The sequence below is a fragment of the Diadema setosum genome, chromosome 5 (genome assembly GCF_964275005.1).
Source record: "Diadema setosum chromosome 5, eeDiaSeto1, whole genome shotgun sequence".
Taxonomy (NCBI): Eukaryota; Metazoa; Echinodermata; class Echinoidea; order Diadematoida; family Diadematidae; genus Diadema; species Diadema setosum.
The window spans coordinates 39,831,834-39,891,773 of record NC_092689.1 but is presented as its reverse complement, the minus strand read 5'-3'; the positions used below and the strand labels follow the sequence as shown (position 1 = coordinate 39,891,773).

Here is a 59,940-nt window from a genome sequence, read left to right as displayed (position 1 = left end):
ATACACTAAATCTACTCATAAGTAAAACTGATATTAGTGTATAGATACTTGATTATTGTATAGTGTATTATAATTTTCGCCCCGTTAGGGGCAAAAAATTTGCATTTTCAGTTATGAAATTGACAACTTTTAGACAAGAAAAGTGCCTTTATTGTTAATTTTGGTCTTGAAATAAATGATTAATTATTTGTCGTTTTTTGTGAGTTCTTTCTTTTTTCTTTTTTTTTTAACTTGGCAGCCCAAGGGGGGGGGGGGGGGGGGGCGCTTCAGGAGCTCATCCACCCTTCAGGAGCTCATCAACAATAACTCCCAGGAATTGAACATATTCGCTGCGAACAACGTTGTGTCCCCCAACATGTAAAGTAACAATATCATTCGGAATAATTTTACCTCTGATATAGGTCAAAAAATAATGCATTATTGGTCTTTTGAACATTTAACAATAGCTTACTACAACATAATAAGTAGCTCTTAAACCATTTTAGCGTAAAGGCAAAAGAATGGTGTTGTCTATGCTGTCAAGTGTAATGTCTTTGACAAATCTAGGAAAATTCCTAGGCAAAACTTTCCGTCATGAAATGATTTTATCATAGAATTTATAAAGTTAAAAACACCCATGCCAGTAGAAAAATTATTCGGGAAACCAAACTGCTGCGAGATGAGAAAAACTCCATAAAAACTCGTAAGGCTTGTAGACTAGTTTTCCTATTAAATATCTTCAGGAAAGACTGATGAAATTCGAAAAGCTATAGGTCTGTAATTAATCAGATTTTCATTTTCATCTCTTTTATTATACACAGAAACTACCTTGACTTCTTTGAACTTGTCAGGCACAATTTCTTTTGACAATGAATTATTGAAATTAAGACATATTCAGGGCTCATTAAAAAAAAATGAATACATTTCTTGACAACCCGAGGGGCAATATTTTCTTACACACTTGACTGTAAAGGGAAGATAAACCCCAAGAGCAATGTGGATTGAGTGAAAGCAGCAACATTAGTAGAACACATCAGTGAAAGTTTGAAGAAAATCGGACAATCGATGCAAAAGTTATGAATTTTTAAAGTTTTGGTGTTGGAACCGCTGGACGAGGAGACTACTAGAAGTTATGACGTATGAGTGGACAACAATACCAAGAAAATATAAAGAAAATTCTACAAAAATCCATTTTTCATGAAAATTACAAATTCCATCAGCTTGATATTGACATATGTTAAGGGTAGCAATAATTCCCCCTGCTTTCTGAAAGAGGTTGGTCCATTGCTCTTTCATAATTCTAGATTTTTTTTTTTATTTGAGCTTCCCGCATTTACATGTAAAATATCAAAATCATTATCTATAATAAATAACCTTGAAAAAAAATCACAATCAATTAAGTGCATTCACTTACTTTTTTTTTGCTTGTCAGCTAATGAAACCCTGAAGTGGCACAAGAAAATAAATATAAACTGCCCCCTTTTAAAAACGTTTTATTATGCTTTATGATCCATTTAACCATATGCAGCTGAGTACATAGTTACACGTAATTGATGCCACTCCACGGCAGAAGCATGCCATAATGTACGAACTAATTGCCTACGTTTACATGTAGACAATCCAGCCACACACACTAGCAGAACATACTCGAGTACACGTACACAAACCAGCCGATATAAGCTCAGAGCAGCAACAGTTTGTACACACACACACACACACACACACACACACACACACACACATAACTATGCCATGTTACATTATGTGGCAGAATCAGCTTAAGTAGGAGAAAAATATCTGACAAATCACTTCATGAAATGCACCCGGGTGTCGGTTTGCAGATTGTTATTTTTTTTCCACCTGTTTATCATGACAAATCACAAGCAACAGCAACAATGAAATTGTGCGAAGTTTGTATACAAGAATATGTGAAAACCACGAAGCAGAACGGTATACGACAGCTACATCAATATACCTCAACGCTATAATAATACACTTTTCTCAATCCAAGCACATGCACACCACTTTAATCGGCTATATCAGTATAACATAATTGTATCATTATTATGCAATGTGTAGTTATTTGATAATGGAAATGGGACGGATATTTAGTCTTGGTTTGTGTGCAATCGAACAGAAGGCTTGTGATGCCATGATAATCGGCTCATTCAGTTTGCCAATAATAATATGTGGTTATTTTGTAATCGTCATCATGTAAGTTTACGTACATTGAAGATGAAAATAGTTCTGGGGTAAAAAATTATATCCTCTACCTATCAGCGAAAAAGTTCAACAGCTTGAATTATTAATTTCAATTCAACCTGTACATTAAATTCAATTTCTTTAATTCCTTCGAACAAAACGCGATACATGTTACAAAGTATACAAACGCAGTGCACACTGAGCAAAATTATACAGTAGCAACATGATTAACTTGTATATCTTACTAGGCGATACATGGTACAAAGTATCTAACAAAACTCACAATGAGCAAAATTATACAGCAGCAATTTGATTGAATTGTATGATATAATCTTTTTTTTTTTTCCATTTTGTCACTCAGGGTTTTGCCATTTTTAGTCACCCATGCCCCTTTCATACATAATATTTTTGAATTGTCTTAAAATGATTAAATCTCACCCCGTTTCAAATTGTGATTCTGGAGGACAACAACAGCTAGAGGGACATAGACGGAGAGAGACGGGATCGAGTGAGGCCGAGAGACTTAGAATTCCATTTAGGCTAAAGTGCATGATGTTTTTATTATGCATTATTAATTTCTATGTCACTGTGCAATCAATTCCAATTCATCCATGATACTTTAGTTAAACTTTAACACTGAAATTACCATTTACTTACTATACGAGTTTCAATCGATTCCTTTCGATGCTTCTCGCTATTTTATAGACTGAGAAGCGTTGGTATAGCTGCTTTTGACGTTGGCAATGAACGGGAGTAAACCGCACCCGTTGCATTTCATTCACACATGCAATGATGTCAAATGTCAGATGTCAGATGATGATGTCAGATGTCACGTATATATAGTTATATATAATTATACGCCACTGCTGTCAACGGAATGGATTTCTGCCTAAATTCACTTTGCATGAACTATATAGGCTCGACATAGTTGTGATGCTTTTTGCGGCGATGGAATTATTCATTGTCGTTGGCAATATCGATTCCACAGCTTTACCTGCGGAAGTCAATTAGGAGAACCTACGATTTGAATGCAATTACAGTCCATTACTTTCATGGTTTCACGACAGCGGTGTTGTCCTGGTGTGGGACATCACTTGTCTTGTGGGACATCACTTAATCAACGCTTAATTGTGTGGAGTCTTGTCAGCCTATACTATATCGTTGTAGGAAAACACGGATGGGACAGTGAAAATTGCAACATGTTCTTTTCCAGACTGTGTTTACTCCTGTTGGCTTGCCAAATATTATCCTGCGCCCAACAGATTGAAGGTAATGTATTCTGCGTTTTTAATGGTACATATACCTGTATAGTAATGATATTTGGGTGACCCGCACATCGCCATCTTGATATAGATGTGCTTTTTTAAAAATATTTTGTACACGATATACATCGCTGAAATTCTATGAAATTCTTCTCACATTAAGGACAAAGCCGGGGGAAATGTTCAAGATTTCAACGGAGTCACAAGTGTAATTCCGCGTAGGTATCGTTTTGAAACGCGAACGATGTCATTTAGTAGTTGTATAAGGTAAAAAAAAAAAGTGCCAAAACCGCCCCACCCCGCGAAGTACGTAAAAGATGTGTGCTTGGGACCGTGATGACATCTAGGCAATAGCACATTTCTTAGAGTCTATAAATTTAAGATGTTCAAGAAAAACTGACCTCTTTTCGCCTCAATTTGCATGGTTGTGGTAACCCCGTACAAGTTTCTTGTGTATACTGCACCAGGGAAGTCCCACCTCCCTGACTGAGTCCCACGTAACATGATTGTTTAGTGCGCTTGTAGGGTGGCTGTCTTAGGTTTCATATCCCTTGGCAAGGTGCGGGTACCTCCATGATACAATCAGAAAAAAGAAGAAGAAGAAAGTAAACACTTTTTCCAGTTCATATTTTTCATAAAAGATTTTAATAAAAATCACTGTACATTAAAGATTATTCAATTGGCCATCAACCTGGTAGGTTTATACAAAGGAAAACTTTACGCATAAGTGTACACATTAATTTTTGTCCTCCAAGGCTGAAAAGCAAAAATTGCAGAAATTGACATAGTGAAATTCATTTGCAAATGTCCTTCAAGATAGCAATGATAACAAAAACCAATCTAACGCAATGAGAGGCATGAATGAAATAGCAGAAGTTTCCGTTTCTTTGTTTCTCTTTATGTTATCAAACAAAAACATAGTGGGGATACTGAGTGTATGTGGTATTAGTTTACATGCATGGCGACACGACATATAATAAAGTATTATGCTCCGCCGACAATCGCTTCGAAAACTGCGACAAATACTCCGCGACAAGTGCTCCACGACAAAATAAATGCTCCGCGGCATTACATCGGCAATTGCTTGTTTGCTCCTCCAGATTTTGCTCCGCGACCTACTAATCATACTCCGTCGCCAAGTGCCTGGACATCGACTCTCGAGACGAATGAACTCTCAAGTACATTGAACATAATAGTAGACCGGAAGCATTGTGAAGTTTGTTTTAGTGTTGAGTAATCTTCAAAGTATGGAGAAAAAGTTTAATTTCAGCATTAAATAGTAGATATTTGAGGGTTTGAAAAAGATCTCTAATGCTTACCTTTGACTCCCATGATCCAAAAATTCCCGTAAGAATTACTATCAAGCAATACACGCATATGCACTAAGTTTTGTGAAGATACCTTGAGCCAGTCTGAGATATGGAGAAAAAGTGAAATTTAAGTATTTTCACTTGATCTTTGACCCCACGGGGGATGGCCCAAACTTAGCCTATATTCGTTATTCTAGGTTTTCCCGGTCTATCTCATACTTTTGTCATTCCAGTTCATAACTGTGCCTACAAATTCACACATCGCACTCACGCAAAAATATTCGGGCATTCAAATTCAGAATCCGAGCGATCAATTTCATATATGGTATGGTATGGTATGGTAATTTATTTCCGTAAATATAAAAATCAACATTACAAATCATGTGATACATGAAAAACTCATAAATAATACGGCTGGATAGCCTCGCTCAGCGAAGAGGACCATTATGGTCCCGCTGTTTTACAGGAGGGTCCAGTATAGATTAAAGTAATACAGTTTCTTCAATTAAACAGCAAATCAAATTATATGCAATGAGAAGAAAGAAAAAAAAACACAAGAAAAAAAAAAGAAAAGGAAAAAGAAAGAAATTGAAAAATATTAATTTCCCATCAATTTATGTATTAGTAATCTGTCATGTACTGAGTTATATCAAACATAAGAAGAGATGTGCTCTTGCAGTGATCGCTTGAAAATATCTATACTGGTTGCCTTTTTTATTGACAAAGGGAGTGAATTGAACTCCCTACTACCTCTGTATGAAACCATTCTCTTACAATAATTTGTTCTTGGAATATTAAGGTGTAAATTGAAATTAGACCGCAATGAATATTAATTTTCTTTGGGTTCAAATTTATCGGTCAAATAAGACGGTGTCATAATTATGTAATGCCTTGTAAACTAATTGCAGTAGATGCTGTTTACGTCGAGAGACAAGATAATCCCATTGGAGAGTTTGGTGCACTTGATGGGTAGACGTGTGAGAATATGGATTTATGTTCAAAATTATTCTTCCAGCTCTATTCTGAAGTTTTTGAATCATATTTACATGATTACGCTTTCCAGAATCCCAAACAATGTCGGCATAATCAAACTGTGGTAAAAGGAAAGACTTGTATATTAAATTCATACTTTGTTCATTGATTATATGCCTAAGTCTGCCCATGAAACTCACATTTTAATCACATTTTTACAAACTCTTTCAACTTGTGTATTCCAATTTAATTCCGAATCTACTGATACCCCTAAATATTTCACATGACTTACCTGTTCCAATTTTTTCCTATTTACATTTGAATTTAATATATTACATTTGTTCAGTGACTTTCTACTGCCAATAAACATACATACTGTTTTATCACAGTTTAAACTCAGTCTATTTTTACACATCCAGTCAGAGATCGTATTCAATTCCTGTTGCAATTTCTGTTGAACAGTATAAGGATTTTTACTTGAAAAATACAAAACAGTGTCATCAGCATAGGTGGATTTTACAATTTTCAACAGTTTTAACCATGTCATTTATATAGAGGGCAAACAGTAAAGGTCCCAGTATTGATCCTTGCGGTACGCCATATGAAATGCATTGTTCGCGTGATAATGTGTTTCCTACTTGAGTTACAATTCGTCGATTTTGTAAATATTCCCTAAACATATTATGCTGGAGTCACTTATTCCTATGCGCTTTAATTTGTCTAATAACATTGCATGGTCAACAGTGTCGAACGCTTTTCTCAGGTCGACAAATACTACTCCCGTGTAACATTGCTTATCCATGGCATGAAGCCATTCATATTCTGTAACGTTTACGAGGGCTGTAAGTGTGGAGAGTAATAGTCTGAATCCAGACTGTTCCATTGCTAATAAACTATTAACTCGAATATAATTAAACAATTGCTTGTGCACAACACGTTCTAACACTTTAGATACTACTGGCAATAAAGATATTGGCCTGTAATTATCTGGGCTACTTTTATCCCCTTTCTTAAACAAAGGAATAATTTTGGCTAATTTCCATCGGGATGGAACATTTTTTTCAACAATTGACCTATTTATTAGATATGTTAAAGTAGGTGCGATTACTCCAGCTGACATTTTTAGAATGGCAGATGAGATTCCGTCAATACCAGTGGATTTCTTATTTTTTAGTTTCCAAAGTTCTGTTAATACTTCATTTTCAGAAACGGGGGCCAACTCAAACTTATTTTCATTTGACAAATCCCCTGCTGAGACTAGATTTGGGCTATCAATATCACACCTAGGTATTAATTCAGACAAATTCTGACCTACATTAGAGAAAATGAATTAAACAAATTTTCTATCTGTTCATTATCCTTATCTAAATTTAAATTAAAAGATTTCTTTTTTGGTAATAAATTGTTTAATGTTTTCCACACCTGATCTGGTTTATTATCATTACTGGTTAATTTATTAACAAAATAATTTTTCTTTAATTTTCTTACTTCTGCTGTAACCTTATTCCTCAGTTGCTTATATTGATCCATCAAATTAGGGTCTTTCTTTTTCCAAGCCCTTTTCTTTAGTTTATCCCGCTCTTTCATGAGTTTATGTATGTTTGAGTTCATCCAGTGGCATACTTGATTCCTAACTCGTTTTTTCTTTATAGGTATATGTTTATTTACTACTTGCATTAACAGTTCTTCCCACTTACAAACAGCATCATCTAAGTTTGAACAGTCCTTAACACTTTGCCATGGTTGATCCCTTAAATCTTGTTTAAAATCATCCATATCAATCTTATTCATATTTCTATATTGAATAAAACGAGGTTCAGATTTAGAGGATTTCCCTTTCCACACCACATAACTCACTGAATGATCACTCATACCTATATGTATTACACCAAATGAATTTACATGCAAAGGGTTATTGGTCACCCTTTATGATCAATCAAAGTTGCTGACTTATGGGTAGTTCTTGTGGGCTCACACGTATTAATTTGCTCCATTGTATACATATCATTTATATTTTCATATCTAACACGTACAGAGTTATGTTTTCTACTCATAAGATCACAGTTGACGTCACCAACGATTATAATATCAGCATGAAAACTATCAACAAACTGAAGCAAGTTTTCATATAAACTCATTACTTCTAATTTGGAATTTGGTGGTCTGTACCAATTAATAAAATATATTGGCTTTACTTTCTTGGGACACATCTTAATACATACAGCTTCTAAGCGAGATAATGTCTCATGTTCAATGATGTCAAAATCAATACAATCTTTAACATAGATAGCTACACCTCCTCCCTTTCGGTCTCTGTCTTTGCGCACAATATTATACATGGAAACAGATACTTCATTTTCGGCAACAGTATCATCCAATCGGGTTTCATTTAAGGCAAATACATCTACATCATTCTCACTTAAGAATAACCGGACTTCATCAATGTTTTTCAATAAACTTGTAATATTCAAATGGGTGAAAAAAACCTTTTTTTAGACAATTGATCAAATTTATGCAGGTGGGTGTTATTGATGGCATTACTTTTTCTTGAAACTTGCACATGCTTGTCATCTGAGCCATTGTATTCAAGTTCATTATTCTCAACACTGTTAAAAGGAAGCAAGGTGAAAATACATTTTGGACAGCGCCATTCTACAAAATGTTGCAAAGGATCGTTATACAGCGTGTCAGAGACACCGGCACATGCGATATGAATCCAGTTTTTACAAACAGTACAGAGAAGAGCCTTTTGGTTTGATTTGACAGATTTTTCACAACAATTACATGGGTAAGTTAACAAATAGGGATTGAGACAGTTCTGAGAATCACCAATCAATAAAACGACAACAACAAAGTAAATCAGACGAGAAAAAAAAAAAAAACGCTATACAAACACACAGTTTGGAAAATTTCTACGAAGAGTGAAAAGTCAAATTTGAATATCAAAAGTTTATAGAGATGGCAGACCTCCCAGGGGTTATAATTAGATTTCACTCTAATACTGTTACGTTATCACCTCAGTTTTCGTGCTTCGTCCACAGTACTGATGAGTTTTCTGATGGACTTCCCGTTTGTTGCTGGTAGTGCTACGAAGATGCGTCCATCTTGCGACCACGCTGCTGATACTTTTGATGACAATCTCGCTTCCTTGAGTATCTCGTGGTTTGATGATGTTAGGTCTTCCGCAATGGATATACCGGAGTTTTTTAGTCGGCGCCTCAATGCCATGACGGATTGTCGAGCTCGGTACGTCGAAAATGTCACAATGATAGGACGGTGACGCGCGTTTTTCCGCTTAGCTTCCGTAGCGACAGCGGCCCACGATGTCGGTGTTAATGAAGTCGACTGTGGGGATGCTTGTCTTGGTCTTCCCTCCACCGAGACTGAAGTAGACTGAGACACTCCACTCGTTGCTTCTGTCCTCTGGATCGCTCCGACGCGGTGGCTGCGGTCGATATCGTCGATACGAAGGTCGATGCCGAGCTTGTCTTTGGCGACTTGGATCACGATCGCATCCGTATTTTCACCTTTGATTTCTGGTATCCCAAAAACTCTCACACAGTTTCTCCTTGAGTATTGCTCAGCCTCCTTGGTTTTATTTTGAAGTCTATTCGTTGCTTCCTCTTGACTTTCGAGACGTTTCAAAAGATTTGTGATTTGTTTATCTTTGTTTCCATTCTCGACGTCGAGTGCAACAATCTTTGATTCGTTTACCTCTGCTTGTCTAGACACCCTGTTGACCTCTTGTTTAAGTTCTTGAAGTTCTTCTCTGATTGCCTTTTCACTGTTTTCTTTATTGCTTCTAGAAACTCCTTGTTGCCGATGAGATTTTAAAGAATATGATTATGGGTTAAGAAATGTGTATAAATGCTTTGAGTTGATTAAACCACGAACCAATATTAAGAAACGGAGTTTTTCATTTCGAGGAATTAAAGAGTGGAATCGATTGCCTAGAAATCTGAAAGAAATGTCCTTTACTAGATTTAAATTGAATATATAGTTGTTTGTTTTATTAACGAGACATCAGCGATGGAGTCAGGTGTTTTGTGTATATTTGCTTGTGTATCATCATGTAAAAGTTTAAACATGTACATAGATTTTGTGTAGTGTCTGTAGGGGGGGGGGGATAGAGAATGTGATATGTAGCCTGTAAGCTCAAGTTTTGTTTGTTTGTTTGTTTTTTTTCCTTCTTCTTTTTCTTCTTCTTCCTCACCTTCTTCCTCTTCTTCTTCCTCTTCTTCCTTTTCTTCAGTATGATTTTGTGTATTATGATGTTTTTGTATTACGTGATGTAACTGTTGTTTTTTTTTTTTTTTATCAACATGCACGGACTTGTTGAAAAACAGCCTGTGGCTGAAATAAGTGGCCGTGTGGAAATAAAATAAATGAATGAATGAATGAATGAATCCGTTATGCTCAGGCATGGACAGGATATTTCACATGCCGCTTGTGATTGCCGCGTTTGTCTTGTGCTCGCATTTCGCGCCATTTTCTTTTCAGAGGTGCCACGATCTTGCCCTTCCATTTAGTAAATTTGGCCAGAGGGGGGCAGCAAACAATAGACAGGGGTAAGGGCTTTTGTTCCGCAAGAAAAGAGTTCACCAACCTTGTTAATCCGTCATGGGCTGAGAGGCACGAAGGTTCAAGATTTCACGATCGGATTGAGAGCTATATGCCATCAGCCCGTTACTGTTCGACCGGAATCTGGATGATCACCGTATAGCGCTTTCAAGGTTGCAGGTGCCAAATTGGGTTAGATCTTTCGTAGTCAAAAGTCATTCAAAATTATACGAGAAACTCACAATTCTGTCCTGGGAGGTCCACATTACATAGCCGATCCGGAACCGCTACATTCTAATGATGATTTTGAGAGTCTCGTGCACAAATTTCACAATTCTAATCAAGTTTGTGCGGCACGCACGCGGCACACTTGTATTTGAGATCCGTTATGGGAGCTCTATTTCGTTTCCGTCAAGTCAAATTCACGCATATGCCCTTAATTTTCAAATGCGAGCACTGCATTTCCTACTCTTGCATTCAAATTCACTGCATAGTCCAGATGAGCTTGTTTGGGGCATTCAATTTCATATTCAGATGATCAATTTCCTACTTCGTGCAATTAATTTAATGAAAGAAATAGAATAGATCTTTAAAAAAATGGGGAGATGGGTGAGGGTGGGGCAGAAAGGGGCGAAAGTTTCTTATAAAACAAGCAAAGAGGTGCACACAAGCCAGGTTTTATATGCATCAAACAAGATGTATAATGCTTCTGCATTATTTTGTGTGCATGTATTTTGGTGGGGTTTTTTTTTTTTCATTTGTAGACCAGTATGAGAAGTTTGAAGGATATATTCTTGCCTTGACTGGCAGCCAGTGGAGTTGGCGTATAGAGATGTGTTTTTTTACGTGTGTGTGGTGTTCGCGAAAGGAAATAACTGTTACTGTAATTCCGTCGACCTTGACCCTGAACAGCCCAGACACATGCACAGCAGACACCAACTTGGTGGGGTCGTCTAAAGACGGATTTACTGGATGACGGATATGACACTATCGAACCACCGAACACAGCTAACCAAACTCCACTGCTTGTCACAGTTCACTATACCGTCTTGACCGTGGTGGAAATGGTAAGACACTGATATGGGTGCACGGTTCTGACTGGGTAAAACTGTCCAAAGTGAATATCAATTGTAACAAGGATATGAGTGACCGAGGTAAAATGTCAAAAGAAGTGTCATGTCAGATTCAAGTAGCTACAGAACTTTAGGGTATCTACTTGGATGGTATACGTCTTGGGTGCTTTATGTCTCTACATCCAAGTAAACATCCAAGTAAACATATTTGACAAATATGTATATGTGTTTATATATATAATTTATACACTCAAAAAGAAAGAAAAAAAAGTTAACACTTTTTCGAGTTCATTATTTTCCATAGAAGATTTTGATGAAAATCGATGAATTATACACCATATTAAAGATAGTCTAATTATTGGTTATCAACCTACTAGATCAATATAAAGGGAAATTTTACGCATGAGTGAACACATCCGTTTTTGTCCTCGAAGGCACAAAAGTAAAAATTGCAAAAATTAACATGTTCTTTTTCATTTACAAATGCCATTCAAGATAAGGATGATGACAAAAGACCAGTTTAACACAATGAGAGACATGAATGAAATAGCAAAAATATGTTTCCTTTCTCTTTATCTCTTTATAACCTTAAACAAAATCAAAGTGGGAAACTAAAAGGGGAAAATAAGAATTTTATATCAGCTCAAACTTCACATGACATAGCGATTAAGGGAACAAAGATGATTTAATGAACAGAATATCTTAACTCAATTCTTTTGATTTAGTAATTTAAAAATTCATGAGACAATTTCAAGAACCAATTTTTTTGGTCTTTAATTTGGATCATTAATCTTTTATCTTACCTTGAGAAATCGCAATGACTACATAGACCACAACACACAAATTTCCCGAAGGTTCATTAATCCAAAAATATCTAGATGTATATACACACAAACCTTCAGAACCATTGAATTACGAACCTTATTTCGTGTTTTTTTTTTTTATTAACGAACCCTCAGAATATCAGAATAACCAGAATTAATATACCTTAGGAATAACGAACCTTATATATATATTTGCGCCCCCCCCCCCCCTTTACGGAATTCCTGGATCCGCCCCTGATAATAAACCTTCGGAATAACAATCCTTCGGAATAACAATCCTTCGGAAAAGTAAACTCTCGGAATATCATCCTTTGGAATAACGAACCTTATCGCTTTTCAGATGGAGAAATCTTCTCAGTAACAACTGTAAGCTTTTAATTTTATCTCAGAAAATGCTCGAAATGTAGTTCGCACACACTAGGTGTTACAAAAAAAAAATCCCACTTTAGATCCGTAATAGTCTAAAAACTATATTTCAGGTAACACTGACATGGATAATAAGTAGCCGAATAGTGTACAATTTTGTTGGAGGCAATTTGAAAATGAAAGCATAAGTCAGTTTCATTAAATTCAGGATTTATTTTTAAGTTAGGTTTCAGATTTTGCTATATTTTCAACCCTCTGTACAAAACTACAATTTGGCACAGGGGTCAAATGGTGAGTATAGAAGTGTGTTGTTAGCATACTGACAATGGTCCTGAACAATGACCAGGGTTTTAATGCTCTATATCCATGGGAAATTCCATTATCGCTGTTAGTCTTTATTCATCCTGAAATGTAGTGTATACAAGCACATGAAAACATGTATGTGCTTATTTCTTTCATGTGCACGCATTTTACCCATTACCATGAATTCAGACTAGCAGGTAGGGCAAATCCATCATAAATTGTTAATAAAGTATTTATGTGCCTTGGAGCAAGAGTCCAGAAGCCGAGTCAGCAGAGCTCCGAAAAGGTGGTATTCGTGGTATTCATGTCTATCAGGGTCATTGTAAGCACACACTCACATACACATCATTGGTTCATGTGTAAAGTTCAATTTCGTTTTTTTTTTTTTGTAACACCATCTATAGTAGTACAATCATTAAGATTTAATGCACAGTGTTGAGAAGAATCAGTGAAAACTTGTATCCCCCGTGACTTGAAGCAATGTTCCTTGAACTTTCCAAAATAATTGAATGGATACCCCATAACCCCTAATACTGCAGTACAGCGTTAACTGCAGTGAGGACAAGTAAGATGAACCCGTACACAGCGATAAATACAGACTTACACATTGTAGCTTGATAAATGCAACTCGACCATAATCGGAATAGTAAATCATTATGTTGTTTCATTATATTCGAACTCACTGTATCATCATATTAAAGCCCCAGCCACATATACATGCTGGATCACCCCGGATCTGATCCGGGGTGATCCGGGGAGAGATCCGAGTAGACGCTTTGGGCATCCGTGTAAGTCCGTGTAGGTCCACGTAGGTCCTGAAGGCCAACATGGCAGTTTTGGGTGGTCAGAAACAACCGGCGTCATCCGTTGACTGCCATGTTGGCAGAGCAATATGGGGTGGTCCGTGTGGCTGCCTGGAACGATCGTGAAGGTGCCGTGAGTATCCTTGGCAGTCCGTGACGTATACTTTTTTTTTTTGTCACATCAACGACCGTCACGGATCATCAAGGCAGGTACACTGACCTATTTGGCAGCCACACGGCAACTTCACCAGTGGCGGATCCAAAGGAGGGCACACCGGGCGCGCGACCCCTTTTTATTTTTTGTTAAAACAAAAGAAATTAAAATAAAAAATGGGGGAGCGCGCGCCCCCTTAAATTTCGTTAAGGCGCCTTCCCTTACGGAATTCCTGGATCGGCCCCTGTAGACGGACTAGAGACTAAGGACTAAGAACTAGATATATTGTACTTCTATTTCTTAGACGTGTTCTTGGTTTCAACGGCTACCTCATTGATATTCTTGTATTATGAAATCTCTGTCCAATGAACCAAGCTTATATATCTGATGCAATATACATGAACTTTGCTTGCTCTTTCAGAGTGAACGTCTACAAAATGTTCGTGGTTTATCCAAGGTCGGTCTTGTAAGTATGATCAGAGTCAATACCTGCAGGTTTTTATGGTAAATTTTCAGCAGATCCTCGGCCCATCGGCTTGAACTTATGGATAAAATAATGTTAAACATTAATTTATGGCTCATCATCCAAAATAATAAGTGGATTACATGACTGCATGCGCATGTAAAGCAAAGTTATGTGTTTGTGCAGCGAATGATGTATCGAAGAATACCGAATGCGTATACATCTTTTAACGAAACGATTATATACCTTTAAAGTGGCATAACGATAAAATAGCAATTCTACTTGGAAATTGCATACCAAATTACAATTCCAAACCTGAAATGGAGTGTTTTTTAACGATTAGGTCCCCAAATAGTATCAATTTGCAATGTTCAACCGAACTCTTAGTATGAGCTGACAATCCCTAGCCCATTACTTTGATCATGAGGTTTGATTACAATATAGGCAAGGGGTAGTTTGAAACCTGGGCCTTGATAACATTTTCCTTTTGGACTTCTGTTGAGAATTTCGTGATTAGTTCACCCTTGTACTCAACTAGACATCTGCGGTAGAAAAAAATAGACCTTGCATAACATTATCCTCTACGTTTTGTGTCATGGTCGAAGTCGTGGAGAGACGACCGCCTCACTTGGAATCCTGAATGCTACAATAACTTGTCCAGCTTGATTCTACCGTGGACATCGATTTGGACACCGCCCATTTTCTTGCTGAACACGTAAGCACGACCAAACCTCTTAAATGTCCGGCTGAAGTGTAATTGTGTGTGGGGTAATAATGGTATGGAACTATCATAATTTTGCCAACATGCCCGACATTACCAGTTACTTTAAGTGATGTAAACTAAACCTTCTCTTCGCTGAGTAATGACAAATCAAGAAGAGAAATTATGTACAAAGTTGCTGATCAAGCTAATGTTTTTCTGTAATTCTATGAATAAGCAATGAGTGCTTTCTCTCCATGTTTGTGCAAAATCGAGTTTGTTTCTATGAAGTGAAGTTAGTATTATTTTCTTTTTCTGTGTACAGCATCGGTACAGACTCGTCAATTCCACATCATCCAGAAAACACCAGAGTGCGGATCAATAATCGAGGGGATGTAAACATGGAAACAATGGTTTACATTGATGCAACTTGTCCATCAAACCTCAAAGAGTTCCCTTTCGACCACACAGATTGCTTCTTCTTTTTCTCCTCCATGAGTATTCCCAGTGCGTCCATGAGCCTCGTCGCCGGAAATGTGATCGCAGAGGTTCTAGCCCCGAGTCCGCAGTGGAATATCACAGTCTCCTCCAAGATATCAACCAGCCTCGAAACTTTGGACGGTGACGACATGTTCTCCATGCTGGTTCTCATTGTCAGACTTGATCGACTACCGTCGTTTTATGTTTACACGATAGTACTCCCTCTCCTACTCATCAACATCGTCGGACTCTTTACATTCCTCGTCCCGCTCAAGAGCGGAGAGCGCATCTCGGCCTGTATCTCTGTGCTCTTGGGACTCACTGTCTTTCAGATAGTTCTCGGTGACATTATTCCCCAGACGTCGCGAACCGATCGGACTCCGATCATCCTGGTGTACGGGTCAATGTCGTTTTTCGTGCTCGTCGCCATGTGCGTATCGTCCGTACTCTTGGTCAACATTAGTTTCAGACCCTGCCGCGTCAAAAACAGAGCCCTCCAATTCCTGCTTTTCAGAGTCCTAGCTACGCTTACTTTTATGAGACGCGAAGGTAAGATGTAGGTGCAAAATGCATAAGACTTCAATTAAAAAGTTAACCGCGATAGCGGGTATACATCAAAAGATTATTCAAAGTACACGTTTCATTGGTCTGCAGTACACCCCTTTCTCGTGAAATTTCGTATACAACAACCAATAACATAATGCTAGTATAACATGAGATTGGAGCATTAATACCGACGAATGTCGTTACTATCCCAAAATGACATTACCTGATAACAGCGCCATTAATCATATCTTAACAGCATAAAGCAGTAATTAAACTACATGATAATATTTGTCATACAAGTAAAGCAACTGACATGACTTAATTTTTTTTTTTGTATACCTAATAGGAGCGACGCGAATTCATCAACGAATAGGACAGTCTGATACGCGTGACGAGTCAACAGATGACCATAACAGTGGTTCAGCAGTGACAGACAACAAGTCCGCCCACGAGGTATTCTTTTCTTGGTCTTGAGATTCATGTACTTTTAGAAGCTCCTATTGTTGGCATAAGATGTCTCATGATGAAATAGCAGGGAAGCAATACCACGAGGGTTTTTATCTTACCTTGGGAAATCGCAATAACTATATGGACCTTCTTTACAATGGAGCTTACTAATCCTAAAGAGGAAAATTAATAAACAAATATATGAATAGAAATAAACAGATACTTGTAAACTAAACAATAATTACATTGAAAAAGAACAGAGCGCAAAATGTATTTATGGACTAAATTAAATTATCGTTATGGCTGACTAAATGGTCTCTCATCCCCGAGGCTCTGGATAGAAGTTGGCTACATTGTAATAGTACGGTATACAGAATATGGACTGCATAGCGGGTATTGTTCATATTACTAAGTATTGCCCAGACTGCCAGAGGGATCTCAATCGCATGCGATGATCCGAGGAGCAAGATCTGAATGGTGTGTCCAGATTAAAAACAGTCCATATATGTTTTATGATTATACTGAACAAAATCAAATTAGATTTTACCTGGGGCTGGCCAATTCACACCGTCCCGCCATAGACATTAAATTTTGCATCTGACGAGGGTTACTTCTCGTGCTGGAGAAAAGAGCGTTTGCAGTACAGGGCTCACACGGGTAAATAATTCCCCATAGAGACGTGTGTTAAAATTCAAATTTCAAAAAATTCTGTAAAATAGCTGGGAGAAATGAGGTGTTTCATCTTCACTAACCTGAATAAGTGAGATATTACCTTTCATCCATCAGATTGCCAGGGTGGGTTGTTCTGCTCTAATTCTGTCCAGGGGTCCGCAAAGCCAGACTACGAGTTCTTGTCACTCAAAAAATCACCTATTTTCCGTGCACGTACCCAATGAAATATAGTCCCCTCAAATTCCATCAGAAAAGCTTTCATCTTCCAACCAAAATGCAGTTTGTAGTGGAATTCATACTCGATATCTACAGCTATTCAGTTTTTTGCCAAACTACATCATTGATTTTTAATTAATTTTTTTCTTCATTTATTTTGGTATCTTTGTACGAATTTGTGAAGGGGTCTGGGACAGTCCATTTTATTTACAGGTGTGAGCCCTATAGTGGAGGTCATATTTCTTATTTGACTTTTAAACATCATAAATGTGTTTTTTATGATATTTGCCCCTACATCATATGAGAAATTACACTTTCAAGGATTATAAAGCTTCTCAAAGGGACACTTTCAGAAAATCATGCCCTTTAGGGTTTTTAAAAAAATAAATCTTGCAGTTTTGACCAGTTCTTCATAAGATGAATACATAGATCCAGGCAGTTATCCTTGATTGTGGGTGTGTCATCATCACCTTATAGCCTACAAAGTACTTGATAAGACTTTGTTTTGTCAAACAGACTAACTTTATGTATTTTGAGCTGTTTCAGTGGTAGCCAAAACAAAGAAATACATTAAAATAACACAGTCATTCAAAGTTGTGTGATACTGATGACTGACTGCTGATATGTACTAAGATCTAGTGACAAGAACATATTATTAAGAAAAGAAATAGTAGCAAGGCAGAGTTGAGGGGGGGGGGGAGGGGAGTAGAGGAGAGAGGTAGAGAGAGGGGGTAGGGAGGGGAAGGGGAGGGAGGAAGAGATCTGACACAATATAAGATACACAATACAAGATTAACACAGTCATTCAAAGTTGTGTGATACTGATGACTGCTATTTACTAAGATCTAGTACCACAATAACATAATATTAAGAAAAGAAATTGTAGCAAGGAAGAGTTGGGGAGGGGGGGGGGGGGAGTAGAGGAGAGAGGTAGGGGGGGTAGGGAGCAGAAGGGGGAGGGAGGAAGAGATCTGACACAATACAAGATACACAATACAAGAAGTCATTCAAAGTTGTGTGATACTGATTACTGCTATTTACTAAGATCTAGTACCACAAGAACATAATATTAAGAAAAATTGTAGCAAGATAGAGTGGGGGGGGGGGGTAGAGGAGAGAGGAAGAGGGAGGGTGGGGGGGGGGGAGTAGGGAGGAGAAGGGGGAGGGAGGAAGAGAGATCTGACACAATACAAGATCAACATAAACCAGCAGAGCTTGTATGGGATGAATACTTCCCATAGACTTGCATGTATTGCGTGCATTCTCTATAGGGCTCATACGGGTAAATAATTCCCCATAGAGACGTGTGTTAAAATTCAAATTTCAAAAAATTCTGTAAAATAGCTGGGAGAAATGAGGTGTTTCATCTTCACTAATCTGAATAAGTGAGATATTACCTTTCATCCATCAGATTGCCAGGGTGGGTTGTTCTGCTCTAATTCTGTCCAGGGGTCCGCAAAGCCAGACTACGAGTTCTTGTCACTCAAAAAATCACCTATTTTCCGTACACGTACCCAATGAAATATAGTCCCCTCAAATTCCATCAGAAAAGCTTTCATCTTCCAACCAAAATGCAGTTTGTAGTGGAATTCATACTCGATATCTACAGCTATTCAGTTTTTTGCCAAACTACATCATTGATTTTTAATTAATTTTTTTCTTCATTTATTTTGGTATCTTTGTACGAATTTGTGAAGGGGTCTGGGACAGTCCATTTTATTTACAGGTGTGAGCCCTATATTGTACACGTACCGCTACTAACACAAAGAGGGCGATTTAGTACTATTATGAGCTGTTTAGTCATAATCATGTGTGTAGGTGCTATGGGGAAGTTTAGTATCACAAGTTGAATCTTTAAACAAATGAATGAATGAATTCATCAAATTTATGCCCCTTGTTTTAACCAATCAGAATCGAGGATCCATCAAATCGTCGGCGTTTTCACGAACTGACGCTATTTCGATTTTGGTCAAAATTTTCAAAATCGAGATATTGGTACCAAATGAAAGTGCTTTCAAAACTCTACCAAATCCCAAAATTTTAGATCACAAAATTAATTATTCTTAATTTTATCAAAGAAAGAAAAAAACGACGGTACTCGAAATATCGAGAAATTGAGAAAAATGAGTTTCACGAACCGACGCACGAAAGATACGCCAGTTCGTAAAACCCGAATTGCTACGGTGAAGAGCAATGCGGGTTTTACGAACCGTCGCAGTTGCATTACTTTGAGCTTTGTTCAACTTACTGGCCTAGAATTAGGTTTTGGCCCTAATCCAGATCTCAGAGTGAGAACCAAACCTTCTGAAAGATGAATGACGGCCTAAGCCAGCCCACTGTCCACGAGTGAAGTGAATGGTAAGCTATAATCCTATTAAAATCATGCTCAAAATAACAGTTTCAGTTGGACTACCATAACCATTAATTGCGGTAGTGTGTAGTCCCATGTATTCAATCGCGTGATGCTTATGAAGCCTAGTCTGTAAACGCCATCCAATTTCAAATTAGATCCCAAATCATATTATTTATTGTTTCTTTTCAACTTATGTCGTTACTTCTGAGACTACTGAGTACTGTAGTCGTAACGTCTGTGTGCAAGACATGCAGATTGCAAGATTTCAAAGTCTCGAAGACACTAAAAGCCTTGACTTTTGAGTTGAAAATGAAATCATGAGATTGACAAAGTAGGCGTAGGACCTACTAAACTAAAAAAAAAAAATAAAAAGTAAAACAGTAAAACTCAAAGGAAGAGTAAAGAATAAAGTTAGACATGTTAGACTTTTACTTTCAAGTCTAACTATTAAGTCTAAGTTAAGACTTGTAATACCAGTTACTAAAACTAAGATCAGCAGCTGAAGTCTAAGACCAAGTCAAATTAACACAGTTCAGAGCCATACCGGTAGTCTAGCTCTAGATCTACATCTAGACTAGTGGTAATAGTAGGTAGAGTCCACCCATTTTTTCCCCCAATCTTTACTGGTCCATTCCTGAAAAAGTTACTGGTCAGTGTCCAACAGTGATTTTTCCTGGTCAGGGACCGTCGGACCAGTGCCAGTGTGCAGCGTTGGTGTAGATGTCATCTATGACAGTATGTGGTCTAGTGATACTACCTAAACACTACGAGTACTCTACAGGTTAGGTGGCTTTCCTGTACAGTGCAGTGTTAAAGTATACTTGTGAATTCAGCCCTAGTACCGTACTGTGTGTAGTGTATGTCTAACGTTAGTTCGAGTGGAGTACCTAAGCACAGCGGTGGGGCTTTTTTCCCCTAAAACTTGTGAATGTGGCCCAACCAAATGGCGTTTATATATTTACGCTTGATTGATAGTGATACAGTGGCGCTGTCGATTTCCACAGCAGCCATACATAATCTTTTGTCCTTTCTTCTTTCCTTTTTTCCCTTTGTTCTTTCACTCTTTTTATTCTTGGAATCGAAGGACTTCCTAAGAAATGTCCCTCGACTGATTTAACCAGGACTCTTGAGTCCTGGTAAACCTAACCTTACCGAGTAACCGTTAACGTTTGTTAGGCCTAACATAACAGTAACACTGACTTAGCCCTGTATTGACTTTGTCTTTGGCCGACTTACTGAGATGGCGAGTCTCACTCTTTAACGTTAGTCTAAACGTAGTCGCTAGATCTGTCAGTGTCAGTGTCACCGGTTATTGTATATGGTGCCATCTCTAACGTACTTTAAGTTGATGTTAGTTATCTATGTCAACTTACTGATTTAGTAATAGTGGTACTGTCATCCTGTTGGACATCGCCGAAATATCATCCGTGACGTGTTAATTTCGTGTCACAAAGACAAAAGTTGCCAAGATCTAATAGTATTAGATGTCTAGATTTAGATGTAGTCTAGATCTAAGTAATATGAAATCTGTGTAACTTAAAAGTGAAAGGTCTAGACTTCACTTAGTCTATAATTAGACCAGACATTCATGAGGCAAAGGCCTATTTAGTAGATCTATTCTTATTCTATTTTAATGTCAATTCCTGCTAACTCGCCACGTGTTATTCCTAAGGCCAAGGACTTCCGGGTTAGTGATTTTTTTTTTTTTGATAAATACCAAACAGCAGACGTGTTTCATTTGCATTCTTGCGCAGACTTCATGAAAATATGTGCAGTATCAAAGAAATATGATTCACATGACAATGCCACTGTTTTATAGGTGAATGGTTAATACCTTTAAAAGCTGAATGATAATGTAGAGTCTAGGTCTAATTAAGATGATACAGTCTCTGATAAGAAACAGGTTTGATTGTCGTAGACTGTTTCCCAAATGCAGGTAGTAATATTCAGCTACTTCAATGCAATGCCTTGTTTACAAGTACATGTAGATTTATATTCATGTGAATGATAATTCAATTTCTACATGAGACTTACTAAGTGCTAGACATAAGATCTTGCATCATTAAAATGTGTGAATGACGAGACAATTTGAATATGGATCAAAGACGAACAGCAGTATATTTTGACATTCTTTGATCCTGCATAGGCCTACCATTTTGTTTTATGTTTAATATAAATAGAGCAAAATAATTTCAACTTCAGTTTTGTTGGCTGATTTTTTTTTCTTCTCAAAGTTAAAGTTGTATCTTGTACCATGATGTTTGATTTTAATCAAAAGTTCTTAATTTCTTTCTTTTCTTTCAGATGACTGGTGCCATGTAGTAGCGAAGAACTGGACTGTCTCAGAAAAGAAAAGAAAAAGTACAGGGTCGTGTACATCATCAACGGATGTGAATACAATGGTAATTAGAGTCTAGGTCTAATCAAGATGTTAAAGTCTCTGATAATAAAGAAGTTTGATTGTCGTAGACTGTTTCCCAAATGCAGTTAGTAATATTCAGCTTTTTCAAAGCAATGCCTTATTTACAAGGACATGTAGATTTATTCATGTGAATGATAATTTAATTTCTACATGAGACTTACTAAGTGCTAGACATAAGATCTTGCATCATTAAAATATGTAAAAGGCGAGACAATTTGAATATGCATCAAAGACGAACAGCAGTATTTTTTGACATTCTTTGATCCTGTATACCATTTTGTTTTATGTTTAATATAAATAGAGCAAAATGATTTCAACTACAGCTTAGTTGGCTGATTTCTTTTTCACAAAATGAAAGTTGTATCTTGTATCATGATGTTTGATTTTAATCGAAAGTTCTTAATTTCTGTCTTTTCTTTCACATGACTGATGCCATGCAGTAGCGAAGAGCTGGACTGTTTCAGAGAAGAAAAAAAGTACAGCATCGTGCTTATCATCAAGGAATGTGAATACAATGGCTTAGGAAAGAAGACAATCTACAGATAGGATAGAAGGGAGAACTTGGGATGAAGGGCGACAACATAAGGACGGTATATCTACATTAAAATGTGATTGTAAAGTGGAAACATGAAAGAAGATTCTAAGATTGAAGGTGAAAACATGCATTCCATTCTGTGATGTCGTAATTACAATTTTGCTACACTTTAATAACACTACTGAGAGACATTTATATCAAGGCAAGCTTCATGTGGATATGGAATGTTAGATTTTCTTTAAGTGTTCATTGGTATGTATTTCATTATAATAAATCTTGAAGGTTTTGTGTGGTAATCATAACCTTGTGATACATCTTGATAAATTTCTAAGTGCACATTGGCAATATTCAGATGATGCTGTAATCAGATGAAGTTGGATGGTTGAATAATCATTGCATAGTTGTAATAGTTATCGACTGAGGATTAACATGCCCTTCACTGATTTATTTTTCGTAAACGGTGATAATTGCGAGAGTCAATCTAAATTGTCGGGGGCATAACCAAATGTGTCACACTGTCAAAATGTGTATATCAGAAACTTTTCGCTCGCTGTACGAATTTTCACAGAAAACAGATTTATGAGAGTCACAAATGGTAGCTTAGACCCATTAACAAAAAGTTCCAGCTTCATCTTCAACCATGTTCATGATACATGTTCATCTACATTTTGCAAACATTCTGAATGTTGATTGAGACATGTTATACACGTATGTATTTTTATGAAATTAATGCAACAAATAATCAAATATGCATCTCTGCTAGATGATAATATTAATCCAGTTAATGACATGCCAAACTCACCTCAAACTGTAATTCATTCTATTCTCCTTTATTCTTTTATTTATTATTTTGTTGTCTTCAACCCACTTTGAATGTGTTACGTATGATTCTTATAAACATGGGAAATGCACTCCATATAACTGATAGGACTTATAACAAATTGACATAATCATTCAACCATCACTAGACAGTTCTGTTATGAGATGTTCTTTATTTAACTAAAATTGTAAATTATGATACGTGTATGCTCCCATGCAAACTCACAACAAAATACAGAAATATGATTTCTTTTAATAATAATTCATTATGTCCCTAAATGTACAATTAAAGAAAGTGATTACAAAAAGGATGTCAAACATTGTATATTAAAATAATAGATCATTCATTTGTCTCCATCCGTAGTAACACATGCAACTGCAGTGTGCAGTTTGTGGGCTGCTGTGAAAAAAAAAAAATCACAGGCAGCCCAAGCGGGATTCGAACCCACGACCTCCGGATTACTAGACCAGCGCCATAACCACTAGACCACCGGGATGCCCTAGCACTACCTTTAGACATGAATGATTAAATATAGAAGGGCTTGGGGGCGCTTCGAAGTTAACTGCTCTTATTAAATATGCACATGTCATTTGCAACTCGACTAAAGATGATTAAACGCACTGAAATTCTTACTTTAAATAATATTCATAATCTGTTTTTTTTTCTTTAATAGCTTGGGATGTACACTTCATACTCTGTATCGGTCTACATTTCGCCTACAATATGGAATTCTTTACTTCGAGACGTTTGTTTTTTACAAAAGAAAATTAAGAGTCCTTTAAAGGTGCTGTAAAACAGTGGCGTGTTTTTTTTTTTTTTTTTTGGGGGGGGGAGGGGAGTCAAATTAGCCTTGGCCCCTCTCCACCGTCCTTCCCCCCCCCCCCTTTGGCTGCATTTTTTTTTTTTAGTCATCACATGAAAATTCGTCTGCATCCACCCCGTAGTTTTGCCGATGACCTTTCTTTTTAATTATCTTAACCACACACAATTTTGGCCGAATTTCCCCACCCCTCTTGTGAATTTGCTAGCACATGTGTTTATAGTACTGGTGGATTAAGGATTCGGAGGGGGGGGGGGGTCGGCCAAAATTTCTCTTTTCTCATATGTAACAAGCCTACGGGGCGAAAGGCTGATATTATGGGCTTTCTACACACATTTTTAGATGCTAATTATTGGTTAATATGAGCACGATCATTTATGTTGTGATTAATTTGTTTCCTTTTCATATATGTATAACTATTAGAGACTCAATTACTATTAGACACTCCTTACATCGACCTATTTTAGACACCCATTTCCTTCTCTCTCTCTTGCTTTTTCTCTACTGTCCTGTGAATAGTGTAACTACATGTACATGCAGTACCTCTTCTCTTTTGTATGATATACATCAAGTTTCCATCTGAGCATAATGTGTGTTGCAGCACTCACAAGCTTCATGCATATGCAGCAACATCTTTTTATGTTCATATACATAATTATGCTTGATATATTAATTTGAGAATGTTATTCTTTCTTTTGTATATGTTCCGTCCGCACTCTATAGATGTAAATGTAAATTGTAAGATTTGGTGCGCATGTTCGAACTGTGTTTCTCTTTTTGTGAACACACAAGAACTGATGTAATAATGAACTTGAATTACGCATATTCTTTAATATTGATTCCATCTCCATTTGCAATTAGATATTTATTGATTTATGGAGCTCTTCCACAATTGTTATCCTTCCCATTGTCATTACTCATCTCTGAATAATTCAAATTTGATACTTTATTGAGAACCTATGTTTCTTCGATTACATAATGTACCTCTTCAATATATTGCTGCAAAAAGCATAATAAAACATGACCATTGTTATATATTTAAAATGAAGCTTGAAATTCTGATAATTTTGATATTTATGTATTTTTAGGAGTTCATCAGTTTCGAAGAGTGCATGCAGGATGAGTTTTATGTTTTTATATGATCAAGTGCAGCTATCAAAGAATCTGTTGAGCAGGAAAGAGAAAGATGGAAAATGTGGAATTATGAGTGAATTCGCATGCAAGCCAAATGACAATAATGACACCGATAAAAAATTGTGACAGAGTAAAAGTCACAAATAATGTGGAATAATAAGAAATAAAGAAATTAATAGATTATTTCAGAGAAAGAAATAACAGAGTGCATGAGTATGAAAGATGAGTAAATGCAAGTAATCATTACTGACTGGCACATCTTTTTCCCTATATTTAGCGGTATCCTTCATCTTAGAACAAACATTCATAATTATTATGAAAGAAGTGAACTGAATTTGAATTAAAAATTATGTGAAAAATAAAGAAAGTAAGTTAAAAAAGTAAAAAATAAAACAGTAAAAAGTAAAAAAATATGAAACACAGTATACCGAGTACATATTAATTACCAAATGATAAATGTCCACATGCAAAAGTGTTGAATAATATATCCACACAAAAAAGGAGGGGGGAGGGCAAAGAAATCTTTGGAGCGATCAACGACAGCTCTAATAACAATGCTAAATGAAGATGAAAACAAGGACAACACGCTTTTTAGAACAATTAAGACAAACTGGCTTATATTATCATCTTAATTATCACCTAATGTATTATAATCATCACAATAATCATTACATGACAATTAATTTCAATTAATAAGGTTATTGTTGATAAGCAGGTATAGCCCTAATAGTATTTGTATGTAAACACATACAAACATGAAATAGCGACGGTTCGTAAATACACGCGTATTGCACGTTACCTATTGTGCAGGCCCTACAGCGCGGGTCTCACGAACCGGCGTAATACAACTTACGTCGGTTCGTGAGACCCGCGCTTAAGTACATAACCTATGGTGCGCGCAAGAAACGATGGATTTACGAACCGACGCAGTGAGTTTGAAGACAGAAATATCGTAATTCTTTTGAATTCACACTAAAATTACACTATGGATAGGAAGAACAACTTCCACTCTCATCACCCTGTCAAAATTTTCACACACAAGACAGGAAAAGTCATTGAAAACGTTGTTTAAAACTTGTGAGATCTTTAAACGCGATTTTCTCAGAATTGCATTTTCGCTCAAAAACGAAATAGCGTCGGTTCGTGGTAACACCGACGAAATGAGGTACACAGTCCCGTTTTCCCCTTGTCAATTCATTCTTTCATTCCTTTTTAATTTTCATTTCCAAATATGGATAACGCAATATATTGTATAGCTTAAGGAAAAAAAAAATCGTGCTGTGCTGAAAATTCGGATCACACCTCTCCATATAAATTTGCACAACATCATCTGCAACATTTTCTCTCTCTTTTTTTTTTTTTTCATTCAAATACAGGATGACATCGACACCAGCAATGAGCTCGTGGCTAACATGTTGGACCGCATTTTGTTCTTCGTTTTCGCAGTCTGTCACGTCGCCATGGCAATCAATTCGTCACGGATATTCAATCGTGTCATCGCTCAAGAATGGAAATGAATGATGGAATGTATAGAATGTAAACTATGTACAATGCAGTTTTAAGCAGTGTCTAGTAGGCTTGTGTTACAGTTGTTGTTGTTGTTGTTTCAACTTGTTACGGTGTGCGTATGAAGATATAAAGTCGATCATGGATCGAAGTCATTTTTGCCAGCGTTGGTTGACTTGTTTGATTGTTTGGTGTCTGCTAGCGAGTTAATGAGCACTAGATGAGAACGAGATTGAGCAAATTGCGAGCAAAGTCACAAATGAGGCCAAGAAAGAACCGTTTTGCTTAGCTGTTGAATCGACTCACCTTTTGGAATCAGATATGAATGATTTTAAAGAAATAATTTCCGTTACATTTCAAACAGTTGTCTTCGTATGAAGTTCATATGAAGAAGAATGTTAATAATATACAGTGTATCAATATGGATTCCATGACTTGCAATAGGAATGGTTTACCTACATCATACAAGGAGTTTATGTTGTTGCTGACAATTTATTATTTGTCTGCATGGTTCTCAGCAACTTAATTCATACAATTTTGAATAGATGTAGACGATGTAAATTTTCAGGGGAAGTAAGAAATAAGTCAAGAAAGCTTTGGGTAGTTTTTGGCGGTGTTGCTGTGGCATGCCGTCATATCCATGAGCAATATGTTCGATGAGGTTCGGTTAAACGAAACTTCTTCTTCTTTTTCTTCTATCATTACAAAACTTCTTCATTTTGCTATATTCGTAACTTTTCATAGATTGTCAATGATTCTTGGTGGAAAGGAGTACTAATCGCAATCCCATACCCGGATGTTTTTCAGTAGGGCAGCGTGAGTTATTCTTAAAGAAAAGGTGGCTTTGAAGAAAAACTGGCTTTTATAATTGCACAACATTTGGGGAGAGTTAGAGGTCTACCTACAATATACGTGGCTTTTCAAATGCATGTGAGATGTAATTGTTGCGTATATAATGAATAGATTGTACGTGTCACACTATAGTTGCATTAGTTATTTTCTATCCAGTAATTCCGAAACCGTTATAGGAACCGCTTTTTAGTTTTATTTTAATAATTTTGTTTGATACCTATATAATTATAGTTGCAGATATATATAGCTATGAAATATGTCATGGTGGCCACAAGGACTGCCACCGACTTGGGCATGTATCCTTGTCAGGGTAAATCCAACGTTTAAAGTAACAAGTAACAATCGGCAATGAAAATAGATTATAAAATGAAACAAAATAATGTTATGGCCATTTTGGAAACAATGGTCGGTCATCCTCCATACACACTTCACATAAGAAAATAAAGCTCGTAGATTGTGTGTTTGTAATTATTGAATTATGCATGACATCCCCGTTTCTTTTGATTATGAAAAAAATAAGCACTTGCCATAGTGGATTGGACGTTATGATGAGCAATACATGGGTGATTGTCGTTATTTCAAAGGCTCGTTATTCCGAAGGTTCGTTAATCCGAAAATGAAAAGAAAGGGCGTTCAAGGAACGATCCCACAGAATTACGTACTTTCGTTTTCTAATCAAGGAATTACCTCCGGAGTAATGAACATGCTTTCATACTTGTATTCGGATTAAATTGGAAGTCCAGACGCTTTTCATAATTTCACATCATGTAGAGGCCTACATAAATGGACAGTTCAATGTATTGATTTGTGGAATTTATTTTGGTCCTTGAGCCGAGAAACCAATACTCTGAAAACGCAAAACAAATTGCACTGAACAAGGATGACGACATGGGAGGAATACTAGTATATGCCGTGTATCTCAACAATGTAATTCCATTACAGTACCGCTTGCTCAACAAATTCCCCGTTCTCATTATTATGCTTTCTTCTTTTGTTGTGCTTTCTTGTGCAAAAACACTCATGCATTCTTTTGACGAAGCTGCCGTGTTATCATCCTTGTTCACTCTGATCCGCTACAAATTTTTAAAACATTCTTATTCCTCATCCCGATCACTATACATTCTGAAAATCTGTACCCATGATAACCAATAGATATAGTCGTTCAAATGATAGTGTTAATATCATCCCGGGTTCTCTTACAACGTACCTTCCGAATATACCCATATACACATGTAATAGAAGAGTACATGAAACAAGCAGTTAAATGAATTGTGTTTTAGTCTGATGTAAATATACATGCACTTGTCATCTTCATGTTATCAGCACTTAATAAAACAAAAGCTTTAATATATAAATACATAAACGTACATCTTATGATGATATATTTTGTTGTAACGTATACGTAAACGTATAAACGTATACTTGAAATGATGGGTTTTCACACAACTACAATCAACGGAACATGAGATTATCACTGGTGAATTTATAAAAATCTTTGATGATGTTCATTTCATTAAATGAATAGTACAGCCATCATTGAAAGAGAAAAATCAGTAGAACAAACAAACGACAGTAAATGCTCATTACAATTACGATACACACACGGCAAAATATTTATGTGCACAAAAACATTAATATAGGTAAATATATGTGTGAACAATCTATCATCGCATTAAAGGTAAGCATTGTATGATTCGATTATGTAGGAAGGTACAATGTGTATAAAATTGTTGTAGAATATCGTAGGAATATCATACATGAAGCGCTATTGTATTGCTATTATATTGCATTCATGTATCCGACAAGTTTTTTTTTTTTTTTTTAATCTCACGTAAATATTTGAAGAGGTGTGCTATATATACCGTGTATGTATAAAATTGACAATTCATGGTGATATAGTCGAGAGGGTAATATACAAATGAACATTTGTCATGTTGAATCCAAGACTGAAGACATTAAAAAAAAAACTCCTTTTCTCTCTTTCTGTGGTTTGTTTGTATGTTTGTTTGTTTGTTTGTGGTCATTCAATTGTGTGATTGAGGTACGGTTGGAAAGGTGGGGGGGGGGAGGGAATGCATACAAGAAACATTACTTCGGGCAGATCTAAGCAAAAAGCATATCACGCAGGTACACAGTCTAAAGCATCTATATAGGGATGTCTAAGCGACTGACAAATTGAAAAATGAAAAAGATTCATCCATAGGAAATTCGATGTGGATAATTTTTTTTCTAAAAAGAAGTTGACATCTGTCTTGCAATCACGTGGCAATTTTTAGATTATTGAAGGTTCTGCAGGATCCAGCAAACATTTTATCTGTCACTTCCTCTATTGATCTGTCTGTCTAGCCATTTATCCACTTTCACCGTGCTATGTTTTAACTGAGGTTGATTGGAATACAAACTTACATTCTTCCATAATGTACACGTAGGTCTGTTGTATCATCTACGCTTCAAACCAATCTTTTCTGAAGAGGACTAGGTGGTAGATATCTCTCCCCCTTTTTTTAAAGGAAAGTCAGCAGAAAAAACTGATATTTCCCAGAAACCCTCATGGTAAAGAGACAAAACCATACTAGACGATGCAATCATAAATATGATAAGAATGATCAAGCTCCTGCATATGGATCTCCATGAAAAAAAAAAAAAAAAAACGGAAAAAAAGTATTGCCCAACTGTGGGCACAAGGGCCTGCAAGTGAAGCGCCACCAATGTCAATGTTCAACCACTGTCATTCTATCTGATCATTAATTGCACACTGCTCCGGACAATGTCAAAGGCTCCGATGTTGATCGAGAGAAAACCGATCACAGCGCCCACAAAACAAATGCGATCGAGACAAGCAGCCAGAAACTCCATATCCGTCATCTGTATTAAAGTGGAAACACAAGAGTTGGAGCTGTTACTTCCCTTAACTCTAAATGATGAAAGAAAATAAAATCTTGCGATATTCAGTAAGAATTTGCAAAATCCAGTCTAACGTGTTTTTTCATAATTTCATAAGGTTCCTTTTACAGTATTATGGAAAATCATGTAACAGGTTGAATCCCCCGCCCCCCCCCCCCCAAAAAAAAAAAACAAACAAACAAAAACAACAACAACAGCAATAGCAAAATAACTGTGAACTATAGACTTTCATTAATTTTCTAATATCTCTTTCTTCCGTCTGAACGTTAAATTCTTCAAGTAATGGTTTATGTCCGTGATTAGAAGCACAAGAGCTGAATTTATTATGTTTCAAATGTAAAACATGTACATCAAAATGGGATCAATGATAAAGTATGAAATTACATTAGGAGTAATAGAATTATACACCATTTAAAAAATTAGATACAAAGTACAAATACTAATGAGAATATATAAAATGGACTGAAATTTAAGTGACATGCAGGCTAGAAGAGTATTATACAAATCTGTATAATCTAACATATAATGTATACAGATTATATATATATATATATATATATATATATATATATATATATCCTGGAACTTTCCATCACATGTGTTGGACTTCGAATGTTGTAATTACAAGAAGAACGAGTCTCAAGTACGCCATGGATCCAACAAGAAGGCCTTTTTATTACAAAATTTTCAGCCTGCCTCAGGCCTTCGTCAGTGTATAGTGTATACTGAGACAATGACATCATTGTCTCAGAATACACTACATTGACGAAGACCTGAGGCAGGCTGAAAATTTTGTAATAAAAAATCTTCTTGTTGGATCCATGGCGTATTTGAGACTCGTTCTTCTAACATATATATATATATATATATATATATAGCCTTGTGTATATGAAACACATAAGGATGTCTTACAAAATTTTAGGACAATTCATCACGAACAATGTAAATTTGATTTCATAGATATTGATCCTCAATCCATTCTTACTACTATGCTCTGAAAAAGAGAGCCCCCCCCCCCCCCCCCCCTCACTGAAACACAGAAATTTACTTTCTCAGAGAGTTGCTAATTTCTGAGCTGGAAAATGATTACAAGAGTGATAATTACAACATAAAGAAGAGAATGATGAAAACTGATAGTGTAAAAGCTGTTATAACGACACTTATGATATTATTACCATTTATGATGCTTACGATATTACCATTATGATTACATCACTAGTGCTTCCTTGGTGTTATTAGTTTTGTTTGGTAATTAGTTATTGTCCACGAGAAGACTGAAAAATACAAGCTTGGCTTTTCAGCACGTCTCCTCCATTTTCTGCAACTTTAATTTTGATTCAATATCGTCAGAAAGTAACGCGTAGTACTATTAATTTCAAAGAATTTTCATCGTTACCACACTTTATTGATATTGTGTTATTAAGAGTATGTAAATGCTTTGTATTGAAGTGAAGTGAAATGAATGAATGAATGAATGAATGAATGAATGAATGAATCATGAAAACAATAATAACCGAAAAGATAATGATACAAATGATACTAAAAACAAACCATCGTAGATGATGATTCACTGTCTGTGTCTACTGAGACGATGTTGCTGTTTTTTTCTTCCTGATGGGATTGTTTGCATTCATCTGGGCTCATTTCCTTTACTAAGGTTGTTCCTGTTGTCAAAGATAAAAGGAAAATAACCAGCGATGTGCACACATTAACGCAAAAACCAAACCAAACAAAGCAAAACAAAACAGAGACATGACTTGTAATGGGATACTTCACGTTCTAAGCTACTCGTCATTAAGGCATAGTACAATTCTCATCGCGTAAAATGAAATCGTTATACATGTATTTCTCTTTCGATAAAGGCCATGAGCATATACTGTGGTTTTACCAAATTTCCTGTCTATGATGTGTGTAATGAAATGTAAGTGTAACAAAATTTCCAAGCAATGTTTGCAGTGACGGCTAAGATTATTAGAAAACAGCAGCAAAAGGGGTGTGTTACTGATGAACATTACTGATATAATTATTCCTGATCATGCTGATCATTCACGTTTGTGTTAAAGAAAAGAATATCTGTTTTCAGATGACTATGCTAATTTCACGGCGCTTAGATCAATGTCTTCTAGATTTAGACATTTCTTTTTTCAGGGGGGGGGGTTCGTAGTAAACGCAATACACGAATATCAGAGTTTACCTATCTTATCATTTTTACACGGTCTCTTCGGTGACTTTAGGAAAGTAACTGCGGCAAAGATGTGGAAGACCACATATCTGACTTTGCGATTCCTAATTCGCCAAGGTTGGAAACTAAGGTTCACTGTGAGAGTCGAAACTACTGTGATGCAGACTAAGTTCAGGAAAGACAGCAGGACAAAATTGATGAGGATCGGTTCCCGGTCAGCCCTGGACGTCCTCGGTAGGATGTCGGCAATGATGATTTGAAAGACCGTCTGTCCGAGGACGAGGGAGAGGCATGAGGATACTCGCTCGCCGCTCTTTAGCGGGATGAAGAAAGCCATCAGAGCCAATGTGTTTAGCTGCTGCAGGGGCACGCCGATCATACGAAGGTAGAAGTCAGGCAGTCTTGTCAGTGTGAATCTGACGTTCAAGAAAGAAAAGGTTTCGTTGTGCAGTGGATCGGTTTCTTCGTACGTATCCAAGGCAAGAGCCGTCAGGAGCCATTGCGGGTTATTGTCACCCAGGGAGAAGAAATACCCTGGCTCAAACGCGAAGATGTCGTTTGGTAAACCCTGTGAAGTGAAGCTCAGGTTGCACTCATGCGAGTCAAAAGGGAACTCCTTGAGATTGATATCACAGATGGTTGAGTGAAGAAGGGTCGTTTGGATTTGGATGAAGCCATCTTGGTATATTGCGACCTTCGAAGCGTCCGATTGGAGGGGACTCTCGGCAGAGTGAGACGCAACTCTGATAGATATGGAGTGTGACATATAAATGTGTTAAAACCCAAAAGCCTCTTTCAAACCACTAGAACTAAAATCGCATATTGTTGTTTGTATCATTTGACGACAATGGAATACTCAAGTAAAAAAGTAGAATCCACACACCTCAATTCCTTTATAGGAAATTGAAAGATTCTTGATTTTATATAATTATGCCACTTATGTTTGTTTTTAATTTTGAGCGGCGGTGGTGGAGGTGGTGGTGGTGGTGGGGGGGGGGGGGTTGCTGACAAAATTAATATGCAGTAATAAATTTTCAGAAATCCCCCATATGATTCCAGTAGAAATGAGAGATGAGAGTAACACAAGGTATGTTTTTATCAACTCGCTATTTTAAGGGTAGAGGAATGACATTGTTTTGTGGCCATAAAAAAAAAATCAAATCAAACTAAAAGAATCCGTTGCCGTGTATAAAGTAAGTGTATCCCTGGGTCGTTAAACTACAGGAGTCAAGAGCAGTATACCCGTTATGCCACCATGGACCTTCATACCAAGGGGGGGGGGGGGAATAAAAGGTCAACCTTAGTGTGGTCTGTAACGTGTATAAACTTTGACTCTATACAAGACGGAACACTGAGAACAGCACCACCAAATACAACATTAATTTAGATTTGATCATAAAAATGATATGACCAAGTTCAAAATTTCTGCAATATTCGTCGCGAAAAGCTGTTTAGAACTGGTATGGTTGTAAAATCGGAAACACTTACGAGTTGAATATCAGTATCGGCGGGGTCCATACGGATTCCATCGGGACATGCACCCGCCTGATGTTGTCATACTCCGTCGGATCCCATGTAAGACGAGAGTCATTCCAACTCTTTGTCCAAAAGGGCAACAAAAACACAATCAAAACATAAATAAGGGGAAAGTCATTTAAACATTATAATGTGCAGAAGTAAATCAGCTGTTCTTCCTATAATGTCGCGTGAGTAGGCGAAGAGTATGCCTAGATGTCTCAGCTTTGATTTTTGCGTACGATTTCATTTATAAAGTGGTACAATACTTATACTTCTCTGTACAATACATTATACACTTTGTCATGTTTGTGTTCTTCGAGTTGCGAGCGTTGCCAATCAAAATAGTGGTTTAGCATTGTCGTCCCAAATATTTGTTTGAAATAAGATTGGTCTCTGCTGATGGAAACACGTGACTGTGCTCATCACATTCAAGAAGAAAATCTGAAAGCACAGGAGTAGCAGTTTATTTCATATCATGTAAATGGTACAGTCTTGAAATGAGATTAGTACAAAATAGTCCGGGAAATATTATCTGAATATATATAGTATATAGATATGTTCGTCAGTATTTTAGGGTTATTTACTCACCACTTTCAGCCACGAGGATCCATGGAAAACTTGATTTCTTTCATCCTAAACCAAATAACATGAAAACTACGTCATTTGGAAGCCAGGTTCAAAGATGTCATAAAATCATAATAGAAATGATTCATTTTCCTAAAAAGGGGAAGTATAACATGACTTCACTATACTGATCTGTATTGATGATATTCTACAGCATATTTAAAGAACAAAGTATATGTATATAAGTCATCCTATTATACCACTTAGGGTTACTAAAATCCATTGTGCTGTTTTGTGACATGACTTTGAGCAATCTTCGTGAACATTAACTTGACATGTACCGATGTTGAATAGGATAATGATGACAATGATAATATCAATTTATAAAGCGCTGAACCCATGCACATATATTTTTCTGAATACTAGTACACCCGGCCATAGAGCTATGCTTACCATATGCTTACCAACAATATGAAGTTATATTCTGTAAATAAAAAAGGAAAAGCTTTTAAACATTAAGATATCAGAATGACATATCGTGAAATCATAGCAGCAGACAGCTCTGATTATTTCAATTAATTTTCTTCTTACCAAGTCGAGAATGGAGAACGGGTAAATGGTAACGCGAAGTTTCACCGGTTGTCCAATCACACTCGGTATCACTTTGACGTCATACCCGGTATTTATTAAGTGGTGTATCAGGCGACCTTGGCTTGAATAATTTTGACCTAGACCGAAACAGAGAGATAGATATTGAAGGCACACACAATATACGCAAAAATCCTCAATTCACATCTAAAGTAGACTTTAAAAATGAATATCATATAGCGAGATTTATTTTGGCATACATTGGTGTTAACGCTTGAATTATCCACAGATTATCTCTCCGGTGTATATTCAGCCATTTCACGCTTATCCAGCCCAAGAAATTCAGTACCACACAGATCGACTTTAACATCATCCTGAACTTAATATATATACTGTTGTGTAGGGATTGGTTTTTTAACCCGTTGAGGACGAGTCCCGAGTATACTCGGGCAGGACCTTGTCTATGGGAAATGCGTGTTGTAGCAAAATCAGTCCGTCCTCAACGGGTTAAGAGGTACACGTTTAACGAATGACTTGCGACACAGTTGAGTTTAAAGGGCCCCTGAAATCCAGATGATTTATGATACCCTCAACATCACTTTTGCGGTGAAACGAATATCTAGAAACATTCCATATAGTTTAATGACTGTTTTTTCTTCTATTTTTCTTCAGATTACCTGAGAATGCCCACAAAAAAAAAAAATCCTTCCAAACCAATATTCCTCAGATGACCTCATCTGTCAATCATTGCTAAAGTACAGAAATGTTTAACAAAAGGCATTATAAAATGGGTTCAAGAATGTAGCCAATTGGAAGCGCTAAAATGAGTCACGTGTGCGTGCATTAATTTCTTAGTAAATGCACTAAGAAGAGTCTCTCTTCCACCTCCCTGGCATGACGTACGTCACAATGTTTACACAAGCAGTGTGCACTCAATCAGTTGTTACAAGTGCGTCACGCGCTACTATACGCGCTGTCAATCCTGTAAACAACTTCTGGTTCGGGCCGCGGGCGCGGCTGCCACAACAGCCGGCGGCCTTTCTTGTGCATACGTACGTACAGTACTTATGTGCGGGATTTCCGAGTGCGACGTGCGTAAATGTTTGGGACGAACATCTTCGGACATCTTGACTTTTGAGCGAGTACTACATGTAGCTGACTGGTATTGACCCACAAAGGTACGTGAATAATGCTGTTAGTTTTCGACCCATTTTATAAAACAAATGATGCACAGGATTATTTCGTGGCGTTAGTGAAGGTGCGGCGCACTCTCGAGTATTGACAACGGTTGCAAACATGCACTCGGCTGCGCCTCGTGCATGTCGAACCATTGTCAATACTCTCGAGCGCGCCGCACCTTCACTAACACACTCTATCCTGTGCATCATTTGTATATTGGAATGCACCTTCCCCTCAACTCAGCTTAACTTTCATGTTTCTGTGATATTAAAGGGATAGTACAGTATTGGTGAAGATGAGAATTGGGCTTTTAACTTTTTGCAAGATACCAAGAAAACACTTATGAAATAGTGCAGAGCATACCATTTTAAGAGGAATTCAAAGTTTATTTGATGAAAATCGGGTTTGGAATGACTGAAACATCCAAAAACAAAGTAAAACAAAGCGATCGTAATAAAGTGTGGGTCCCACACTTATAAGAATCGCTCTGTTTTGGATATCTCAGCCATTTCAAAACCAATTTTCATCAAATAAACATTGAATTCCCCATGGAATTACATGCTCTTTCATATTCTATAAGAGCTTTCTCATTATCTCACCCAAAAAAAGTTAGAAAGCTGAAATTAGGTCTCAACTAAAACTATACGATCCCTTTAATGTGACTAACAAAAGACATGGCGAGGGAACATGCAAGTTATGCTGAGTCGAGGGGAAGGTGCATTCCAATGTCTTTTGTGTCTTTGTGTATAAATATTATAATTACACAACAGTACTGCCGTCAGAGCAAAACCGAGTAATGAGCATAACCGAGTAATGCCTATGGTGCTACCGAGATTGGTGGGATAGTTTAAGAATTCTAATCTCCATCCATTTCGTACCTCTGAACCCAATAAGCCAGTTCGTAATTAGCTCATGTACATCTTGGTACAAATGACCTTTCTTTTTTTCTCAGTTGGTTAGGCTCTTCACTCGTTTTCAAAGCGGCATAATGCATAAGCTTCCCCGACATATCAATTTATGGAATTCGTGTTCAAACAGAGCATGAACTTGTGTTTAGACGACCAGAATAGTCCGTCACTAAGTTGACACTAAGTAGGCATCTAATTCATTGTTTTATATGGAATGCAATAGCAACCTTTTTCTTTTGATATTACCGAATACCAGGCTTGCTATCAGGTGGATGTACTGGCAAGCACTATTTAGACAAGGATAACATAAATAATCATCACACCACAGATGCTTATCTCAGTGATTCAATAAACCAAAATGCCTGTTGGTACAATTTATGACATTTTTCTGCTCATGCGCAAAGTGGAATTAAGAACTGCTCTATTGTTATCTCAGAGGGATTAATTTGGAAATGGTAAATCCAGATTTGAGTCCGAAAAATCTGTTTTAAGCTATCTGTACGAGGAAATTCAAAAACCAAGAGATTAAGTACAATGTTAAGTTGTTAGATACTACTATCTCTTTGTTTTTATTTAAGTTTAGTTATATGAATATATGCATATTTATTTGTTATTTGGTGTGCAAGTGTTATTTTTAATTTTCTCGGAATGTGATCTTTATCGGTAACTTGGTATGTATGCTTTGTTTCTACTGTTCTCGGTATGTGATCTACCCTTATACGTACATCGAGCCCAAGTCATACCACAGGATTAATGCGTTTATCTCCTTAGTGACTTCTTACTGGTGGGGAAGAACTCGTTTTATAAAGCACTTAGTTTGTGGTTAAATCGTCAGGAAATTTTTTTCATTTCATTTCGTCTCATTTCCTTTCCAACACATTTTATTATAACATTCGAATTCACACAACACAATAATGCAATGAAAAACAAACTATAACAGTGATACAATTTTGTAAATTTCACGACAAATACCGAGAAAAGAAAAAAAAATGGAAATGGAGGAAACTGCTAAAAGCAGAGCTTGTATCTGTGGTCCCCTATTAAAAAAAAAATCTAGTTACAAAACTGTTAAAATAAGGCAAAGAGGTATAGCGAAACAAAGACGAAGTACACATACACGGACACATAAACAAACACGAAACACCAACTCTCTCCTTATTGAAGAAAGAGGAGAGGTAAATAAGCGTGGGATTAATGACAGGAGGTTTAAAAGCGAAGAGGAGTCAATTAGCCTTACTGAGAAAAATAGTTACTCGGACTATTGTGTCAGTATCATCATTCAGCGGCTGCTTAATTATCAATATAGCATTGTAGCTCATAGTATTTGGAAGAAAACTTTCATTTACGCCTCGTCAGCAAGTAAAATGAACGTAGCGTCAAGTCTTGGCTTTGTATACCAATGCCAATGGTTGCTAATTAAAGTTAACATGGTGAATAGGACCTTTTCTTCCCTGTAAACAAAGGAATACGAAAATCCTCCCCGCGGTTGCAGTCAGCGTGTATTAAGCGTTGTGATTATAGACAATTACCAACGTGGGCTATTTTTACTCGTTTCATAACATTTTAATTGAAATATCTGCTGACAAGTATATGCAAATTCATTACACAATCATTATGAGCAAACATTCTGGAGAGAAGTTCTAAGGCACGAGAAGGCTATTTCAAGTATTCATTCGACCTGCTTTCCAACATGTGATATACATTATCCCTCTTCATGGGTTTAGTGTGATGGAAAGGATAATAAAACACTGAATTGAAGTTCGAGGAAAAAATTAATGTTCAAGCTAATGTCATGAGCCATCATCCCCCTGTAGACATTGATGAAAACTGTAAACAGGGTGCCTCAGATGTAGAAATGTGAAAAAAATGGACATATTAAACACATTTTCTCATTTAAAGAGACAGCATATTGAACAATCAAAAAAAAAAAAAAATCACAGGTTTTGAATGAACTGCCTTTTTTCCCTCGGACTGTCAGTACTGACAGTTTCATCAGCCATTCTGCATTTTGTTAAATCCATTGCACATGAAATGTTTTAGGAGACAAGTGTTTGTAATATTCAGCATTATTTCAAACTGAATCTCATCGTGACTCATTGGTAGCTGATTGATTTCTTTCAAATTTAAACTCCCATCATGATTTTTTTTTTGCACTCAGTCACAGAAATTCCTAAAAGTGTGAATTATAGCTGTAATATAAACTACAAACATGAAACCATGTACTATTTACATTTTACTATATATATTATAAAAGCTGACCTTTGGAATGTTGGTATGTTGGAGGTCATAAAATCAAACAAGATAACAATCTGATTATGTTTCGCAATTACGTTGAGTCGATTTTAAAAAAATTACAGCAAAGAATTATTCTTTCACTTTTTCTCTCTTTTTTTTTTTCAAAAAAGGGTTGAGAACCAGACAAAAGCCTGTTTTGAGTGAAGACCATGTCAAGAAGTATGTGAAGAGAAATATATATTCTATATAAGCATATGGAATACAAATCATACCACAGTGTAGTGCAACGTCATTAATCTGAATCTTAGCAAAATCAATATCAAAGTATGAGAAACGACATTATTTTGTCGGCACTTATGTATAACGACTAGTGCAAAGGGCCCTAAACACATTATGTCTTGAAATAAGGCCTACAGCATGGAATAAATTCTCATCTGAGTTAAGGTGTGTTAGCATATGAAAACTTATATGAAAACAAAACAAGTAAGAAATGATCATTTGCGTTAAAAAAAAAATGAAAACTTACCGTTAATAGGATGGGTTAATGAAACCAGCACAGAGAAGAAAAAAGCCCCTGTTGATCGCATCATATCGACAGACGAAAGCATGAACTTGTACTATATAATACATCAGATCTGTCACAACGCTCCAGCGAATGCTACCAGCAGAGGCAGAGGCGTTCACCCTTGTCGCATCGATGAAAATGACTGCGTGAGTGTGACGAGTTGCCAGGCCTGTATTTGTGAAGCCTTTGTCTTGGGTGGAAAGAAACCAGTGGCAACACTCAAATCTTATCTACTCCAAGGATGGGCATAATACTATCATATTGCGACAGACACAGCGTTAATCCTTCTATCTCATCTACATCTGGGTCTGTTTGCTCTTTCTACTTTCTTCTGTCCTTTGCCTGTCTTCGTTGCTTTCATCTTCATGTCCGAGAAGGGAAAGGTGTGGATGTTTGAGTAAAGCTTTAGGAGGACATTATGCAACGCCAGTTTTTGTCGCCCTTAGTGGTGTGACCGTCATGCAGAGTGTGAGAATAAAAACAAAACAAAGCAAAACTACATGGTGGTATAAATTTGACAATGAATGATAATGAGCGTTTATTATCTTGAAGGCCGGGGTTTTGGCCTGTGTGAAGACACATTAATAATACAATGAGTAGGTAGTATCATACCCAATTCATTCTTTGTCCGCTCTCAATAACTCTCCAAGACAAAAACCATTACATTTTCCAGAAAGAGCAAATGAGTTGTTGAATACATCGTTCTCCAAGAACGTTTATTACCACCAAAGTGATTATGAAACACCTCCATGGATTCCATCCATTCATAACCAAAGTGTTATATTAAGAAATGTGTCAATAACACTCTAGTATCTTTTGTCATTGAAATCATAGTCTCGCATAGGATTTGAAATAATGAGAGGTCACTCGTGAAATGGTATAACGATGAGACTATCCTTTCGAATACTTCGATTACTTTTTAATTAGTCTCTTCTTAGACTCCACAGCCCAAACTCATTCTCTCCCTGTGACTCACTTGTTGTTGTTGTTTTATAGAAAGAAAGAAGAGAGAGAAAACAAATTATATTCTCTTCCACCTCCCTGCTTTGTTGAAATACATGTTTACCTTATACCCTGTAAAATTACATTCGACAGTACGCTACAGACATATTGAATGCACTGACATATTATTTCGTAATGTGTCAGATCACATTGAGTGACCATTATTGCTACATGTATTTCATGAAGTTTTATGTCATACTTTATTTTTCCAATTTCTCGTCCAGTTTCAATAAAGCCTTATCTGTTCTGTTTTGCTTCAGCAAACTCTACTCATCGAAGTCAACTTATACTCAATTTGATTTTTTTTTTTAACTTTAAAAACTTTTGATATTCAACATTTCTTATATACACTGACATTCTTTTTCCACGAAAGCAGAGAGTGCAGAAGTGGGAATTGTATAAGTTCTGAAGGATTAAATGCATTACTGGGACACCGCCACATACTGCACCAAATTGTCTAGCCTGTTTCTTGTGTTTACTCGTTATTGATTGCATCTTTGTGACAGGGTGTATTACAGCAGATTGGGACTTTCTTAGGCGTGAAATCCCATTGTGCATACCTATATTGTTTCCTTGTCTAAGATAAGAGCTAAAATCCTCTCGCTCGCTTTTGTGGACACGGGGAGAAGAAGTTGCGCAAATAGCTATGATTATTCGTTACATAATGTACCAGGTGAGTCCACACGGTGTGTATCAATGTGTTACTTATTCTGTAGCAGTGGTTATTCTTTGTACTTGTTTGTCTGCTTGTTTGTTTGTGTATTCGGGGATATTTTTAGGAAAAAAAGGATGAAATATATATATATATATATATATATATATATATATATATATATATACCATATTTGTATCATCCATCTCGGCATGTATCTGTGTGCTCTTGGGACTCACTGTCTTTCAGATAGTTCTCGGTGACATCATTCCCTGACGTCATGAACCGATCGGACTCCGATCATCCCGGTGTACGGGTCGATGTCGTTTTTCTTGCTCGTCACCATGTGCGCATCGTCCGTACTCTTGGTTAACATTAGTTTCAGACCCTGTCACGTCGACAACGGAGCCCTCCAATTCGTGCTTTTCAGAGTCCTAGCGACGCTTACTTTTATGAGACTCGAAGGTGAGTCAAGATGTAAGAATTCAATTGAAAAGTTGATCGCGGCAGATTGCCATTCTTGATATCAATGACTTTCACATGTCGTCGGACAAACTTCCATTTATTTTGTCTGCAGATGATTCTAACCCTTTTTTATTTTTTATTTTCATGCTGATCTCAATATTTTGATAAAAAACAGTAACAACAACATTTGTAAAATTACTCCGTGTAATAAACATAGGTGTAATTAATAGACTGAAATACTGTTTTCTTTCATCTACAATGGTGATACTATAATCAAGATTAATGCTGCCATATTTGAATTATGGAATGTTAGTTTAAGGAAATACTTATCAGACACTATTAGATAAACTTTTATTAAAAAGAGTCTCGAAATCGTTAAAGTTTATCCCCAATCATATAAAGATGTTTTAGATTTTTAACATATCATAAAATTTTAAAAATGAAAGATTTGTATGCATTTAAACTTATGTTTAATTATGACAATCATCAATCTCCTAAAGTATTTCATAATTTATTTCACCAAAATAGCTATGTGCTATGGTTACCACATGCGACGATCTGATGGATTTCATCTTCTCTGGTTGTAAACAAAATACATTTTTCTATATTGGCCTTAAACTTTGGAATAGTTTGGATGACAGTTGAGAAAAAAAAATGCCTTACATAAGTTTAGACAATATTTGCTTTCAAGATATAACGTTGTGTGTGATAACATTTCTGTTTTCACCTGCCCTGAACTATCATGACAGACCTTCTATTCCTCAGCTCTTTCTCCTCTCTTATGTCCTCTCTCTTCTTCCACGGTGCTCTCTTCCGATATGATATCGTGTCCTCCATGTGTTATGACGGTGTGTGAACGTGTTTATTATACGTGTGTACATGAAACAAATTGATTGCTCTTTGTGTTAAATTGAATGGCCAAGAGATAAGAAACGCATGGTATCATTGAATTTGAATTACCATTATACGGATTTGATTGGCAAGACTTTGAAATTGACCGGGAAATTGTATTTCTTTGCTGACATGAAATATACGGTCTCATGACGAAAAATAACAAAGGACAACAATACGTTGTATACCACAACAAAAGTTTCATCTTACCTTGAGATATTGCAATAACTGGACCTACCTTACATTACAGCTATCTAATTCTAAACAGCAAATTAGATAAGAAAATACATTGATAAATGAAACAATTACATTGAAACTGGACAGAGTGTAAGATTTGTTTCATATGATATCTTTGATATGATTTATCTAAATGCAATGTTCTGAAAATATGTAGACAAATCAATCTAATTTTTCAATCTAATCTATTTTCTACAAGTCTGATAAAAATCACATCATTGGATTGTACATCAAAGCATAATGTAATATAGATATGATTATGAAAATGTACAAAAAGGCTTTAAGTAAAAGCGTATTAAAAAAAAAATGGAGGAATCGACAAAGGTTATGACTAGCTTTTCAAGGGTGATTCCGAAGAACTGTATTTTCATTAATAATAATAATCAAAATATGACAAAATACACATGACAAGATTTACACAGATTTGTTGAATTCATTGTAATCCTTCAGCAGAGAAACCAATGCACAGAAAAACCCCAAAACAAATCACGCTGAACAAGGGTGATAGCATATAGACTAAAATATTTATAAATCATCATGTCTTGTCACCATCTTGTTCATTGTAATCTGTTATAAATTTTGAAATATTCATATTCCTCATTCCACTTACTGTAAATTCTCAAACTATACCAAATATAACCAATAATAATTGCTGTCAAAATGTTCAGGTCTGAAAATCATCCCGAGTTCTCCTTTAACAAACCTTCGGAATAACAAACTGTTACCATAGTACACGTGACATCAAACAGTATTTGCATTTGTCATCTTTATATTATTCAGTTTTTTTTTTCTCAAAATCAATTTTGTAAAGGCGCCCCCTCTTTATGGAAATCCTGGATCCGCCCCTGTTATTGATGTTTCAATGAATAAGGCTTTAAGACTTTGATAACATGCATATCAAGGCCCGACATCAGCGATGGCGCGATGGTCCGGGACCACCAGAAATGGATGTCTGGCCACCACTTGCATGTCTTAATGGCTGGACAAGGTGTACTTGAAGAGGTGCATTTTTATGCAACTGCAATCATCGGGTCAGCATATTATGAAGATTATCTCGGGTGAATTTAGAAAACTCTTAGATGATCAGCTGATGATGGAATGGAAATCATCATAAGAAGAGAAAAATCAGTCCAAACAAACAAATGGTGATAAATGCCGCAATGCCGATACGCACACAATGAAACCTGTACGTACACAAAGACGTCCTGATTCGATCATGTAGTTACATTATCGTATAATTATAATGCCATTATGAGCATTATGATAGGAATGTTACTGAAGGATATAGCGCTAGATCGAACAATCACAGATGTTTATCTCACTTCTATATCGAAGATGTGATAGTCGAGAGGGTATGCAAACGAGGACTTCTCATGCTGAATTCCTGCATACAACATTAAAGAGAAGCACGCTTTCTATCTTATCAAGTGTGTGTGTGTGTGTGTGTGTGTGTCTTTTGTTATTCAATTGAAATAATTAAGGAATTGCTGAGAGGGACACATAGGGGATGGGATTATACAAGACACATTCAGGCATATGATAAAAGTGGGTATTATAAGGGTTTTTTTTATCATGCAGGTATATACAGTTTAACGTGTCTATAGGGACCCCTCAGCAATTGATTTCAATTCAATCACAAAATGAAAGAGATTTATCAATAGGAAATTTCATACAGATTAAGTGTTCCAAAGAGAAGCGGACTTATCCGCACCTTCCCACATCCGCGAGGCTGTACAATGAGGAACCAGCGTCCAGCAACCATTTAATATGTCGTTCTCTCTGTCGATCTATCTGTATTAGCCCATTCTCCGCTTTCACTGTGATATGTTTTCAACTGAGGTTAATTTGAACGGGAACTAACATTCTCCCATTGGTCTGGAGTATTATCTACACTTCAAACCATCTTTTCTTGAGTAGGTGGCAGACATTTCTTCCTTTTTTTCAGTGCTGGTCAGCAGAAAAACTGGTAGGTACCTATATCCCAGAAAAGTTCATGGTAAAGAAACAAACTCATACTACACGGTGTAATCATGAAATGATAAGAATAATCGAGATCTTGCATATTGATATCCATAATGCACTGTCAAACTGTGGGCACAGGGGTCTGCGAGTGAAGCGCCACCAATGTTCAACCACTGCCATTCTATCTGACCATTAACTGAATACTGTTCCGGACAATGTCAAAGGCTCCGACGTTGATCGAAAAGAAAGTGATCACAGCGAAGACGAAATAGAGGCGATCGAGGCAAGCAGCCAGGAACTCCATGTCCGTCATCTGTATGTGGAAACACATGAGTTGAAGCTTGTTAGCTCTGAATGATGTGGAAAGATTTAGATAAACATCATCTGGCGGTGTTCAGTAGGAATTCGAATCGAAGAAAATGCCTTTCTGTATGAACTTACTTTCATTTTACAGTATGATGGAAGAATACTGAGATGTTGAATCCTCCCCCCCCCCCCGAAACAAAGCGGCAACCCACCACCAATAATAACAAAGCAACTATAGTAGACCATGGTTAGATCTTCAATAATTTTCTAACATTACTTTCTGTCTGAACTTGAAATGAACATAAGCTTAGTTTTTGTACAACCTTATTGCGCCAATTCACGGGAAAGGCTGTAATTTGAATTGCTTGAATGTTGTTCTTCATTCCATTCATTCATATTCTGATAAACAAACATTACCTATTCCAGAGGGCCGGATGCATAAACGCTAGCAATTGCTTGTGCTAGCCTTTTACTCGAATCCGTATGCATAAAAACAAGCAATATTTGTGAGCAGAAGCTTTTCCTAACAAACACAAGCATTTGCTTGCTGCCCGCAAGCAATAATATTGCTTAGAGACCAAGCATCTGCTTAAAAAACGTATGCATAAAACATACCTTTTGCTAGTTCTTGCTAGCAATTGCTTACGATTTTCCAAGCTCTGTAAAATGAGCTTGAGCTTTTGCTTATCTGGGACGTTCCCTTTTCTAAGTATCATTTTCATATTCATGGAAGAAAGACCACATTTGTGAAGGAGAGGTATAAATCTCCAAGAAATTACTCATAAGTAGAGTAAGAAATTTTTTCATTTCAACAACGGGAATGTCCAGTGGTTAGCACGCAAAATGTGATGAAAAACAGGTAGGGTATCTGACTTCGGTGGAGAGCAAGACGCCTCTCCACGTGCGATCTGGCAGATCCGGGGTACTGTAAAGCAGTGATGGGAATCAGCCAGTAACACGTGTGTGTGCGTCTGTGTGTGTCTGTGTGTGCATCTATGAGTGTCATTTCATAGCTCTTCTGCTATGTCAGGAAATGTTTCTGCACACACATGCCCTTTCAAATACATGCTGCCACACTCGCCTTTGTTCTTGTGTTCGCACAGGCGTGACGTCCCTTTTGTTGAAAACGCAAGCAATTGCTTGTGCGGGACAAGCAAAAGGTATAGGCACTAGCAAAAGGTTATGCATATGGATTTGAGCAATTGCTTGAGCTAGACCTTTTGCTAGACGAGCTTGTGCTTTTGCTTGAAGCAATTGCTTACAAGCAATAATGCTTGTTTTATGCATTCGGCCCGATGAGACGCTACTTTGTAGGCTGGAAAATGAAAATGAGAGCGATAATTACACCAATATATATATTCTTTTTTTTTTAAAGAAAACGATAAGGACTAATACTGAAAACTGGTTACCAAACATTATCCATGGGCCGAATGCATAAACGCTAGCAATTGCTTGTGCTAGACTTTTACTCGAATCCGTATGCATAAAAACGAGCAATATTGCTTGCGAGCAGAAGCTTTTGCTAGCAAGCACAAGCAATTGCTTGCTGCTCGCAAGCAATTACTTAGAGGCCAAGCATTTGCTTAAAAACGTATGCATAAAACATACCTTTTGCTAGTTCTTGCTAGCAATTGCTTACGATTTTCCAAGCTCTGTAAAATGAGCTTGAGCTTTTGCTTCGCTGGGACGTTCCCTTTTAAGTATCATTTTCGTATTCATGAAAGAAAGACCACACTTGTGAAGGAGTGGTAGAAATTTACAAGGAATTACTCATAAGTAGAGTAAGAAACTTTTTCATTTCAACAACGGGAATGTCTATTGGTTAGCACGCAAAATGTAATGAAAAACAGGTAAGACGTCTGACTTCGGTGGCGAGCAAAGAGACCCGCTCCACGTGCGATCTGGAAGATCCGGGCTACTGTAAGCAGTGATGGGAATCAGCCAGTAATACATGTGTGTGTATAGTTGTGTGTGTGCGTCTGTGTGTGCATTTATGAGTGTCATTAACATTTCATAGCTCTTCTGCTATGTCAGGAAATGTTTCCGCACACACATGCCCTTTCAAATAATGCTGCCACACTCCTTTGTTCCTGTGTTCGCACAGGCGTAACGTCCCTTTTGTTGAAAACGCAAGCAATTGCTTGTGCGGGACAAGCAGAAGGTGTTGGCACAAACAAAAGGTTATGCATATGGTTTTAAGCAATTGCTTGGGCTAAACCTTTTGCTACACGAGCTAGTGCTTTTGCTTGAAGCAATTGCTTACAAGCAATTGCTTATTTTATGCATTCGGCCCATTGGCATTGATATTTTTGCTTATGATAATAAAAACAACAATAACCGAAAAGATAATGATAAAAATAATAATGAACACAAACCATCGTAGATGATGATGGACTTTCTGTGTCTGCTGAGACGATATTGCTGTTTTCTTCTGGGCTCATTTCCGTTACTGAAGTTCCTGTTGTCCAAGATATAAGGAGTATAACAAGAATGTTTACACAAAATAGCAAAACCAAATAATAACAAGCCTCCTAACAATAATGTGTGTAACGTAGTGTTTGTTTTACAAATTAGAAGCATCATTCATACAGCACGGTCTTTGTAATGATACATTACAAAAATAATGCATGCCGTGAAGTCTATGATTATTAGAAATCAGGCCTAAAAAAGTGTTTACTTTTGGAAACAACTAATATTTTCCCTAGCATTCCCGTTTGTGGTAAAGGAGAATATCTCTTTTCAATGTTTTGCAGATTCTGATATTTTTTTTTTCATGCTCATTTGGAAGTACACGAATATCAAAATTTACCTATCTTTTTATTTTTACATGAATTCTTTGGTGACTTCATGAAAGTAACCGCGCCAAGGATGTGGAAGACCACATATCTGGCTGTCCGATTTCTAATTCGCCACGGTTGAAAACTAAGGTTCACTGTGAGAGTCGACGCTACTGTGATGCAAACTAAGTTCAGGAAAGACAGCAGGACAAAATTGATGAGGATCGGTTCCCGGTCAGCCCTGGACGTCCTCGGTAGGATGTCTGCAATGATGATTTGAAAGACCGTCTGTCCGAGGACGAGGGACAGGCATGATGATACTCGCTCGCCACTCTTTAGCGGGATGAAGAAAGCCATCAGAGCTAGTGTGTTTAGCTGCTGTATGGGCACGCCGATCATACGGAGGTAGAAATCAGGCAGTCTTGTCAGTGTGAATCTGACGTTCAGAAAGGAGAAGGTTTCGTTGTACACTGGCTCGGTTTCTTCGAACGTACCCAGAGCAAGAGCCGACAGGAGCCATTGCGGATTGTTGTTACCCTTCATGGAAAAGGAATGCCCTGGCTCAAACTCGAAGATGTCGTTTGGTAAACCCTGTGAGACGAAACTCAGGTTGCACTCATGCGAGTCAAAAGGGAACTCCTTAAGATTTATATCACAAATGGTTGAGTGAAGAAGGGTCGTTTGGATTTTAGCGGAGCCATTTTGGTATATTGCGACCTCCGAAGCGTCCGAAAGGAGTGGATTCACGGCCGAATGCGAAGCAATTCTGAAAGATATAGAGCAGTTGTAGAGTGCGATGTATAAATGTGATTTAGCGTGATATATTTCTCACAAGCCACTTGATGGAAAATTGCATATTGGTTTTTATACGGTGAATTGAAGGAGAATACATATTCATCAAGATCATCAGTTTTATAACCATATATAAATCTTAATAATAGAAAATAAAGATCATGAGGGGTGTTCAACAGCACAGAGATCACCTACATGCTGTCCAACTCTACCATCCTATCATCTGACTCATAAAGCATCCATATTCAAACCCACAACTGTGTACCCTGCCTGAGATAATCTATCCTACCAATGTGCAACCAGGTCCACACTCCTTCACTCTTCAGAAATACCCTCGTAAGATTCCAAGAGAAGTGATGTGTAACGTAAAGGAATTACAGTCATGCTTCATGGTCCTTAACAAGTCAAACTGTATACGGTATATAAAGAAAATCCCGTTGTCGCGTATAACGGAAGTGTATCCTCGGGTCATCAAACTATAGGGGTCAAGACTACTTGCTGTAATTATATCATGATGGACTCTTTATACCAAAGGAAACAAAAAGTAAAACAGTGTAGTCTGTGAAGTGTATGACCATTCACCCTATATTCAAGAAGGAACACTGACGACAGCATCACGCAAACAAAAACAACAAAAGCCTAGATTTGACCATTACTATACATGTAATGACTAAGTTAAACATTTCTTCAATATCGATTGCCAAACGCTGTTAAGAATTATATATGGTTTGAATTCAGCAATACTTACGAGTTGTAAATCAGTATCGGTGGGGTCCATACGGATTCCATTGGGACATGTACCCGACTGATGTTGCCGTATGCCGCCGGATCCCAGATAAGACGAGAATCATTCCAGCTCTTCAAAACAGACAAACAAACAATGAAATAAACAAACAAACACACAACAAAAAACATGACTATCAACCAGTAATTGTGCAGAAGTGAATCAGTTGTTCATGTGTCACGCGGAATATAGCCGGGGAGTATTAGTTCATCTTTAATTTTTTCGTATGATTATATTCTATACAGTGACACTTCCGTACTTTTCTTTAGAGTAAATTACATGTTGTGTTCTTTGATTCCAGAGCATTTTACCAATCAGGGATCACACATTAACAGCGACCGTTAGCGTTGTTGTCCGAAATATTTGCTTGAAATTAAATGTTTCTCTGCAGACTGAGACACGCGACTGTGTGAAATGTACAATTAAGTGTAAGAAGCAGGCTTCTCTTTAATAGCTTACAGATGGCAGCCCGGGTATGGTTTCATATTCAACCGTAGAGTCCTTGATATGTGAAAACCGACACATTTATGCTCGATATTATTGCTCTAATTTCTCAAATTCTTAAATTTACACAAGGACAGTGACTTGGATGTCTTTTCATTACTATAGCACACAAGCAAACATCCTGTAAAATGTATGCCTTGAAATTGGTGCGACAAAGTGTGAAGCCTACCAGGTTGACTGATGGATTTTGGGGTTCATGGAGACTGATCTATCATTTGTCTTGGCATGCTTCGTTCATCACAATGTACCTTATGCAAATGGGACAGTATAAAAACGAGATTAGAGAGTGTAATATAGTTAAGGAAATATTACTTGAAATAATAAACAAATTAAAAAAAAATCACAATTATTTACTCACCACTCTAAGCCAAGAGGACCCATGGAGAACTTGATTTCTTTCATCCTGGACGTTAGAACAAAATAACATTAAGAAAATACACATCTACATCATTTTTCAAGCCAGGATAAGAGATTCATGAATTGAAATAGAACGTATAAAGTAATTTTATTGATAATGATCGACATTGATGTTCATATCTTCTACAAAGGTCCCCTTGAAGCTGTCACTGCCAAGCAAAACATCCCCAAAGCAGTCTCTTTAAGCATTCAGGAGGGAAAATGGTATACATACATTCATATTTTCTTTACATCAGTTTTCACTGCACTCATCATCATCAAGGTAATCTTTCCAGCTTAATAAGATATCTGCTCACTAATCCCGTTTAGGCCATTTTTCATTAAAACATATCTAAAAGGGAAACATATCTGTGGAAAAAACATCTAAAAGTGATAGTTCTCAAATTAAGTTGTCGTCTATCTTCACAATTAAAGGGCAAATAATAATTGTCATATACAGAGAATGAAAAAGGGAAATAGGACGATTACATCTGTGAATATCCCTTGAAATTAAAATCAGGTAATCTAAATTCTACAAACAACTGTTGTGCAATCTTCGTGTATATTTTGACGTAGATGTTGAATATAATGATGATAATGATGATAATTAGAATGAAATTGAAAATATCAACAGTGTCAGAATGATATAGCTTGAAATAACAATAAAAATGTCTGATTATTACATTTATTTTTATTGATGATTGATTAAACCCTTTGAACAGGCTCTGCAGTATATCAATGAATTTGCTTCTTACCAAGTCGAGAATGGAGAACGGGAAAAAGCTAACGCGAAGTTTCACCGGTTGTCCAATCACACTTGGGGTTACTTTGACGTCATATCCGTCATTTATTAAGTCGTGTATCAGCCGACTTTGGCTCGAGTAATTCAGACCTATTGTATAAACCGCAATGATATATAAAGAATATACACATCAGTGATGGCATGAGTTAATTACCCGCACAAGGTGCCTTTGGAATAGTCTAACACACCTGGGCCCCGTTGCAAGAAAGTTGCAATCAATTGCAAATAATTGCTAATTTTGAAACAACCATTCTGATTGGCTCAGGGTCTGCCTATTAAGAAGACATGCATGCAACAGTGATTTTGATTGGCCAGTGACAATCAGTTGCAAGTTGCGTTTAAACGCAAAGTTTCTAGCAACGGGGCCCTCGGGCGATAGCCGAGGGCGTTTTGCTGTTTCAATGTACCGAGTGTGGATAATTACACTAATGTCCGAACAAAAATGATGTGCATTATTTGCTTTATAAAACCATGAAGCGGATCCTTGCAAAATTCCGCTGCTCGCCAACCAGTTTCGCGAGGAAATATGTACAATGCCCGCTTGCGCAGGCCTATACCATACATTGCTAATGATCGGTTATCATAATTCCTTTATGACCTGTCACAAGCAGAATGAGGCAAAATAAGTGCATGGTCACGTGTACGCTCTGAACCAATCATGTGATTAGGACCTGCTTCATCATTTTACAGAGAGATAAATATTTGATGGAATACACTGGCAATATACGTAACCCCCCCCCCCTAAAAAAAAAAAGCCACCCTAAATTCAGTCACATCTAAAGTAGATGTGTACTACTTGACAGATAATGAAAGTCATAAAGCGAGATTTTTATAACTTGTGTATTGCAATGTGACAACTCATCTACAATGTCAGATTGTTTTAGACATATTGATATATTCATTAGTTCCCTCATCAGGAAATCTAATATATGAATATTTATGCTAATAACGAATATGATTAATAAATGGCAATGGAAGGTGTTTTCCCCTTCAAAGTCTTTTGTTAATCAGATAAGTTCTTAAGCTGCAAATGATGCTATTGGCAGGCCATTGGATTTGAAGGGTGTCTTAATTGTTCAGGACGTATCCAAGTATCAGTTGGATACGTCTGAAGACGTATCGAACTGATCTGAAGAATAGTAAAAACTTATCAAAAAAAAAAACTGATGGCATGTATTTAGATACAGTTGAAGGGTGTTTGTTTTTTGTTTGTTTGTTCAGGGCGTATCCAACTAATCTGAGGAACAGCAAAACGTATTATAAAATATATGGCACGTATTTAGATATTCATTTGGCCGCAAAGTGATATTATAATCAAAGGGTTTTGTGAATTAATTCTATACTATAGATGAGCCCAGCATAAACATGACAAAGTTCGTAATGAGCAACGGAGAAACTCGTACATCATGAGCTTCCCATGAAAGTTCAACTGAGGTCTGAATGCTCGCCTCCCGGGAATGCTCCCATGGTTATCGGATAACAGGGCGTTGCGTCTGAATGGACTCATATCATTATGTCGTACAACCATACGTCGTATGAATATACGACGAGTCTGTAAAAAGCGCTATATTATGTCATATCACAGGATTACGTACCTTCAAATTGTCGACATAAATTCTGATGCGTTTACCTATCTGCCTATGGTAGTGTCATCTTAGTTGGGAAAAGAATAACACATAATTCGTTTAATAAAGCACTTAGTTTGTGAGTCAATATTAGCCTTCCCGAAGGGGAAAAAAAAAACATTGCTCGGACTATAATTGTATCAGTGTTATCACTGCCTGCACAGGCCGCTTCATTATCAGCATATTTACATTGTTTGTTAGTCTGGGTGCTTTTTTCCGCCTCATCACCAAGTGAAATTAGACTTCAATTAGACTCAGCTGACACAGATTGCTAATTAAAGCGCATAGGGCCATTCTTTTTTTTTTTTTTTTTTTTGATTAACAAAGGAATACGAAATTTGGTGTCCCAACGGTTGCATAGTCAAAGCGGATGGTAATAGACAATTAACGACTGGCGCTATTTTTTTACACTAATTTCGTAACATCATAATAAAGATATTCACAGGCAAGTTCGGAAAAAGTCATGGCACAATCATTATACGCAAACATCAGGGAGAGAAGTTCTAATTTCAATTTTCAATTTCAATTTATTTTCATATTTCTCGATGAAAAATTACATCAAATATAACAAAATTAAATGAAATACATGACATACATAGAATATTGCAAATATATAAAACATAATAGTGGTCGACCTGTTAAGTTTGGAATCTGTTCTAATGCAAGCAAAGACTATTTCAATCTTTAATTCAACCTTCTACTTCGCATGATATCATATATAATGATATCATATATATATGATATCATATATGTATGATATCATATATATATATATATATATATATATATATATATATTTGGGTTTCAAAATTATTTGTATATAGACATGCAGAAAGGTTTAACACTGAGTTATAGTTCGAGGAAATCGCACAAAGTTCTGAACGTGCAAGTTAGTTTCACGAGTCATCCTCCCTATGCATTTGTATAATGTAAGATCTGTATGCACGATGCTACAAAAAGTTGAACAGGGAAAAACAGGGACTTTAACATACATTCTTATTAAAACAAGACGGCATATTATGGAACTACCAAAACTTTTAAAAAATCATGAATTTTTGAACGAACAGCGTATATTTTCCTCAAACTGTCACTGACAGTTTCACCTGTCATCCTGCATTCGTTGAATCCAATTACGGTAGCTGATTGATTTGATATTATATTAATCTCTCAATTCCAAGTGCAGATGTAAATTTTGCACTCAGTTACAGAAGTGTCAAAGACGTATTATAAAGCACAAAGATGCAAGCTAAAGCAGGGACAAGAAAATTATTTTGTTTCAAGAAAGATGACCTTTAGTATTTAGGTATCTCAAAGAACACGAAATCCAACTATTAGAAAAGGATTTTAATAAGTTGCGCAATAAATTGAAGAAAGTGATGCAAAAGAGGATACTGCAAAACTCAGAGTCGATAGAAAATCATAGCAAAGAATTTTTTTTTTCTTTTGTCCACATCAAGGTTGCGAAGAAGTCCAAAGCCTGTCTTGAGCGACCAGGACCACGTCATAAAGTGCGTGAAAAGGAAGGCTCGATTATTATTTCAGAACAGAAGTGAGTCCTCTAACAAAGTTCGTTTGAGGCTTTTCCCATATATACAGCTATCATAATCAAAATATAAGGAGATGAAATACAAATTATACGACACAAAGTGAGACAAACGACGCAGTGCAGCTATCGTGATTGTGATCTGAGCAACGGACATTTCTTCGGTACTTTTGTATACAACTGTTATATTATATATAGGCACTTAAAACACGCACTAAACTTGAAATAGGACGTACAGTATGGTTATATAGATTCTCATCCGAGTCAATGTGCAGTTAGTATAGGTCTGATAACTTACCGTTAATAGCATGAGTGAATGGAAGCAGCAGAGAGAAGAGAAGAATCCCAACCGATCGCATATCGACAGACAAACGCATGGACTTGTAGCACACCATTGTGTTGAACTACCAAAGTTGTTACCACGCTACCCACGGCGGCAGAGGCGGTCACCCTTCTCAAATCGACGAAGATGTAAGCGCGAGTGTGGCGAGTTGCCAGGCCTTCAACTCGACAACGGTGGCTGATTTGTAAAGCTTTTTATCTCGCGTAAAAAGAAACCAGCGCCTTCACTCAAATCATACTATACGTCTGAGGATATAGGCACCTAGGCAGGATACTATAAGCGACAAACATATAATAATGGTCGTATATCGTTAATATTTCTCTGATCTACTGCTGATCTTTCCACTTACAACAGTTACTGTCATAATGACTGTCTTCTTCGCTTCCCTCTTCATATCGGCGAAGGGAGAGACCGTATATGTTTGAGTACAGGTTTAGAGAACACAATGTTACGCCTATTATGGTCGACTTAATTGCTTATGGCGTAACCGTCATGAAGAATGTGAGATATAGAAACGAAAGGATCGAAAGAAAAAAGAAAGGACTCGGTAGTGGTATAAATCTAACAACAACTGACGACGAGCGTTTATTACTATTGTAGCTGAAGGCTGGGGTTTAAAGGCCAGTGAGAAGACACATTGTTTACAATGAGTATACTCCGACATACCCATCAACATACTTTGTCCGCTCCCAATAAGTGTCCGAGACAAAAGGTGTTTTAACTTCTTTTCCATTAAGAGGAAATGAGTTGATGGAGGTTTAGTTCTCCAAGGACATTTTTCACCACCTATACTGAGCATTACTGTGATTATGAAATTTTAACGAAGCCTTAGTTAGCTGTTCTGTTTTACTTGATTTAATTCTACTTATGAAAGTCAACATGTATACGGACAACATTATTTTTAAGTATTATTCAACATTTTCTTGTTACACAGGTGCGTATTTTCTATGACAATGAGGACTGCAGAGGTTAGATTTTTTTTTTCAGAGCAGAAAGTGTCCACATTATTGCCACACAATATATACTGTGCAAGAGGTTATTCTTTGTTGTTGTTTGTCTGTCTGTTCGTTTGTGAGTGTTCTATGTATCAGGAAAATGGTGTAATATCCTCATTCTCTATCAAATGAATGTCTTTATACCATGTATCATGGTAATAATATATCTTGCACAGGGTCCACCTTGAGGAAAATGTATAAAAAAAAATTAGTTATGAGTAAGCATGTAGTGTCTCCCTTTATTTATAGGTGCCATCCAAAGTTTTATACATCATATATATATATATATATATATATATATATATATATATATATATGATGAACGCCAGTGAGTCGAAATTATTTCTCTCTAAGTCCACGTGGTGGACTTTGCAAAGGCATTCATTTTTCCCTTGCCACTCCCCTACGATTCATGTATCAATATAGGCCCTACTCATTAAAAGTATAATAGTAAAAACACCTCAGAATAGATGAAATTTTGAAAAGATAACTTTCAGAGAGTCATAATAGCGCAATATAGACTTACTTTCGGCTTATGCCATTAATGATGAATATAGAAATGAAATAAGAGAGAAGTTGATACCAGTTAACGGCAACAACCCACATATTTCTTGTTTTTGAAGAACATCTTGCCAATGTGAGACAACGGATTCATTTCAATATGACTGGCAAATAATCACTATCTGTGTACTAATCTAATACTATACTAATCTTCATGACAATACTTTGAGCCATTTTCAAAATATAAACAAAAGCAGTTAATTTGAAGCTTTTTCTCTTGACCTCTGACCGCATGGCCGAAAACTTTCCCTTCATAATCACTGCCCAGTAACACAAGTTCGATTAAGTGTAGGGGTGTACACTTTACTTGTAAGTCATTTCTTAGGTATTACATCTCTGTATGACGTCGAAAATAATGTAATTTCACAATTTACTAGTATAGTTTTGCATTTCAACCTGACCTTTGACCCTTGACCTTCTATCTCATGACAGAAATCTCCCAGGAGAATCATCGTCAGGCAGTACATTATGTACAAAGTCCAATTATAGCATTTTCACGTGGCCTTGTCCTTGTGGCCTAAAACTTTATCTAGAAAATCTTTTTGGCAGGCACTGGAGAGATATGGAGATCTTTGTCCACTCATACCCGAAAACATCCCAAAAACACTTCGTGGTGGAAGGATTAAAAAATGCATTAGATACAATGCAGTATTTTGGCTCATAATCTATGTTTTGTTTTGTTTTTTCATATAGACGTACATGGTATGAATATTGCCAAGCCATCGGGTTAGCAGTAGCTATGAATTGTTACAAAATTTGATATCAGCCCGAGAAAGACATGCTTTAAGATATAGAGCAACAAATTTGTGTTGCCTCCCATTTTTGTGGGATAGTTTGACAACTCTATGTCATCATACCTACAAAAAAAAAGTGTCGTATAAGATGAGATTTTGACATGCAAATTTCGGAAGAAGTCCCTATTTCACCCTCCTCGGACCTTTTCTCTATCGCTGAGAATTTTGAACATCACTCTACCACCCAACTCCCTAAAAAATGTAACATTTGAAAATGCATAATTCTATTTAACTCATTAAATGCTCCGGTGCACTTATTTCGGTTAAAGGGATTGTACAGTATTGGTTGAGGTGAGAACTCAGCTTTTAACTTTTTGTGAGATACGTAGAAATCACATTATGAAATTTTAAGTTAAAAAAGCATACAATTCTAAGAGGGACAAAGAGTTTATTTGTTAAAAATTGGTTTTGAAATGGCTGACATATCCTGGCAAACAAAGCCCTAAATAAAAGGTGGGTCCCACCTTCTATTATATAGGATTGCTTCGTTTTGCATGTCTCATCCACGTCAAAACAAATTTTCATTAAATAAACTTTTAATTCATCTTAGAATAATCTATATTCTCCTATATTCTTTCATATTTCATAAGAGGTTTCTCATTATAAAAAAAAAAATCATCATAAAAAATGTTGGAAAACTCAAACACCATCTCAACCGAAAATGTGCCATCCCTTTAAGTGTAATGGAATAACAAAGCAGGAAGGTGGAAAATGCATGGCAATCCATGAAGAGATTGTATAATGGAGATTTTTCTTTTACTTGAATAAGACCACGAGAAAAGAGCGTCACTTTTTTAAAGAGATTTTTTTATTAAGAAGCATGATTCAGTTACGAAAGGAATAGACATTGTGAGAGTGCGATGTTAATTGGTGCAATAGGCCTAAGAGTTCACGGCGTCTACGCTAGTCGACTAAGCGATTGAAAAAAAATTAATGTACAATTGTGAAGATTCATTGGAATCTGATATGAACTATATAGGAGTGCCAAAGCCAAAAAGAAGTAGACCTACGCATTAAATGATCAAAAGAGTATCAATCATCAAATATTCTGCAATATCTACTACACTAGTACGCACTTAGTTATATATAATTGATACCGAGGCTTCATTCAAAAGTGTGGCTACAAGTGATGACAATAGTGATCAACACCCATTTTCTCTCATTGTCTCTATCTTTCAATCCATCCATTCATCTCTCTTCCACTTCCCTGATCTACCTCTCTATCTATCTACTTTATTGTGTACATGACCTCCTTCTGCATTTTGCAGCGATATCTTGGTCACAATTCCTCATTTTAAAGCTTCTACATTTTGAATCATCTTGGTTTTGCTAATAAGTCAATAATTACAAGAAAACTTAGATATGTGATTACCGTTGATAACCATTACCATAACCATAACCGTCAATAACCATTATCACTCCAAGGTAAACGAAAACTTCTTTCATGTTAAGGTTCTAGTTCAAATTTCTTTTTCTCCATCTCAACATAATCAAAAGCACGTACGCACAATGTGAAATAGAAAGGAAGGAAAATGTCAACAAAAGTAATCCAAAAAGTATGTTGAACATTACTCTGTTGATGAGAATTAAAGAAGTGAAATTTAGAGTGATGAGTCAAAAAGCGAGATGCATTACTAGTATTATTGTGCAGTGGGTCCGAACCCGTTGCAATAAATACACACACACACACACACACACACACACACACACACACACACACACATAGTCATAAAGACACGTTAGTCCTTTAGTTTGTGGCCCGTGTTAGGTTATACCGTGTGGGAGGCACGATTACGGTAAAACGTCACGCATGCAACTATTCATTGCAATGCTTAACCGAACTCCTTACCAAACTACATGTAGGGTCTACACAGAATTGACTTTGTTTGACGTTTTGATTTTCCCATGCCATTCTTTTTCTCTTTTAAGTTGAATATCGGTAAACTGGAATATAAATCCCGGCAATCCACATTATCCGTTAACGTCAGGAGACAGAGTCATATCGGGTTATAATCACACTTGACAGAAACAGCAAGATGTCACATGGATCTCACTACGCATCAACTATGTACCCAACTGTGAGTGAAGCGTC

General features: G+C 36.8%; 3 protein-coding genes and 2 long non-coding RNA genes across 5 annotated transcripts; 2 read left to right on the top strand and 3 right to left on the bottom strand.

Moving 5' to 3' along the window:
• Positions 1-15,381: 15,381 nt before the first annotated feature.
• LOC140228913 (neuronal acetylcholine receptor subunit alpha-6-like) lies at positions 15,382-16,011 on the top strand. Its single transcript, XM_072309181.1, has one exon. The coding sequence runs from the start codon at positions 15,382-15,384 to the stop codon at positions 16,009-16,011; it is 630 nt and encodes a 209-aa protein (XP_072165282.1).
• Positions 16,012-19,522: 3,511 nt separating this feature from the next.
• LOC140228274 (uncharacterized) lies at positions 19,523-22,782 on the top strand. Its single transcript, XR_011901225.1, has 3 exons — positions 19,523-19,690; positions 21,990-22,087; positions 22,548-22,782. It is a non-coding gene; the product is annotated as an uncharacterized lncRNA (long non-coding RNA).
• Positions 22,783-32,861: 10,079 nt separating this feature from the next.
• On the bottom strand, positions 32,862-42,417 carry LOC140228911 (neuronal acetylcholine receptor subunit beta-2-like). Its single transcript, XM_072309180.1, has 3 exons — positions 42,349-42,417; positions 34,349-34,458; positions 32,862-33,603 (listed from the first exon to the last, which is right to left on the bottom strand). The coding sequence occupies exons 1-3, from the start codon at positions 42,415-42,417 to the stop codon at positions 32,862-32,864; spliced, it is 921 nt and encodes a 306-aa protein (XP_072165281.1).
• Positions 42,418-45,807: 3,390 nt separating this feature from the next.
• LOC140228910 (neuronal acetylcholine receptor subunit beta-4-like) lies at positions 45,808-49,716 on the bottom strand. The gene is made up of 4 exons (XM_072309179.1): positions 49,697-49,716; positions 48,742-49,475; positions 48,308-48,390; positions 45,808-45,939 (listed from the first exon to the last, which is right to left on the bottom strand). The coding sequence occupies exons 1-4, from the start codon at positions 49,714-49,716 to the stop codon at positions 45,808-45,810; spliced, it is 969 nt and encodes a 322-aa protein (XP_072165280.1).
• Positions 49,717-50,273: 557 nt separating this feature from the next.
• Positions 50,274-52,000, bottom strand: LOC140228965 (uncharacterized). Its single transcript, XR_011901258.1, has 3 exons — positions 51,941-52,000; positions 51,148-51,192; positions 50,274-50,359 (listed from the first exon to the last, which is right to left on the bottom strand). It is a non-coding gene; the product is annotated as an uncharacterized lncRNA (long non-coding RNA).
• Positions 52,001-59,940: the final 7,940 nt, after the last annotated feature.

Bases quoted from the DNA above. Each gene is read 5' to 3' on its own strand.
- LOC140228910 (XM_072309179.1), bottom strand. From the start codon at position 49,716: ATGGTAGAGTTGGACAGCAT. The intron at 49,476-49,696 runs GTAGGTGATCTC...TATATCTTTCAG, and splicing joins ATGGTAGAGTTGGACAGCAT to AATTGCTTCGCATTCGGCCG. The intron at 45,940-48,307 runs GTTTGTGTTCAT...TTCCACATACAG, and splicing joins GTCCATCATCATCTACGATG to ATGACGGACATGGAGTTCCT.
- LOC140228913 (XM_072309181.1), top strand. From the start codon at position 15,382: ATGGTTTACATTGATGCAACTTGTCCATCAAACCTCAAAGAGTTCCCT.
- LOC140228911 (XM_072309180.1), bottom strand. From the start codon at position 42,417: ATGGTGACGAGCAAGAAAAACGACATCGACCCGTACACCGGGATGATC. The intron at 34,459-42,348 runs GTCAGGGAATGA...TTTTGGACAAAG, and splicing joins GAGTCCGATCGGTTCATGAC to AGTTGGAATGACTCTCGTCT. The intron at 33,604-34,348 runs GTAAGTGTTTCC...CATATCTATCAG, and splicing joins CCGATACTGATATTCAACTC to AGTTGCGTCTCACTCTGCCG.